This window comes from Glandiceps talaboti, chromosome 6 (assembly GCF_964340395.1).
Source record: "Glandiceps talaboti chromosome 6, keGlaTala1.1, whole genome shotgun sequence".
Lineage (NCBI taxonomy): Eukaryota > Metazoa > Hemichordata > Enteropneusta > Spengelidae > Glandiceps > Glandiceps talaboti.
The window spans coordinates 19,599,104-19,660,051 of NC_135554.1; the positions used below are offsets into that span (position 1 = coordinate 19,599,104).

Consider the following 60,948-nt stretch of genomic DNA (forward strand, 5'->3'; position numbering starts at 1 on the left):
CAAACAAGAACTACGGTTGAGCGAACAAGCGCTACCCATGATTTTTTTTAAAATCATCAATGTGAAATTAATTTTAGTTTTTGTGCATGTTTTTAGGTGAAATTCGTCGAAGAGCTCGATTTGAAATCCCACAAGAATATGGTCGAAACATGATTGGTGTACTAGACGAGACAGGTACCCTCCGGTACGGTCAGGTATTTATACAGTACTCTAAGAGTCTCGACAAACCTCAGAAGTCATGCCAAATTCACACTGGTCCAGTTGTCGTCACTAAATTTCCTTGTTATCATCCTGGTGACGTCAGAAAATTTGAAGCCATCAATGTTCCAGCATTACATCACCTGATTGATTGCTTTGTATTCCCACGCCAAGGGCCAAGACCTCACCCAAATGAGATGGCAGGATCTGACTTAGACGGAGATGAGTACTTCGTTACCTGGTTACCAGAACTCATCTTCTCCCGTACCAACCATCCACCAATGCACTTCCCAACCCCAAAGAAGAAAGTAGTAGAGGGGCAAGTCAAATTAGACGACATGATCAAGTTTATAGCTGAATATATCCAAAACGATAGGTTAGGTCCTATGTCCAATGCTCATCTCGTCATGGCTGATCAACAGAAAGATGGCGTTTTCTCCGATGTATGTATACAAGTTGCAAAGTTATTAGCAGAAGCAGTCGACTTTGCCAAGACGGGGTACTGTCCTGACCTCGAGAAAGAGCATCGTCCTATTAGATATCCTGATTTCATGGGTAAAAGAGATAAGTCGTCATACCGTTCAAATCGATGCTTAGGTAAATTGTACCGACAATGCTTGGCCATAGAAAAAGTCACACTTCCCAATTTACGATCTGATGACAGAGGCGATAACGTCAAAGTAGAGGTTCCGAGAGTCGCCGTTGATGAGTCAATGAAGTACCCTGGTTACTGCAAATACGTAGAGGCTGCCAAAATATCACGTGACCGCTACAACCATCAATTATCGTTACTTATGACACAGTATGGAATCGAAAGCGAGGCAGAAGCTTTATCTGGTTGCGTTACTAAATTGAATAAACGAATAACCGAGAGAAATGAACGGTTTGACACTGAAAAGATCATACGGGTGAAAATCTCTAACCTAAGAAGAGTAACGAGAGACGAATTCAATGAAGAATGTGATAGTGATGACAGCCAGGGTAGTGATGAAGATGAGGCTGATGACGTAGACAACTCAAAATTGGCTAAAGCATCTGCCTGGTATTACGTCACATATTCCGAATATAACCCCAAGTTTCTCAGTTTTCCATGGGTGGTGTCTGATTTGCTTGGGCAAATAAAGTCACTGCAAAGTGGTCCTACCCCACTGACCCATGACCCTCTGATCAGTGAAATCAACCGTCAGTTGCTTGAAAGTGTACACACTGATGGAGATTCATTTGTTGATTATCTACGTCACCAGGATGACGTCACTGAAAGTGGTGTAATTAAGCAATATTTGGTGACCTACCCATGTTTGATATCAGTTGTCAATATTTTACTGAAGTGGGCAAAAGTGCATGACGTAATTCATGGCGGTGTTCATTCAACGAAGGAAGCACTGAGTAGAAATATGTTGCTTTTAATTCTACTTGATTTTGCTTTGCAGAATGAGTATGTGGATTTGGCACAATCTGTACCAAATATTAATATCACTTTCATCCTTTTCCAGCAGCGACTCCAAAGGGGTGAATGTCCGGAGGAGGGAGGGTTAAAGAACGGGAAACCAGCAAATTTATTTGTAGATTTCCTCGAATACTGTAGTAAATTACAGTACGATAAATCACCCCTTTCAACCAAAACACTGCGAGTTAGCAATGTAACAGATGAGCAAGCCTACAGGTTAGGGGAAGCAGCCCTTATGGCTTTCCATCACTTAGCCCAGAGTGGTAATATTAACAACCTCGTGTCTAGTTGGGTCTGGGAAGTAGAGTATGAGATGTCTCGCGAGATTTCAGCTGCTTGTTGGATCCTTCTTTCTAGAAATATTATGCATTACGAAAAACAAATTGAAGAGTACAGCGGCGCTGCAGTTACATTAAGACTGCTTGCCTTAAGGGGACCACCGCGTGGTCAGCTGACAGCATTTGGTTCAATCAAATCACTGGATAGGATAAGAGACAGGATCGATCTATTGGACCACATGTTCAATAATGTGCGCTTTCGTTACATTCGGAGTCAAACAATTCCGGATAACTTCTTTACACATTCATACATCTATGAATACAGTCCATATACCGATGTTTATTACCCAGGATATTAGTTATATCTGTCTAGTAAACATCCGTGAATTACAGTCTGATCGCGAGTAGGTGTAACCTTTCGCTGTTTTCGTTAATTGTGTGCGCACGTGTCTGTCTGTCTGTCTGTCTGTCTGTCTGTCTGTCTGTCTGTCTGTCTGTCTGTCTGTCTGTCCGTCCGTCCGTCCGCCGTCTGTATGTGCTTGGTTTGATAGGGGCTAACTTCCCAATGTACTATGTGAGTTTGATTTGCTGTACGGCGACCATGGTAAATTATCAAAGATAATCAATGGGGCAAAATTGAGAGCACAAGTATGTTTAGAAGCAACGTATTTCTGTTCGAACTTGTCAAGTGTCCGAATATGTTCGAGAATTTCTGTTTTCAGTCTTTCTGAATATAAAATGAATTATAATTACATTATTACATCAGTGTCAATTAGCATTTCTTAATCGAGAGAATAATACTTTTTGTAAGTACATGCATTCAAGTTGCATGCAATTACTTGTACCATTTTTTTTTTACAGATTTGAAAATATTTTGTTCAGACTGGAATTCATAACACACAAAACTGATCGTATTAATTGTTGTAGAACTTTTTTTTCTACTGGGAAAATGGTCTTTATTGATCTATCTTCCATTATAAACTTGATTATTTTGAATGTCAGCACACTCATCAAAACTATTGTAATGAATGGATTTACTTCCAGGATTCAGATTGAAAAGAAATTTGAGATGATGACTTATACTCGGGAACGTTTGGAGGATGTTTTCTAAAAGAAACTGTGGCTTTGTATGGTGTTTTAACATAATTTTTGAATAGTGGCTTTTGTACACGTACACATGTAATGAAGCTAGCAATAGCAGAACATTGCCACGTGTTCTAATGCTTTTATTTAGTTAAAAGCATAAGGGAGTAGGCTCCAGCGATGATGATGAGATATTGCATGTTACTGTTATACAGGTTTATGTATCAGATGCCCGAAGACATTTTGCTGTAATCTCACAAACATTAGTCTCATATCTCAATAATATCCACAATCGCAATCACATTGAGTACAAAGGATTTACTTGATTTTTTTTTCAGTGGTTTATTTAAACCAATGAAACAGATACCTGATGTAAATTTTTATCGAAATATGCAAATTATGTTTACACACAATTGTCCCTGTATCACGTGATCACTGTCTTTCTAGATTAAAATGTTTTGTATTGGAGTTTTTGTATGCATTTACACCTAAAGAGTTTCAGTTGCAATTTATATTCAGTGTGTATCGTAAATGCCAAATTAATTTACGTTTTGTTTTTTAAATTATCAGTGACACCCCAAAATTTGGTTGTGGTATTTTGTAATGTGCTATTCGTAAAATGATGTGTCATGTCATTGAAAGTGTTCTTTTTGTACAATGGGATATTTTAATAATATGCAGCTCTGTTCTGTTCCACTATACATGCAGTTAAGATCTTGGCTGTTAGATTGCCATGTCATCTGTGTTGTTGGAAATAATTTGAAGGTAGATAAAATGATGAATGCTACTATAGGCTGCGCTTTGTTATTGAGTGTGTAGCAGGGAGAAGACATTAAACTACTTTCTGTGCATGTACTGGTCATGGTTTATCCGCCCCCGCCCCCACAAACAAACAAACAAACAAACAAACACACACACACACACACACACACACACACACGTACATACACACAAACACACAAACACACACACACACGTACGTACGTATGTCAATACACATCAAAGCCAATTTGAAACATTTTGTTGTAATGCAGCAATTGAAAGTAATATATATATATATTAAATGTTGTCCCATTAAACATGGAACAACCCAACAGTTTCAAATTCCATCTACAGCCTACTCTACATGTTTGACAATAGAATTTACTAACTCAGTACAATTCTGCTGAGCAGTTGTGTAAGCATATTGTTTTCTGTTTGAAATTGTTTATGCAAATATTTGAGTTGAAGGCTAATCGAATCGAACCATAAGAACATATAAACTGTTCAATAAGTATTCTATTCAATGAAGTTGCGATTGACTATGTAGCAATTAGATTCTAACTGTCAGTCTCGCTCAGTGGCTTAGCTAAATTGTCTGTGCCTATATTATAATATAAATAATTTGGCCATGTTTACCAAGCAGTTACCCCTTGCAAGGTGCGCCCTCATTGGTTATTTTTAAAAAAATCACATCCGCCATCTACATTATGTAGCCGATGAGGGCGTACTATACAAGCGATTTGATTAAAGTGTACAGCTGCGTACTTGTATATCATGGTCAAAGTAGACAGGTGAACAAAAAGAAGCCAGTGAGACTTTGAAATAATCTAGTAGCACTTGCTGTATACAAAAGCTGAAATAACATGTGAAAGAAAGAAGAAACGTATTTCCGATATTTTTTATTATTTTACAGTAAGACTAAGTTTCTGTTCTCTCTTTGTAAATTGTGTATGTGATGATTATTACCATCGTAAATAAACATCAGAGCTATAATAGTCTGTCTACTAACCTTGGCTGAGTTTTAAATTTGTAGTCGACTTTCGTGTATAAAGCATGTGTTCATAGAGTATAGGTGTTAATTGCCGAATACCATCAAATATCATGCTGGAAGAGGTATGCCACATAGAGAGGTAAATATAACAGTCAGTACAGTCACCTGAGACCTTGTATTGACAAAAAAGATACCCAGACAGATTGTGATGTTTGGAAAGAACAAAACTTTAATAACAAAATTTGATATAACTAACAATTCGCGGCCCAAACCACAAGTGAGTAACTGTTTTACAAACGTTTTTATTTCAAATATACTCACATTGCATGAAACGTTATGTATGCAACCGTCTTTACCCCATGTAGATCTACTTATGCTGATGTACATCGTCCACGTTTTCTTCCAAGCTGGCAATCTTTCAATTACAATTTTCAATTTCCAAAATGCCTGTAAGTATTTTTTAGTGAAAGCGCCCTCTATACAATTGTTTATTCATTCTATCGTTTTCTGTTAGCATCAACAAGTGTTACCATACAGGTCAGGAAGGTCTATTATTCTCAACGAAGAGAACCGCTAATTACTAATTGTTATGTCTATGTTTGTATTACATGATTATCAACATTATTGTACAAATGGGTTTGTTTGTTTGTTTGTTTGTTTGTTTGTTTGTTTGTTTGCATGTTTTGTATGTATTCATGATCAGTATGGGCAGACGTATTTTTTTCAGAATATTTTAAAACGATACCATTTTCTGATTCGACAATTTTTGAGAACGAGTTGCAATTGAAATATCAGTACGTGGATACGTCAAAGAAAGTCGCAAGTAGCATTCAATTTAGGTTACATAATTTTACGATTCCCCTCACACATGAATTGAATTGTGCACACGTGGCTGCAGGGTACTAATGGTGTCTTCTGTTGCCATGGTTACAGAAGAAACTTTTCCTCACTCACCAATAATCACAGTAAATGTTAAAATATAATTTGTACTCGCTGTTTTTTGATAGGTTCTTGATTCTTTGTTTGACATTGTTTGTAATTCCAATTTGATGTAATTAACACTTGTCAATAAAAACCGATAGCGAATAAACTTGTCTTGTTAATTACCCCCACTGACCACCTCAATAACCTACATTCATCTCCTCCCTGTAGGCGACTTAACTCTCAAAGCATTGTCACGTTTAGATCTTAGGAAGATGAAAAGACAAGATAAATAATTAACAGAGACAGTCAATGATTGTTTTGCGATTTAGTGAATTATTCATCTGTGTTCTGTGTACTTTATACAAAGAAACACAATGCATGGGATAGGGAATCAATGTCTGTTTAGCTAACTGCTTAGTGAAACAACTTCGTCGAATTGAATAAACCTGACTGAGTGATACATTGGCTCTAACTTCATTACGTGTTATTACAACGTCAAGCCTTGGTAATTTTAGTTGGAGAATTTTGATGAAACAGCCTGACATCTGACAATGGTCTATTAAATACGGTTGTTAGTTTCTTCCGCTGTTACTGGTATTTAATATGTGGGGTTTATAGCGACCCCGTGGGCTACCTATACCTACATTAGATATAAAATGAGCTGAGTAAGTGAAAAAGACAGAAAAATGAAAAGCAAATGATTCTGTAGTACCATGACACGTAAAAGGAATTATTATTATTACATGTTAAGGAAACAATTCGAGTTACAAGTTTTCTTAGTTTTCAAGATTTCGTTGGTGGCAACATTTCGAGTGCACGCGGTTTTATAAACTCTAAATAAGCCAAGAGCTAGTAGTGGGCGTACTTGTAACTGAAGCAAAATTTTGATATTGCATCTAATAAAACTACGTTAGATTCTATAACACTAATTATCTTGTAGTCAAGGGTACTGAAAAATGAAGGGATTATAGTTAGAATATGTAGAGACAGGGTGCAGAAAGCAAAAGCCTATACGATAGAATTTTGGCAATGTGTATGACGATCCAGAAATGTCTAGCCCACAACGTAGTCTGCAGACTTGTGTGTACCTAAAATTTATGTTCTACTTCTTGCAATAATATTGCAATTAACAGAAGCATGCGTGATCATGCGTGGTAACTTTCCTTTATTCAAAAACATATCCCCTCCACTGTCTATGGTATAACATGATGTTGTCATATCTCAGTTTGTCTATGCTCGACTCCCCGATATTATTTCTGCTGGCTTTACATTTTAAATAGAGTGACACACTTTGAATACTACAATGGAGTTGAGGAAGTACTAGGGACCGTTGTACCGTTTATAGATCCGTGCCAGGGTTTATACAACGTTTATTTCAGGTTTCTATATCGTATGTTTGTGTATTGTCACCATGTTGTCAATGATACGGGGTTTTTGATTCATGGTCGTGATGAGGGTGTTTACATGATAAACCTAAATGACATTACGAAAGATCACGATAAGTCTTCAAATATTGAACGGACTGCTTAAACTAGACTTTTTTTTATTTAGTTAGAGACGGTATGCAAACCGACAATGTTACATCACGAGCGGCGGAGTAACAGGTGTACCACGGACCTTGTCTGTGATTGTACGTACCGGTATACCTACACATAGTAATAATTACTCAATGTCGACAACAATGGATACTAGATCTGAAGAATTTTTAGCCTGGGTGTTTCCTGGATTTTCCTCCCGTTACTTTAATATAATAGCCAACTTAAAAAAATATGCTTTACATTATCCATGTCAGCCACAAGCAAAATTTGTAGATGCCATTAAGATATTGTGGTATTGAATACGTCAATGTGGACATTCAACGTGTAAACTAACCACCCTTAGGCTGAATCAGTTCACATTACTTTAAGGACACGCAACTAGACTATAGTGATTGCATTTCTCAATAACATATGATGGGGACCGCTATTTTTATCTAACAGATTTAGCGAAAAATGGGGACAGTCTACCTTCAAGTTGAGTTTCTATCCAATAACCACTTTAGTGGCATCTTTCTAATGTCAGTAACCCTCTCATGACTGGCCCTACATTATACGACTAACGTACCGATGTTTTAACGCGGTATTGTAGAATCAAATTAGGGCGATAGTCAAGTACGCTTCTCCTAAGAAATATGATTGATATATATATGTTGTAGGGAAAAGTAGCATGAAACATTTAGAGCAATGCTGTTATTAGCCACACTATAGAACAAACGAGACGGCATGTTGATATACAGTCCATTAAAAAAATCAAGGAGTGCATTTAACTCTTTCTCTCTCACTCTTTAACTCAATTTAAAATTCCTCTCAAGTCGCAATACCAATAAAGCTCATCAAGGAATATGAATTGTGTCGAAGCTGTAGGAAACAGTGCTGATTGAGTCCACTGGAAAATCAAGAGTTTCCACAATTATTCTCTCTTTAAGTTCCTCTGTGTAATGATGTAATGCGTATGCGTTGAAGTTGCTATAGAAACCAACCAATCAATAAAACTAGGGGCGAGTGTATACAGGAACATGATGACAGACATGTTCAAGTTATATCGATCATACAAGATAACATTGTAAAACTTCGCCTTTGGTTTAATACATGTTGCTACATCACAACGGTCCGGGATATCTATCTTAATATATGTTCTTCACAGTCTTAATCAGTGAAACCCTCTTCGATTTTTAGTGATGCGTTATTAACTCTTGCCCTTCAAGTTTCTATATTTGTGACTGAAAAACGTCGACTATTTTACTGGGCACCATGAAGGTATATCGTTGCAGCCACTGCGATGAATTATTCAGATACGTTCAGGCAATCGATCGATGTCTTTAAGCTTACCTACTACAGTTAACGTTACTTAGAAGCACTCGACGCAATGAATTACCCCCCCCCATCCCCAAATTGTCCATAATTGGCGTCCCTCTATGCAAGATGATGTAGTATTTTTCCTACAGTTGAGCGGTTTCATTGTGTTGACAATGATATTTGTTTTAGCATTATATTTTTGAAAACGGATATTTCGCCGGGGTAAGTGCCGTGCTATTTGATATAGTGGATACTATCACAACACTGCATTCAATAAATACTATCTAATGTCACCCGAAGCAAAAGGCCGGTATTTCACGAACATCTTCGTTTTCATAATATGCATCAAAATTAGATAAAACTGTTTTAACCCAGTGAAGTTTATTATAAATTTCCACGCCTCCTAGTGAGATATTTTAGAAGTTTTGAAGATGGGTTATAACCTATGACGTATATATTATACTCACGGCTCGGGCATTATATGCCCATAATATAAGACGTATGTACGCCGTATTACTGAGCCAGTCGTTAAACTTATGTTCTACAGTTATCGAATCGTACACTAAAATCTCAGTGATATAAGAAAAATAATATTAGCTGTAAAATTGAACTTTGGGTGAGATGAGGTGAGTGGATTGATATGCAGCCTGCAGAACGAAACATTCTAGTATATTTGCAAATCACGTTGTTATTGCGTGTTCATGTGTGTAATTAACGTGGTTTGTAGCTACGGTACATGCTATTAACATTAGCAATACTGATTGCCCCCAGCATTGTATTATTGTGTTTTTAATTGCAGTTAGACTTTGCAGTATATGTTTGAATTTCAAGAATCCTCTCTGAAGTCTAAGATGCCCGTTCATACGCAATGCGTTGGATTTCTACTTCAGATAAATAAATTATCCCCCTTTTTAAAAATGTAAAGCTTGCACTCATTACGCTATAAATCATACATCATTTCTTGACTGAGATTGTTCAACAAACAAATCACAGCTATTAGCGAGTACATTCACGCAACTGAAATGAAAACTAACTTTAGAAGGGGCGGCTACACTATGCGACTCTACTGGATGTCAAAGAAAAGTCGCCCAGTCGGTTATCATCTATTTGACTATGCTACTGTTTACAGCATGATATCAAGGCATTTTAGAGTAAGAACCTACAATATTTTCCACAATACCGCAGAATTTTATAGTAGAGTCACATATACTTAACAACTAAGTGACGAAACATTATAGTACCCCACCGAAGAACTGAACACAATGAAGTCTGACCAACGCCAAATTCTTTACTACAGTAACTGCAGAATACTACTATTAGGTCAACAACCGGGAATCGAACGAGTGACTGGTCTGTCATGATCATTGCATTCTCAGGTACATTCTTACGTTCAGTCTGGAAGGAAACGGCATATACGCATCACTTGAACTCCTGAAAACACTGAAGTTCAAGTGAGGGGGTTTCACATAACAGTAGTCAGAATGCAATTTCTGGTGCAGGAATGGGCTTGTGACTTCAGCAAATAATATAAGTCCAGAATTGGAACGTACAATAAAGTTAAACTGTAACAATTTGAAAAGTAACGTAGCCATTTAAACGTTACCAATCCTTAAGAAACTTCTTAAAAAAACACGTTTTTTAATAAAAACAAAATTACATTAAATTCTTGAAACTAAAACTATCAAGTGCTTTATTTTGTCAAAAATAAACAATTATTTACAAATATTGTATATTGCAACACTTAGTATAGCCTATCAGGTGAAAATACGTTTGCACATTGGTGTAAATTCATGGTCGGTATCCAGTCTGGTTCCAAGACTTCACTTGATTTGGACGGAATATATATACAATTTTGGCATTTCATTTGTGGTGGACGGACCAGTTTTTGGTATATGTTTCCGTTGTGGATAAAAAAACCCACACCATTAGCAGTTGGCAGACTAGTAATATAAGTCAATTGAAATGAAAATCCTGAAAAGACCGCCACAGCCAGCTCTCACAATATTGTAATCTAGACATTCTAATGTGCATGACTGGTTCTGAATACATCCAATTTGACGTTTCAAGTAAAAAAAAGAAGTGAAACTACGACTCTATTCATTGGTATAGGCTGTACATTGGGAAGTGCTATTGTGTCGTCCAATTACTAACTATAAGAAAACGTCATGGCTAATAATTCAACAAATATCCATTTCAAAGGTATATACATCCCAAATATACGAATTGAAGACAAAATGGGACATTAACCCAGTTACACATTTCAATATCACGCTACTGTGGTTGCCATACCAACATGTAAACATAGTAATTACTTTTTGTCACATCCGTGCATTTTCAAGGTGATGACATTGGGTCGAAAGCGTTAAGCTTACGTGTACGCAGGCAGGTATGTTTCTACAACTTGGATGTTTCCAAAATCAGTGTCAAACCAAAAAGAAGGAAAATATGGGAAAAGTTAACAATAAGTGACCTGTGTTATAACTACCAGAGTATGTTTTGTATATACATGTATATACTCTGGGCAAGGGGTTAGAGGTGACAGACGAATCGATCGATTGTACCTAGCAACTCGGCGGGTGTCGATCGGAGAAGTACATGCACCACAAAACTTGAGTAAATATTCGACGGGCAAAATTCGTGTGGCAGTCGCACAGAGTACACACGCTGTGTTAAGTCGTAACATAGTAATATCTAGCCCTGGTTTGTCACCGTCCGTGTATTGATCTAAAACAAATTGACTCACAACTGTAGTCAATCAAAGGGTCGCGCCTCTACGATAAAACTAATGTTTGCACATTAACAAATTGCTAATATACCGACATACTAGTGATGAATGTATGGCCTGTCCAGAGGTTATCGAATGCGTCATAATTTGTTTTCGATTCTGTTTCTGTTTGTGTTCGTCTTCCTGTATGGATACATACACTGTTGAGAATTACGTGGTTGCTAGCTTTAGTTTACGGCTACCGTGCAGTAGGTGTATTGTCGTATGAATGTTCTACAGCTAAAAAGGTGGCAACACCGAGTCACTTGGAACACAATTAGGAGCACTTTGCACGGTCTCTTTGTGCGTCAAATTCTACAGACAAAAAGTTTAGTTGTTCAAGTTATGTTTGTTTGGCTGTACGTTAAAAGGACAGGTATTCTCCAGCGTTCGCTCCAGGCTAAGATAACCGGTATTAGGTGTTTGGTCGTGTCAGAACGAAGTGTCAATACGAAGTAACTTGGTTACCTCTTCTGTAAGACAACTAACAGCAACCACAATAATAAGTGTCTCTAATCCAAGAAATAAATATAGGAAAGTTTGTCCAAAAGAAGTAGTAGTCACAGCCAGATACTGGCTCTGTGGATGAAAGATTTTAGAGTCAATTCATTCACTATAGAGTCCATAGACTACGGCACAACCAAAAAGGGAACCATTTTTATAAGAACCTTCTGCAGAGGTGTCAAATTGATCATTCCAGACACATTGGCTTACACACGAAAGAGATCCACCATCCAACGATCCTACGTACACATAGCATACAATCTTGTAACGTTGACTACTTAGTTCTTTAACTCTGTCTTTGATCACATCTGCCACCTGTTTCGTTAAACGTAGACATTTTGCCGGTTCGTACGTTTCATTCTGTAGCATCGACTGAAGTACATCCACGATGATTCTCTTCACTTCGGGCTGTGGAAACCGGCAGTCAGGTTCCATCTTGTAGGTATTGTCATATTTAACAGGTGGCCGTGCAACTGCATGGCTTCGCTGTGTCGATGCCGAGTACTTGGAGCTTGCAACCGCAGTCATGTTCGTCCGTTATTCGTAACTAGTTACACTGTGTGCTGGAATGTCACCACTGCTTGCCTGTGTGAGTAGTTATATATTATGCTCGCACTCCAACGGAGAAAAAAAATCGATAAAAAATGTGATGGATTTTTTTACTAGTGCACTTTGTTCACTGATAAGTGAATACTAGAGTAAGATAAAGCCAGGAGCTTGTTCAATAGGATGAAGGTTCATTTGTATAATCTCGTGTCATGTCATCAATGCAGGTCATGTTAGGAGTATCGATGTTTTGCATGTACACTGTACTGTCTTTATCATTCACGCCCACAGGAAATGTCGTCATCCAGCGCGTCGTAACCATAGCGACAAGTGTCTGGTATATGTTATGAGCAATACTCGGGCTTGTTACTAGTACCTCTTGTTCAGTGAATCACAGACTGCAAAGTACACACTACAAGAGGCAATCAAATGGGTCGTATTGAGCTATATTGACACCATTAAAGTGTAAAAGTCGGGGTACAAAAATGTTGACTTTTAAGAACGTAGCATTTGTTATTACGCACGGTATAAAACGCTCTAGTGTTTACGATTACAATACTGCCTTGTGCATAAGTATTCGCGTGTTGGTATTACGTTAACGAACCCGCCGGCAAAATGGAGAACTTAAAGTGCACCCTGTTTTCAAAGACTACACAGAAAGGAGACACTCAATTTATAATTTAAAAAAAAGCCTTCAAGGCCAGTTCCAAAGATATCAGTCACAATAGCAGAAACAAATAGAGTTCATTTCCAAAGTTATTACAATATGATCATGAAATTCATGTAATTGTTCGTGATCAAAACAAAACAGTACAGAACCTCTTCTTTTTCACAGAATATCATTAGTATTCCATGTCGGAAACAATGGGCAAACTATCAATTATCTCCCAAATAAGGTTGTCCGAGCAAGATGCATGCACTGATTACGTTACAAGGCCCACATAGACGTGGTTTTCCTTGGCTTTGATTTCATTTACCGTACGGTTGTAACAACCACACCGTAGTACATGTGTTGATCGACTCGCGATCGTCGATGGAAACTCCTTCTTTTCCTTGTATCTTGCATAGGCTAGACAACACATCTTCATGCTTTTGTTATGTTTTAATTCATGTGAAATAATTAACGACTGTACTTGACCGTGGTAATGACCAGTGAATTGACAATCATTGGCATCTAATGACCATGCGGACTAATTACTAGTATTAATGAGTAAATCTATTAATTCATTCATTTTTTCATAGGGTCTATGATTAAATTGTCTTTTTCTTTCCTAACACAAGACACAAAATATCCTAATTAGCAGATAGTTTGGGTTCTCTCGGCGGAAGATCAGAGGAAATTGGAAAAGAATTGAACATCATGTAGACTTAAGCGTGTTTGCCCAGACAGACAGCCGAGACAGTTCTATAAATATAATTCAGAATCTAGAGAGAGAGAGAGAGAGAGAGAGAGAGAGAGAGAGAGAGAGAGAGAGAGAGAGAGAGAGAGAGAGAGAGAGAGAGAGAGAGAGAGAGAGAGAGAGAGAGAGAGAGAGAGAGAGAGAGAGAGAGAGAGAGAGAGAGAGGGGGGAAAGGAGGGGTGTGTATGTGTATGTATGTATGTATGTATGTATGTATGTATGTATGTATGTATGTATGTATGTATGTATGTATGTGAGTGTGTGTGTATGTATGTATGTATGTATGTATGTATGTATGTATGTATGTATGTATGTATGTATGTATGTATGTATGTATGTATGTATGTATGTATGCATGTGTGTGTGTGTGTGGGGGGGGGGGGGTTCGCTGATTTTTTTTCTTGAAAGAGAGTACTACGTAGATATGCAGTATTTCGTAGTATTTCCCCCCAAGAGTACGTAGTACACTTTTTGTCATAAAAGCTTAGCAATTGGGTGTTTGAGACACATACAATCCTTGTTTGTGACACATTGAATTCTGGCCATAAGAGCTTAGCATTTGCGTTTTATGCTGCAATTTACTTGTTGAGATGGGAATGTACCTGGAATAATTCCTGGTCCATTTATTCCATGTTTTGCATCCTTGATAAAGGGGACTTTGTAAATGATAATTACAATGCTAATGATTTGCATTGCTACATCCAAACATTACAATAACAGGCTAGAGATTCATGTAAAGTTTGACCTTAAGTAAAGACTCATTAGTCAATCCCAGGTTTTCATTTTAGTGTTATCATGTCAGTGGAGCCATAACGATAGATATTACTTTCTTTTATTCCAAGCCAACATTATTTGTTATACAATGATTGTATACCTCTGTCAGACAACCATAGTTCACAACTAAAAATCCCATGATTACGTATGTCTTTCACGTAGTTAATGTACAAAAAAACTGCTGTTAATCTAAAACCGATATCTTAAAATAACCAGGAAATGAATGTAACACTCTTGTAGACAGTATTGTATTTGTGGGGTTTTCTTCTAAAAAGGACAATATATATATTATGTTAAAAATGGATGTAGGATAAAAATCCTGTTGCCTTTACTTTTAGCGTGAGGGGTCGACTAAAATAAAAACAATCAGCTCAGTACATGTGCTTATTCGATTTTGTTATCTGCGAAAAGTTTTACCCCCTTTTTGCCCCCCCCCCCCCCACTCGCCATTCTTAACTTTTGATAACAGCAATATTGAAATTTGCGTTTTAGAAACAAACTGTCACCTCGTAACAAATAAGTTTCCCGGTTACAAGTTTAAGATAATGTCGTTTAAAATGGTCCAAAGACATGCGAGTGAAATGAATATGTGTTTTCCGCTACTTTATAGTCAAAATGCCAGATTATATGAAATCCTAGTCTTGTCCGTGTTAACTGTTTGGTATCAACACCACTTTTTTTCTGTTTCTCAATCAACGTGTAGTTCTAGATCTCGAGCTGTTCATATTCATACTTCTGAGGGTGAATTCAAGACTTAATGTATATTGATTATGCGTGCGATTAGGGGTGAGATCAATTGTTCAATGTGGGATAAAAAACCTAGATTCTTATACTTAGCACCCCCCGTAACTATATTGACCAAAATTGAAAATTGCTTCAAACCGCACACTTTCGAATCAGTATGTATTGGTATGTAGTGCTATGAACATAAAGCCAGTATGTAGTGAAAATAAAGAATAATTCTTTTGTTAACACATTTATTTTATTTCTATTATTATAGTGCTATGCTTTTACTATAGCAAAAACTCTTCCAATTATCAATTTGCCAATTTTAAAAGAAAATATTTGTATTTTATAGACATCCATTAAAAGTAAAATCGATTTTGTAGGATGAGAACTAAAATGACTCAACCCCCCCCCCCTCCCGTAAAAGAATGTACTTTTCTTTACCCTACATTGAATATTGATCTCGCCCCTTACCATTGAACTTGATCTCAATTCTCCACGGATATCAAGACCTAGAAAAATGACTTTTGACAAGAGCACTTGACCGTGACGTCAGAACAAAGACATTTGATTCAACCTCAGAATGTCTCTGCATCTGACCATGATGATAACAGCTTTCAACAGGTGGATTACAAGATGATGTTTGCAAATACCGTGTTACAAGCTATCATGTTTTGAACAACAAGTGGATTAACAGGGTGAGTGAGGGCGCTTTCTGCTTTGTCCTCCTAGTCGTGTAAGTTATTTGACAAGTTGGCCAATCACTGTCTTCTCAGTTACCGCTCGGGGTGTCTTATCAATTGCATTAACACAAAGACTATAAAGAAACAAGCTTGTTACCTTGTCAAGATATAGATGCAACATTACAGAACAGTTTATCCAAATAGACGAAAATAGTTTCATTCAGTTTTCAAAGTCTCTGTCGATTAAATTTTTCTGCAAAGAAAATTAATTCCCAAGTGATATTTCTTCAAAATACAGCATCACAATTTTCAAAGTACATAGTACTTAAGAATGTGATGCCGTGTTGTCGTTCTATGGTTAAGCAAGATGCTCGTTCCGCAAGTCAATTAAAAAACAAACAAACAGTGCTAGTGGAGCATATGCAGTTTATAATTATAGTGAAGCACCGTCCCAGAATGGTAAACTTACACAAAATGAACACGTTTGTATCACATATTGATTTTGTAAATGACAATTCATTCATTTTCATTACATACCATTAAGTAATATTTTTTAATCTTACAATTATTTATAGTTTATCTACATAGACATGATCGTAACTTTTCTTTGAATCAAGTTACGATTCCATGCCTGATGAATTTGAATTCTTCAACCCCCACCTATCCCACAATACCCCGCACACAACAAACATGGCGGCCTCCATGGACGGAAACAGATTGATTGATCTAGATGTTGCATACGACATGTGGCATAGCATTAAGGCTATTGGCTATTCTAATCTTCCGAATAGTGTGTTTGCGGTGCATTTATTCAACATACACAGACGATACTGTGGGGAATGTTTTCCGGATGATCGTAAACAGCAAGTTTATGACCGCAGGCATTACCAATACCAGGGACAGGGCAACGTGAAAGTCGAGACCGGAGGTCGCTGCCAGCAAGAAAACCAGAGTGATGCTATGCCACAGTCTACATCTATTGTAATACAGTGAGTTTAGTTTTACTGATATACTGGAAATAGATGGTTACTTGTCTTATTCATATCCATTACGATGCCTCTTGCTCTCACTAATACTCAGACCACTCCATGCTTCAGACACATTCAATATGGTAGTTGCTACAGGCAAGGTGCTGGACATTTACAACTGGGGGGGAGGGGGGGGGGGTTACATGGATCACTTTTAATAATAACTCTCCCATACAACAACTTAACTTAAGTTTCTATTGAGATACAAAGAGACATAAAATTAATATACATTGTATCATCACAGAATCGAGATCTATACTATAGTCAAAAGAAATATTGCACCCAAAGTAACTTATGATGTTATGTCTTGGGTCACTGTCAGTGTGGTTGTCAGTGAGTAAGAAATCGGGTTTGTTGGTGAGCTTGAAAATACCTTCATTGCTGAAAGCATTTATAAAGTATCTTCACCTTGCTGGCCACACCTACATCGCTATGGAACTTGCTTACTGCATGTACTTTAGTGTAGAACAGAAAGTCATATAAAAAATATGGAGAAAAGAAGTGAAACGATTGGAAGTCAGATACTAACTTGAATCTGATTGGCTGATTAGGAATTAATGAGATGAACCCAGGTGACAAGATAGTAAAATGTATCATAAGAATCAAAATAAATTATATTTAAGGAAAAGGAACACAGTATACTAGTACTTAGTCTGTAAGGTACGCCGTGACGGGGCGCCCTCAAACATCGGCCAACCCCTAACACCGGAGGCCGGTGAGGGCAAAACGTCACGACGTATCTTACAGTCTAACTAGTACTATCACAAAACAAAATGGACATTGACACATACTACTAAGTGGGTGACTGACACAAGAGAGATGTTTCTAAACATGATCAAACAGTGACCCTTGTATACAATTCTCCACACCTGTTTCGAAAAATTCATAATGATATCACCCTCTTTAGCAAAGCCATTAGTGCCCATATCCAACTGACTCACAATAAATATACTCTCAGTTATCGTAAATTCAGTCACAGGGATGGAAATCTGTGGAATGTGTGTACCTGAATATAGATGTAAAGCAGGTTGAAACTTTTAAACACTTCAAAAAAAATTACAGAGACTATTTTGATGCCTAATTTTGACTTTGTCTGCCTTGAGATATTGTACATAATCACAGTGTGTATATATTTAAAAAAAAAAAAAATAAAAAAAAAAAATAAACATTATTATTTATGTCTTAAATGAAACTATTGAGAGTGTAAGTGGATTTATGGTATGATTTTAAATGAGGACCTCAACTGACAGCAGTCGACCCTTTAGTGTCGTGTATTGCTTGTGGAGTTTTACTCTGAATAAATATTTTTTTATTGCAATATTTCAGAAATAACAGTATTCAATTACAGTGCATTGTTAAATTCTAATCTATTCCAGTCTATTCCATCCACACAATGAATACCTTACTCATAGTAACTTAGTAAGTGATATGTCAAATAATATTGGGTGGGGATGAGGGGTGGGGGGGGGGTACCAATTAGTGAAATAAAATTGAGGGTGGAAAATATTCTCTACATATATGAATATGTTAAAGTTTATGCACCAACCTCACTTTCACATATACACACTGAATGACCATCATGACCCTTGACCCTTGGCAAATTTGCATATCCATATTGTCGTTTAGCATGGGAAGTAAAGTTTTCTATGTTTACATATTCACATTTATTCAGCTCAATCATCACAGACACAATACCATTTATAATAATAATTTATTCTCAAAATCATATGAATAAATCATATGAATAAATTATTCTCAATGTAGAAAGTTGAAAAGAGAAAAAGACTGGAAATAGTTGCGTTTAGCAACTAATCGAGTTCAGCCTCATTACCAAGTGTACAATTAGCAAAAAATAATGTAAGTGATAACTTAACATATCAATGTCATTTCTTTCATATTTCTCCTGTTCTTTTACCAATAGACATGTGAAATTAGAAACCATAGGTGACCAATGTCAACAAGACTCGGAGGAGGTAGCAAGTGAACAGGATAGATATGTGAAATCAGAAACCATAGATGAGCAGTATCAACAAAACACAGAGGTAGCGAGAATTGGAAAAAATAGATGTATGACATCAGAAACCACAGATGAGCAGTATCAACAAGATTCAGTGGAGGTAACAAGTGAACAGGATAGAGGTGTGAAATCAGAAACCATAGATGACCAGTATCAACAAAACACAGAGGTAGCAAGAACTGGAAAAAATAGATGTATGACATCAGAAACCACAGATGAGCAGTATCAACAAGATTCAGTGGAGGTAACAAGTGAACAGGATAGAGGTGTGAAATCAGAAACCATAGATGACCAGTATCAACAAAACACAGAGGTAGCAAGAACTGGAAAAAATAGATGTATGACATCAGAAACCATAGATGACCAGTATCAACAAGACTCAGTGGAGGTAACAAGTGAACAGGATAGAGGTGTGAAATCAGAAACCACAGATGAGCACTATGAACAAAACACAGAGGTAGCAAGAACTGGAAAAAATAGATGTATGACATCAGAAACCATAGATGACCAGTATCAACAAGACTCAGTGGAGGTAACAAATGAACAGGATAGAGGTGTGAAATCAGAAACCACAGATGAGCACTATCAACAAAACACAAAGGTAGCAAGAACTGGAAAAAATAGATGTATGACATCAGAAACCATAGATGACCAGTATCAACAAGATTCAGTGGAGGTAACAAGTGAACAGGATAGAGGTGTGAAATCAGAAACCACAGATAACCATTATCAACAAGACTCAGTGGAGGTAACAAGTGAACAGGATAGAGGTGTGAAATCAGAAACCATAGATGAGCACTATCAACAAAACACAGAGGTAGCAAGAACTGGAAAAAATAGATGTATGACATCAGAAACCATAGATGACCATTATCAACAAAACACAGAGGTGGTAACAACTGAACAAGAAGATGAAAGCAACTGTTGCTTAACTGATCATCACCAATTGTTAATCATCGAAAACCATTCTGAAGCTTTGCCAGACTGGTCCGACGAAACTAATAATCATGGATTTTCTAGCAATTCTGTAGACACTACTTGTACTCGTACAGTTGATAATGTGATGAAGTCCATAACAATAAAGAAGGAAGGGAGTGATGATAATCAACAAACCAACCAACAAGCACTGTGTATGGAATATGAGGATAAAAGTGAACACAGGCTTGACACAGAAAGTTCTATCAATGAACCTTTTCCATCTCAATTATTTCAAGTCCCACTGAATGTACATACTGTTGAATTTGAAAGGATAGACAATATACATGTAGACTCTAATGAAAAAAATAACTTGTGTGAACCTCATTTAAATGGAGACAAACATACAGAAGTGAAAACTAAGGATATGCTTTCCAGAATGGAAAAGTCAATTGAACACTCAAAGATAGGTAAAGGTTGTCAATCCAGGGACTCTTTCAAGAGACAAACAAGTAAAAAACTATTTGTATGCACAGAATGTGGTAAAAACTTTAAGCAAAGTGGCCATCTGAGGACACACTTAAGATTGCATACAAATGAAAGACCGTATGTATGTAAAGAGTGTGGTCAAAGTTTTAAACAAAGTGGTGGTTTGAAAAAACACAGCATGATCCACACAAATGAAAGACCACATGTATGTGAAGAGTGTGGTAAAGGTTTCATCCAAAGGTTTTCTTTGATTATCCATCAGAGGATCCACACAAATGACAGACCATTTGTATGCAAAGAGTGTGGTAAAGGGTTTAAAAACAAATGGAATATGAAGAAACATAGAAGAATCCATACAAATGACAAACCATATGTATGTGAAGAGTGTGGTAAAGGGTTTTATGCAAGTGACGGGTTGAAAAAGCACATTAGTAGAATCCACACAAATGAATGGCCATTTGTATGTAAAGAGTGTGGTAAAGGGTTTATTGCAAGTGGCGATCTGAAAACACACTTTAGAATCCATACAAATGAAAGACCATATGTATGTGAAAAGTGTGGTAAAAGTTTCAAACAAAGGGTCTCTTTGAATGTACACCTGAGGATCCACACAAATGAAAGACCGTTTGAATGTAAACAGTGTGGTAAAAAGTTCAGTGATAAGAGCAATATGAAAAAACACATGAGAATCCACACAGATGAAAGACCATTTGTATGTAAAAAGTGTGGTAAAGGGTTTAATCAAAGCGAAACACTAAAGAGACATTCAATGATTCATATCAAGGAAAGGCAATAGTTTTGGAGAATGTATGATAAAAGGTTTAATTAACGAGACACGTGATAAGCTGCACAGATTGAAAATGATAAACCTTTGATGTGATTGTAACTTGTAAAGTTTGTACATAGTAAACTTGAAGATGTACTTGAATATCAACTGATCTGATATAGTGTTTTGTGTTTGTTTGTTTTAACCCCCACTCTGGCATGCTCCAACTGTGTGTGTGTGTGTGTGTGTGTGTGTGTGTGTGTGTGTGTGTGTCTGCGTGTGTGTGTATGTGTGTGTGTGCATGCATGCATGTGTGTGTGTGTTTAATTGCTTTAGTATGTGATGGTACTGCTAAGAACTTATGACATCTATTTGTTAAACTATAAGATGACGCCAACTTACATGTGCAGTTTATGTCAAAAAATATTATCTTGGATTTTGGAAGATATTTAAATTTAAAGGATCTCAAAATTTGTGGAAATGTTTCTTCAGATGAATTTGAAATTTCATATCAGACCTTGTTCAGCTAGACATAAAGAGAGTACTTGAGATTTGATGCCACGGATAGCACTAGACTACTACTTCCCTGGCCCCCTAATGTCAAACTGTAGTTGTGTCAGACGTTAGAATATGCTGGTCACTATTAAGTGGGGTGGCAGGTGAGGTGGTGGGGGTGAGGGATGTATGGATAACAAATATGTGCATGACAGGACACTCATACTGAATTTTGATGCACCTGAACTAAGGTTGACCACTGCAGTCACTATCTAATATTAACATTAACACACCCCTTTTTCTGTTTCATTACTTGGAAAAATGTTGTGCACCTATCAATATCAATATTATGAGTGAGAGCGCAAGATCGCGATTGTTTCTTTGGTGTAGTGGAATGATCAAAGCTTTCTTTTCAGACCTGGACCTTTGACCTTGACCTTCAGGGGTCAGTTATCAAAATCAAGCTAATTTCTGCCTGTCACAGACACATTGTAGTATTTACATATTGAAAATTTCTTTCAAAGCATGTTTACAAGTAATACTGAAGAAAAAAAAGGATTATTTTTTGGTGCTCATATCACTTTTACAGAATAGCAGCCATATTTGTAGTTAAAAGTGAACATTTACTGCATAACATTTGGTCCTGGCCTGGATCTTCAGATTCAGTTACTGAAATTCAGCTAATTTCCTGCATTATCACAGACACTTTGTAGGATTTTTTTTTTTAAATGTAATTCGTTAAATTCGTTGTATAGGAACAAGGATATCAATATTAAATTACTTTGCTATTTGTGTATGCCATGTTATTGAAAGCTTAGATGTATATCGTTGCTGTTGACTTGTTTGTTTATTTGTTATAAACTAAAACAACCATAGCTTTTACCCCCCCCCCCCCCTCACTTCCCCCATGGATAAATATCATCCACTGATCCATAGACCCTCCACAGTTGATTTAGGGTCTATAACTATAAATGGAAAGATTCAAGTACATGCAATGCTCCAAGTGTGACAGACAAGGGAAGGGCAGTGAGAAACGATTACATTTAGTCATGCTCGTTTGTTTCGTTATTTCATACATGTAAGCATTTTTTCTATTTCTTTATTTCTACATGCTTATTTATTAATTTATTCTTACAGTCATTTACTTAACAGGTGCAGCCAATGGGTAGATTTGTGGTTTTCATTAATTAAAAACTTTATTTGAAATATAGAGAAAATAAGAAAATAATAGTAGAAATGCAGAAATCGCGAAATCAAAAATACGTATGTATTCGTCCCGTTCCCTGTGGTGAATCTCAATCCGTCCGGCCCACCTATCCCACAATTCTTGCGCACAACAAACATGGCGACCCTCAGCAATGAACGTACATTGATTGATCTCGATGTTGCGTACGACATTTGGCATAGCATTAAGGCTATTGGCTATTCTGAACAACCGAATAGTTTGTTTGCAGTGCATTTATTCAACATACACAGACGACATTGTTGGGAATGTTTTCCGAATGATTATCTTGAAGAAGCTTATGACCACAGTCAGGTCAACCAGAACAATGTTAAAATTGAAAGCAATGAAACGCAACCGCATATCCAGTGTGATGATGCAGTGCCGCAGTCTACGTCAACTCCGTTGAAGTAAGTCAGTTCAAAATCCAATGTAGACGTCGCCGGCTAATGAACGATTAGCCGACATCTACATCGGATTTTAATCAGATTGGATGTAACCGTGGAGTCGAATTATCTCTTTACCGCCGTGTAGCTCAATCAATGAGCCATCATTAACCACATCATGCAATAAGAATAGAATAACATATTTTATTGCATACGTTAATAAAACTACAGCTTTTCTGTAATATTAAAGTGTTTGGAATGATGTAAACAATGTATGATCAGTGGGTCACATGGTAGCAAGCATCCTGATCAGACAAATATACCATCTTTGGACATAACTATACGCCCAATATCTAAAAACTAACTTATCATTAGACTTGTGTGATTGATTAACAAAGACATGATGTTCATGACCATAGGTGGCTTCAGATGAATTTGAAATTTCATCTCAGACCTTGTTCAGCTAGACATAAAGAGAGTACTTGAGATTTGATGCCACGGATAGCACTAGACTACTACTTCCCTGGCCCCCTAATGTCAAACTGTAGCTGTGTCAGACGTTAGAATATGCTGGTCACTATTAACTGGGGTGGCAGGTGAGGTGGTGGGGGTGAGGGGTGTAATAGATGGGTCACATTTAATGAGTCTAACATGGATTTATGCTTACTACCAAGATGTCCAAAAAAAACCCCCAATACTCAGTGACTGTACAATCTCTGTACATAAGCATCATTAGTTTCATGGATACTCGGGAAATGTAATCATATAAGTTACTCATTCGTGGGATAGGTGAAACGGTTTTTGATCAAACGCAAGTAGATGAGTGACAGCTGGGAGTGGCGATACAGTGATTCAGTCGGCCTTTGCAGCCAGGATCAGAGAACAAATACGGAAGTGATGTTTGGTCATTTATCAAACAAGGCTGTCACCAAAGTGCTCAAAACGAACAAAATTTAAGTGGACCACCAACTTTTCGTTTTTGGTGGTTCAAAATGAAACAGTGGTGGCTTTTGGATGCAAGACCACCGTTAATTTTGAGTATAACTTAATGATGATTCAAAAATCTAGAAACGAAATGATATTGTGTCAAACAATAGGGACTTGGAGAGGGGACACAGAACTTATCAGTCTGTACCTCTACAGAAAGTAAAATAAGAAGAGGATGGAAAATAAGTATCTGCACCACTTTTGCTTCTACATATACACAATGAATAACCATGACCCTTGGTCACTTTGCATGTTACATAGTGTTGTTGAGCAAGTTTTTTTTTCCTTTTTGTAATTTAGCTCAACGATCTTGGCATATAGCCATCTATAATGTCAGTGTCATTTCTTACACATTTCCTCTGTTGTTTTACAAATAGATGTATGAAATCAGAAATTATTGATAACCTTTATCAACAAGATTCCGAGGTGACAACTGATGGAGAAGATAGATGTGTGAAGTCAGACACTATTGATGACCAGCATCAAGAAAACTTGGAGGTGGTGACAACTGGACAAGATAGCTATATGAGATCAGAAACCATAGATGAACAGTATAACCAAGACATGGGGGAGATTAAAGTTAGACAAGAACATGAAAGCAACTGCTACACAACTGATAATTACCAATTGTTAGGTGCAGAAGACCATTCTGAAACTTTACCAAACTCGTCCAGTGACTGTTTACCAAACCACAATAATAGTGTTGTTCCTAGCAATGCTGTATACACTACTATTCCACAGAAAACAAATACATGTGATAATGGGATGGATTCAATAATAATAAAGACTGAAGGAGGCGATGATGATAATAATCAACCAACCAACCAAAAAGCACAATGCATGGAATATGAGGACAAACGTAGATTGAGACCAATTTTTGCAGATACTTGTAGCAGTGAACCCTTTCCTACTCAGGTTTTTCAAGTCCCACTGCATGGAGATACTATCGACACAATAGACCATATACATGTGGACAGCAGTGAAAAAGATAACTTAAACATATGCTGTCAAACTCCACTAAATGAAAACAAACATATAGGAGGTGAAAATAGCTACATGATGTCAAGTCAAAGTCAACACACAGTGAATAGTAAAGGCTGTCAATCAAGGAATAGTTTCAAGGAATATACCAAGGTACACACAAATAATAGACCATTTGTATGCAAAGTGTGTGATAAAAGGTTTAAGAAAAAAGGGCATCTGAAGACACACCTAAGAATTCATACCAATGAAAAACCATATTTATGCAAAGTGTGTGGTAAAGGGTTTAATCAAAATGGAAATCTCAAAAAACACATGTGGACACATACAAGTGAAAGACCGTTTGTATGCAATGAGTGCGGTAAAGGGTTTTGTGATGATAGCAAATTGCAGAGACACATAAAAATCCACACAGATGAAAGACTTTATGTGTGTGCAGAATGTGGTAAACGGTTTCGTCAAAAAAGCACTATGAAGACACACATGAAAACCCACACAAATGAAAGACCATTTATATGCAACATGTGTGGTAAAGGGTTTAAACACAGTAGTACTCGGAAGGTGCACATGCAAATGCACACAGATGGAAAACTATTTGTGTGCAAAGAGTGTGGTAAAGGGTTCACTGAATATGTTGATCTGAAAACACACATGGTGATCCACACAAATGAACGTCTGTTTGTCTGTGTAGAATGTGGTAAAGGGTTTAAACAGAAAAGCAGCCTGAAGAAGCACTTCATAATCCACACCAATGAAAGACCATTTATTTGCCAAGAGTGTGGTAAAAGGTTTAATCTCAATAGCACTCTGAAGATGCACGTTAGAATCCACAAAAATGAAAGACCATTTATGTGCCAAGAGTGTGGCAAGGGGTTTAACAGCAGTAGCAATCTGAACATGCACATTAGAAGTCACACGAATGAAAGACCATACGCATGTAAAGAGTGTGGGAAAGGGTTCAGTGGAAGTGGCAATCTGAAAACACACATGAGAATCCATACAAATGAACGACCATTTGTATGTGTAGAGTGTGGTAAAGGGTTTAATCAAAGAAAAACGCTGTTGTCTCATTCGAGGCTACACTTAAAAGAAAACCCAATAGTTAGGGATACATATGACAAAAGGTTTTTAATGTAAATATTGAATTAACAAACGGTAAAGCTTGTAAATGTTGAAAATACATGTAAATTTGAATTGAAATGATAGTTCCTTTCTATTTTATTTTAGGGATTGTGAATGTTGTAAAATAAGCTCAGAAAACAAATTTGCTGGGGGTTACTTTTGAATGATCAAGATCAAGCCAGCCTATCACCAACATATTGTTATATTTTCATATTGCCAATTTTTTTAAAATCATATTTACAAGTAATGATGAAAAAAAAAGAACTATACACAAACATTATATTTGGTGCTCATATCACTTTTACTGACTGGCAACCATATTTAAAAAAAAAACTCCCTATATTACTGCATAAACTGTAATACATAGAGACTCCATTCAAGTGTCTAACCCCATATAATCATATGCAAAGTTTTTTCTTGTATGACGGCGACCTTTGACCTGTACCTTGACCTACAGGGTTAGCCCATCAAAACTAAGCCGTTACTTACATATTGCAGACACTTTTGTAGCAATTATGTGTGGCTAATTTCTTTTACATTATGTCTATAGATAATACAGAACTATATAAAGATATACATGTGTATTTATAGTGAGCAATCATGATTTACCACATAAGTAACTAAAGAATGTTAATACATACAGACTACATTCAAGTGTCTACCCCCATATTGCCAGGTTTAAACTTTCTTTTCAGACATTGACCTTTGGCCTTTACCTGGATCTTTAGATACAATTATCAAAATTCAGCAATTTCCTTCTTTATCATTAACAGACACTTTGTAGTATTTATCTGTCGCCACCAATTTTTTTTGAAATCGTGTTTCTGTTCAGTCACATAGAAGTAGTGTATTTGATTGACTCTATCTTCTATGAAGACTTGTTGCCGTGCGATTGGTGGTGTGATTCAATAACATATTACACAATATCAGTTTCACACACACACAATGAGGAATACAGACATACCATTATGGGCTGAGGGTAGGCTGCTTCTTCGCATGTTGGTTCATCTTTGAAATAATCATTGCCTAGATTAAAGGTTTGACGGTAGTGATTTGGCCTACCTGTCTTAACTTGTGCTTTCAATATTTTACTGTAATAAAGCCAGAGCTCTAAAATAATGCCAATGGCACTGTAGCACAACTGTACAGTTTGTGTGCTTTTTGAAATAAAATGTTTATCCACATGCTGTTCCAGTCTTGTTATCTATACAATATCCACCATCTACCATCATTTTACTGTTGCTATGGGTAGTATCTTAGTTCCAGAGTGACTTATGTGTCGATTTTTTAAAAGTTTATCCAAATGCTTACCCATCCTTGTTCATATCTTTGAAATATACATGTATACCATCAGCTGATTGTTGGTATGGGTGTGGTCTTGTTGCTAGGCAGATTTGCATACATTTCTTGAATGTTTATTCACGTGCCTATCCAACAATGTTACCGTCACAAAATATACTGGCATTTGGTTGTTGCCAAGGGGGCATGGTCATGGTCAAAATCTATCTCAAAGGGGTAGATTTTATAATGGACTGAGACGTAATAAGTGGGACCTGAGCCAATGATATTTGAAATTATACATGTATCTTAATTGTAGGTTTGAATGTAGAAACATAGTCTAGTTGCTATACATATTCGTTACGATTACTACGATCATCTCCACTCGCGTATGGTCAAAGTCTTTACTCTAGCACAGAAATCTGTGCAGCGCTACCCCTGACAGCATTCATATAAACATGATGATGTTATCATGTCCCCACGTGACTTAGTTTCAGGCTGGAGGTAGTAAATATTATTGCAATTAGTAATTGTGTAAAGGAAGTAACCAATTACGACTGCCTGTCAGTTTGTGATGGATTACTACTGACACATGCTGTTTACCCTTGGCCCAGCTGGTGGTTGAGCCAGATTAAGTTTCCTGGTAACTTTGACTATATGGGAATGGAGATGATCATAGTAATCATAATAAATGCATACATATAGGAACTAGACTGGCAGACTCTATGCAGGGGTTGAGAAGGGTCATAGCGAAAATGAACGTCAAGCCAGGAGACTAGCCCAGGTTAAAATAATCACAGCACCGTGATGGATATATTAATCAACAGATTGTAATTTTGATGAACCATAACATAAATACTGGTTTGGAGAAGAGTTTTCATAAATAATATAATATTTATTGTTATTTGCAACAGAGAATAAGTTACATTAACGACTTCAACTAATATAGAAAGAGTTGTTCTTTTTTGTGGCACAAGTGTCCAATATCAAGTATTTTGTGGTACAAGTGTCCAGTATCAAGTATTCTGTGGCACAAGTGTCCAGTATCAAGTATACATTACACTTAATTAGACCATGAACATCAAAAGTAGTGTGCATCACCTGTATAAAAGTCTCGGAGTTCCAGAATGTGGATATTGCATAGCAAAAAACAGCAATTATTTTAGGGTTTTTTTGGTACAGGGGTCCTAAATATCAAAGTTTATCTCCATAACAGAATAAAAATGGAACTTAAATAATCAGATAAATATGAAATATCTCATGGTTGAATGTTCCCCTGGGATTAGTTTTTCATGAAAATGAAAGTTGTTCATCTCATTTTTGTTTTCTCAATTTCAACAGACAAGGCAAAAATAAAAATTGTGTGGTTCCATTAATGCCCAATTTTGTGGATGGATGGGTAGGTAGGATTATTTTTATTTAATCTTTATTTATATTTTTTTAAATCACCAATGTGATCGCACTTTCTGTAAGATACACAGAAGACATCGCATGGTACGTTGTATTCTGCCATATTGTTTTGCTCACAACTTCAAATCTCACTATTTCTTGCACAACTTTGCAAATTTTTTTTTTTTTTGGATAATTTTTTTCGAATTTTCTAAAAAAACATTTTAGGGTTGATAGCCAAAAAATAGGTTGGGTTGGGTTTCCAGAACCAAGCAATTTTTTTTTTGCCTAATAGCTTTAAAGATTTCTAGACTAAAGAAAAACATTTTTTGAGGTACGTTCTGTGTTTAGCAATGTATAGATTCAAGCAATCAATCCCATAACTTCTGAATAAGATACATGACTTCTTTATAAGATTTGAAACAAATGATTCAATGTTCTATTTGACATTTTTGGTCTTTCCTTATCACATTTCTTATTGATAATGACTACACACATACAATTTATTATGTCTATAATGTCTATTTTACAGTAGTTAATTCAACTTGTATAAAACAATCAAATGTATTACATTAGCTATACATATTTTGTCAAGCTAATTTCCAAAACTATTTCATTATTTTCTGGGACAGTGGGAGTACCATTTGTACATGTATCATGGGTGGGGTTTAAAAATAGCGCCGCAAACTGAATTTTAATGTTCCTAAAACCCCATTTCATAATCCAAACAAGATTATTGTTCAGAATATAAAACATTGATATCATAGTAATATGACAAAGATAGGAAATCTATTTACCATACTTTCATTGTTAAATGACAATAACTACTATCAAAATCGGGTCTGGTGTGGAATATTCAAGACAGAAGTATGCTACACAACAATGCTGTAACACTACATTACAACTTCACCTCCCACCCTCCCCCTCCTCACATTACAACTTGCCTTCCCTCCCTCCTCACATTACAACTTCCCTTCCCACCCTCCCCATTTTACAACTCCCTCCCTCCCTCCCCACTTTATCATGCCCCCTCCCTAAAATGTGACAATAATGTAAGAAATATCAGACAGACACTGGCATTTAATAAGTAGACGTACCATGATTGTTGATACTAAATAGATGTATAACAACAAATAAATTAAAACGTACCGCACCGAAATACTTGGATAATTCCTAGCTTTCAACGCGGGTCTTCAAGTCTTCTTCAGGTTGAAAGCTAGGAATTATCCAAATATTTTGGCACAGTATGAATTTTCACTATATTTGTAACGATTCACCTGCACAGATGAGTCTTCATCTTAAGATGTATAACTGAATTAAGTAGTCAAGTTTTATGCTAACCCTACCTTGTTTATTCTGCAGCAGGCTTCTTTATTGGACTCTCCAAGTAGTTTGACAAAAAATATCTCTTACATATCTCTTACTTGAATACAAGGCAGTGTAAATGCTTTGCAATATTACAAACTTATCATAAATATATTGGCAAAATTATTCATTTGTTACTAGTCTAATTTATAAAACATTGATTTTAACTAACTGCATTCTGCTGCTCTAATACTTTTCTCTATCTTTTGTTTCATACTACTCTTGAATTTACTGTAAATTGATGTGGCATGTGGTAGGTTACATACATACATGTTTGTTCAGTTGCCTATGAATCCCTTTATCTTTGTGAAATACACCATTGTTTGGTTTTTGGCATGGAGTGATGTGGCATGTGGTAGGTTACATACATGGTTGGTGGGTGTTTTTGTGATAGATATAATCACCTTGTGGTGAAGTTATCATAAATACTGACAGGCCATGATGAACATGTATAGTGAAAGTGTACTAATGAAAACATCACACAGGTCTTTCCATAGGTTGATTCATTCTACTGTGAGAGTAATCAGATCAGTTTCCATTGCTAAATTACAACATAATACATGCTATCACACATGTACCCACAGCTTGTCAAAAATAATCTTTGACAGATGTATACATCCTATCACATGTACCTGTTGCAAAATAGTGTGGTTTATGTACCCACAACTTGTCAGACATGATCTTTGATAGATGTATATATATCCTATTACACACGTGCATGTGGCAGCGTCAACCACCTGAGGGCTCATATCATGTAGGTAGCCATCCCTGACTGTTTGACACATGACTCCATTAGTACCCCCCTCCCTTATTGTTCATACAGGTAGCCATCATTTCAGTCACCTGACTGTCTTTAAGTTACTTCTGTCATTACATGTACAACTATTTTATCTACAATTCTTAACTTCTCATGAACCATTTAGCTTTACACTAATTTTGAACATGTGCTACATCAAAATCAGATTGTAATTATACATGGCTGCCATATTTACTGGAATAAACTAGACTTTACAAATAACATTCATATGAATTTGTTTGATAACAAACTATCAGTACAAAAATGTAAATGAAAGTGTGGGAGAATTTAGCTCATAATATCTAAAATGTAAAAGTAGAGGATATTGAGAATTAACATCACCAAAACCATGTCAACATGAATTCTTTTCATGTTGTTCTGACCACTGACATAGTGTGAACCACCAAGTTCTAATCACTAGGATAATCTAACTCAAGACCTATAGTCTGGTCCTCTAGATATCAAATTCTGATCCTCCTCACATCAAACTGGTTTCATAAAATTTCCTGTAATCTTCATCTCATAGACGTCTCTACAAAGTTTCATCTAAATATGTCCATAACTTTTTAGATATCTTGCTAACAAACAAACAATGAAACAACCTTAATCAACTCCTGTTGGCAGAATTAAATAGAAATTTGCATACTTATGAATGTTAGCTATTCTTTAATTTCAAAAGAAAGCAGGACAATTTTCTCTTGCTAATGACATACACTTATTTGCCATATATGTTCAGTTTTACGAATGATAATGAATAGCCTTATTAATTTCAAACTTAATATTGCTTTCACGATGAGCAAATGAAACAACTGATAACTGACTGTGTGTGCCATTTTTCATTTCAAGTTGTGTCGACTTCGCAGTACACATACAGCCTATTTCAAATTACTGTTCACCAGTTCTGCTTGATACAACCACACTGAAAACAATAAGAAACTGCACAGTCCACACTGTTAAAGATAGCAAGACCATAATTTCTTGCTACATTTTGTCTGTTATGAAACAAACCATTTAAACATACTGTAACTAGACACAGACACATAGGCACCAATGTTTACATGTCTGTAGGTGATATCTGTATGTATGGTGGCACGTTCATTTCATTTTGACAAAATATTGCAACAACCTGTATTCATTCAATCTTGCTTGCTTAAAGTGTACACTACACAGTTTCTTATTGGTTACTGCGTGATTGCATCAAACAGAGCCAGTGAATGGTAATGTGAAATGGGTTGTAAGATTGGAATAATGGTATTTTCAAGACAGCAATTTTCACTATTCACATCCTCGAATGCGTGTGGCATACTTTGCAAAAATAATTTTCATAGTTTACCTCATAATTTTGTCATAACTATGGAAACCGAGCTTATAGCTTTTACTAAGATAGATGCGCAAATGAAAATATTTGTGGTCTGATGTGGTAGATTACACAAGTGCGTGATAGCAGTGCCTTTGTTGTGTGGATGTAATCACCCTGTAATCAAGATAGTGTAAACACTGGAAGTCCTCAAAAATGTACACTGTGAGGTCACGGATATCATCAGAAATGCCAATCACAGAAGGCTATTTGAAAAACAATGTATTATAATACAAATTATTTGTACACATAAACATGCAACAAATGGCACAACACATTATCAAGTTCACACTATAACAAAAGTTTGATTGAAATATTGAAAATCTAAATGAATGAGTTGTGTGTTGCTGTGTTTTTTTCAGTTTTAGCACTGAGAACATAGCAGGGTTTCATCTCTCAACATATATGTAAATACATAAAAAAATAATTTTGATGTTTGATAAATATTCAACTGGTAGAGCTTTACAAGTTACATCTCCTGTAATGATAAAGTTCTCCTTAAAATAAAATTTATCCAATGCATTGACCCGTCGCTGAAAATTAAATGGAAAACAGTGAAAAGTTACAGGTTGTGAACCTTTAAAGTTTTCTGTCTACATGACTTTAGTATAGCTATCTCATCCATCTGTTTCAATCTGACCGTGATATCGGAAAACCCATTAATCTATCTGTCCAAAGATGTACAGAATTTCATGAGAAGTAAAGCAGATACAATATACTATTTTAAGATCACCTGTTGTGGCCATCTAAACCATGTTAACTACAGCATATTCAGTCCTTATCTGCAACTACGCCCTCTAGTGGTAGGAGTTGAATAAAGCTAGAGGGTATAGTCGAAAGCTCTTGGTAATGCTTGGAATTCATGTTCCCTAAATGTGAGATTTTGGTAAAAAAAAAACTTTTCAGCATTTATTCAAGTTTCCCCCTACACCATTTTATCCTGGTTCTCAATGAGGAAGACTACCAAAAGGAGTTTCACTTGACTTCCTCCCCTTCCCTCATCCAGTCCCCTCCATGTTTAGGGAGTTCAAACACCTTTCACGCACTACTGCTGGCTAAGCATAGTGACTTCCGATAGTAGTATTGGTTGATGGATGCATGTCTAGAAGTATTTCTTGGTTTTGCCATCTTCTTTAACTTTCCATCTCATTAGATCCATACAGGATACAGCATCTTCCTTGCTGTCATGACCACCAACTGTTGTTATGACAACAAACAAACAAACAAACAAACATACAGAATATGAAATCTATTGTTTTGTACTAACACACCAATTAAAGTTACAAACAAGCAAATATGCTTTATGAAATCTATTATACAAACACACAATGCATTTTACACCATGTACAAGCCAAGTTATTGTCTTTGAACAGACAATATGGATTTACATACCCTTGCACTGTCATGACAACCCTTGTCTATGTTACTAGTTCTTTAGGTGCTCGAAATATGTGTTCAAATGTCGTCATTATTATTGCCAATTTTTGATAAATTATGCTCGAAGTTTTCTTATATTGTTTTTCTTAATCTGCCCAAATACTTGTGACCTAAGGATTTGTCACTACTTGTTTAGCGACTTGTAGTGACAAGGCCCCTTAGGTCACTTGTATTTTCTTTGGTTGAACGAAAAAATATTGGAGAATAATATGTAAACGTATTTTTCACAACAAAATCTGTAAAACACTACTTTGAACCATTGATGTTCAGAAACACGCAATAAAAACAACATTTGTCAGTTGTGTTTTATGCCAGTCTCTTCACCAACTCAAAAAATCAAATTACTATAAAATCCAAAATTTATCCTTACCATCATTCTGGATAATTCTACTGAGGTAGTCTCCCATGAGTGTTCTTAACGCTTTCTTGTACGGTGGACCAAGTCTATGCGGAAATACAACTGACGTATCCACAACGGTACTGTGTATCATCTGTAAGTGAACATACTATCGTCAATCAAGTTGAAAGGCAAGGGTCAAGGGTTGCCCTCTTATATACTATTACATATACACCAGGGATTACCCGTGTGTGCACATACTATTAACATTTGCAAACAGTGCAATACTGAAAACATTATAATTGCATACCTGCATGCAAATGATATGCAAATGAGGTGATACAGTTCACTGATGAAATCACATGATCATTCAATATGATTTTAATGGAAATTTGCTGTTTCAGATAAACAAATGCAATGTCAAGCCTTCATAGTTTTCACAGCCCCAACTGGTGTGCTGTATGGCAAAATTATTGTGCAAATTTGAATGTTGTCTCAAGATACAGAGTTTCATAATGTATTGAACAATCTGCTATTTGACCTTGAATATGGAGGTCAAAGTCAAAGGTCAAGGTATAAAAAGAAAGCTTACCTTTGCTAATATGGGTATAGACATTTAAAAGGAGTCTTTGAGTATGCAACTTTTTGAGTTAATGTTGAAAGAAAATTTGGGTCATTTCACCTTGAAAATGTTTTATCTTGGTTATGGTCAAAGGTAAATGTCTCATTTGGAAGCTTACCACTACTAATGTGGTGGTAGACACTTGAATGGTGTCCATATGTATCAAACCTTTGGAGATAACATGCCAATGTGTTTTTCTTATCACAAATATCGCCACCATTTTGCTTTACAGGTCACAGTCACAAAATGAAGTGATTTACAATACATTAAGTGATATATATATATATATGAATATGATTAAAAGTGGAGGTGAGGGGAGGGGAATCTTGAATCAAATGTAAGAAAACTGAAGATTGAAAAATAAGTACCTACCTTTAATGCCAACAGATCACTTTCTAAGCTGTGTCCTATAAGTATAGTATCAGCACTGAATTGATTGAGTAGAACAGCTTGTACATCACATAGTACAGTCGTCACTGGTTCCAAGTCATCCTCTGTTATACCACTGAATCTGAAAATCACAAACAAATTGACATCTTTAGTAACTTTTCTTTCCTCAATATCTTTGCATACAGAAATTATATGAAACTAAGAAACTCTTGGATATTGAAAATCTCTCTATTTAAACAAATTCCTGTTAGGTAATCAGTGTTTTATGCCTTGAAGTTTGCAATGGGTACTACAATATATTTTTGAAGGTAAAATACTGTAAATGAAGTCAAATTAAATATGTACTTTTCTTTTGATAGCGAAGTGGAAGGGGGGGGGGGGGGCTTTGTGCAAAACTAAAAGAATTCAGATTTTATTCTACACCAACCTTTAGATGTCATTCACCCCTTACAAATACAGAGGTATGATTATCTATGTTATGGGCCAAATTTTCAATCCTGGGTCAGTATCTCGACACTTCCCAACATGTATCAAACCAACATTTTCATGAATACAGTCCCCAAAATGTAACTTTTTTTCAAAAATACAGTGACAGATTTCTTTCCTGTATATTCATAAAACCGTAGTTCAACATTAGGAGATAACAAATACTGGTTCACTAACAGAATGAAACCAAACTGACAATATACAATACAAGGGCATGTGCACACTACAGTATCTTAGCCACAATTCTCTCTGATGTTTATGTTTGGAGATTCCTTATTTTATAACTTCTTCATTAACTCACATTTGTCAACATTTTAAGTATGTAATTATGTTCAATTAATATGTAACAAAAGTACGCTTAGGAATCAAAAATAAAGTTATACATTTTGCGTAAAAATGTACTAACAACTAAATGAAACATGTACTGTGAATAAAACACTTTTCAATGTCAAAGTATCATTAACTTGGGTAGTCAGCGTGTATGATGAGTTTTTGTATGTAAATTTCTTTTGTCATACCTATTCAAATAAATCTATATCTTTGGCAAAGTCATAACAGGTGCAAAATGTTTTCCTTAGGTTCGTAGAAAATATTTTGCATGTTTTTCAAGGAAATCTGTTGGCAAATTTCTAAAATTGCTATCTCCTCCTACAATATATCATTGATACCGGAACCAATGAAAATATGGATTCAGAAACTCATCAGTGTCAATTCTACGCTTCACAAATGACAAAAATATTCTTACAAATCCCTGTACACAAGTGGGATTAGTCTTACTTCAAGGAGATGATGTCCAACAGTATAAATCAGAGAGAGTTGTGGGTAAAGTCTTGTACAGTGATGTAGAGGACCAAGAAGTATCACAGAAATTTATCCAGAAGTCTTACAAAGTTGAAAGGTCACCTTACCTAGTATTGTAGTCTATAATAGGGTGGTCCGGTTTAACAAGTACATCATAAATAACTTCATTATCCGCATTAACTATAGTAACTCGTGTTAATTCAAGACCAATTGTTGTATAACACTGTAAATTAGAACAAATTCAGGATTATATCACAAGACAGATAGTCTGTAGAATTTTCTTGGAATTTTTAGTCTTACAAGAAGAGATCAAATTCGGAATTTTTTTTCTTTGTTAGGTCATCATTATGGCTGAATGTTAAAAAAAGTGGCTCAGAATATACAAGTTGTCAGTTTGAGTCTTGTTACTATGGTTTGTTTGTGAATGGCTCAAGTCCTTGTGAAAGATTTGGGAACCTGGTAGGACAGAGGTTGCTCTGTGAATGCTTCAATCATCATGCGTATACAGGGACTGCAATGAATTGTATGCACCCCAGGGATCTGTAGTGCATACAATTATAGGAGTATTGCACCGATATAGGTCTGTACCTGGGGTAATAATTGTACACAGCTACAATCAGGTCACTCATTGTGTAAGCCACTTCACTGTTATCATGATTAATTATTAAAATATGAAATTAAAACTGACCATTTCACAGTCCAAAGCATATACCCCTGGATTGCCATCATCAGGTGGTGACTTGGCCATAGTTGTCATATAGCCTTCCAAATTACCAGTTTTATTATCACTAACGTGAAGCTAATGGAAAGCATAACAAGAAAGAATATTTCTGTGAATTTGTAGCTGTACATAAGTATTCACTTGGTTTGTGTGTGTGTATGTGTGTGTGTGTGTGTGTGTGTGTGTGTGTGTGTGTGTGTGTGTGTGTGTACTTTCATGTTTTTGTGCATGTTATATGGTTGTGTGTACTCATGTACATGTTTGTATGTATGTATGTATGTATGTATGTATGTATGTATGTATGTATGTATGTATGTATGTATGTATGTATGTATGTATGTATGTATGTATGTATGTATGTGTACATGTGTATGTGTATGTGTGTGTGTACATGTACATGTTTGTTTGTATGACTTTATTTAAACTCAATAAATTGTTGAGCCAAATGCTCTTCTAACACAATGTTGAGTAAGTAATGTATACTTTACCACATACACATGTACATGTGTGTGTGTGTGTGTGTGTGTGCACATGTACATGTGTGTGCATTTGTTAGTATGTGTTCTTTCATGTCCATCTGTATGTATGTGTTGACACATAAATTTACAGAGACAAGTCCAACTTTATTGCACTCCTTACCTTACAAACACAACAGCCTTTACTCTGCACATCTCCTTGACAACATGAAAAGCGACTCTCCATCACTCCGCCAACTGTAAGTAAATCAACTGAATTTATTATACTCGGCTGGACATACCACTAGATACATCAATATTCCACATCATTTTACATAAATTTGTATATGCAAATATATATATCTCCAATTTAACTAGGCAGATAGGACTGTAGGCATAATAGAAGGTTTAACAAAGAATACTACATTGTAAATTTGCACATTTGAGTGACCTTGAGGCAAACTTTGGACAAATATTTTAATTACTGTAACATAATAACATGGTACAGAACTAGAGACCAAGATTCTAACAAGTTTTCTTACATACCTTTCTTCTTCCAAAGTTTCCCCCAGTGGTAGACACATTCTTCTCTTGTAACGTAACGACCACCAGGTCTCACAATGTATACTTTACCACATCTAGTACAAATCCTCTGATCAGCTGTTAGAATTAGGTAAAAATTAAATAAACTGTTAAAGTTGGTCTTGTCTGAGGATTTTTCAATGTTTCAAAATCATGTCGGAATACCTAAGAATTAACTTTCTATATACCCCTCCTCATACTTTTGGTCTGTTCCTTCATGATGATAACCAAATATGGTTATGTTGGCACATATTAGCATACCATTCTCCAAATATGGCTATTGACGTATGAATATCTAAATATGGCTATATTCCATAACAATTACCAAATATGGTTATGCTAGTATACCGATCACCAAATATGGTTATGACTTGCAAAAAATGGCAACCAGATATTAACATGTAACTCATCAAATATAACTTGTATGTTTTTCAGCATATTTAAACAAAACAGGCTACAGTAGCATATGACACACCAAATATGGTCATGCTAATTATGTACAACTGACTAAATATGGCTATATTAACATATGACTTCACAGCTATGTTACAGTATGGCCCACCAAATATGGTAATGTTAATGTACAACTAACCAAATATGGCTATGTTAATAGATGACTCCCCAAATATGGAACAAACCAAATGTTAAGGTATGACTCACCAAATTTGGCTATGTTATGTTATGACAAACCAAATATGGCTATGTTCATAGATGACTCACCAAATATGGCTATGTTATGATGACCAAATATGGATATGTTATGACGACCAAATATGGATATGTTAAGTTATGACAACCAAATATGGATATGTTAAGTTATGGCAACCATGGCTATGTTGATAGATCACTAACTAAATACAGCTATGTGAACACATGACTCACCGAACATACCTTTGCTAGTTTCAAACTTACCATCATTAGTAATATTTTTCTTATTCTGTTCTTTCATGACAACTGCCATTCCAGCTTTGTCAGGAGAGGGTCTTGGGAAACCATTTTCTTGTAACTGCACTTCTGATAGGATGTAAGTCTTTAATTTTTCATAGAGTGCAGCTCCTAACAGAAAAGACAAAAGACAAAATTTAGACAACTACAGTGAAGACTTGCAAAAATTGTTTTTGGGAAATGTCTTGAAAAAAACCCGCTAACTACAAATATGTGCTGGTATGCTCTCCATTTTCTTTGTTTACAAAGTTCTATAATCTAAATATAATATCATGTGCTGCTAAAAAGCAGTGAGCTCTCTATAAAGCCAACCTGACGTACCACTTTCTGCTGGCTGCCAAATTTTCTATCTCTTACTACTAGTATGTGGTGACTCACAAGAAAACTTTACAATTTTGATGCAAAGCAAAAATGTCTAACACCAGAGGGCGCACTCCTTACAAAGTAACATACACTTTTCAATTTCATACTTTATTACCTTCTAATTTGTTGTTATCATTGACATGGTAACCAGATCTATGGAGGGTAAATGAAGTTTGTGTTGCTTTTCTACCGCCAAGTACAGCTTCATGAGATATTGATTTTCTCTGGTTGGCTTTACTGGGAGATTTTCTGTCACTGTCATTCTGTGGCTGTAGACTTCGGAGTCTTTTCACGGTGTTTATACTTAAATTCAGGTAGATATTACGACTGGAACTTCTTTGGTATACCACCATCTCTTCACTCAAAGCCTGGCGACAGAAAGTGATTGAATCAAAAATCATGTTATCCTGACAGTGTATACATGTAAGAAAGGCTAGAAACTGTGCATTCTCACTCAGTTTTTGTTCAATTTTTTTATCGCTTTTGCTACTCTATTGGGTTTTCGTATTGGTAAAGGTAATTCATGTCTAGTCTTGGAGCAAGCTGATTAAAATCATAGGACAGATTCTGATAGGCTACTCGTAAGTATGAGATTGGGTTCGGGAAAACCTATGGTACTGTGTCAGATGTATGTAATGGGTGCTTAACAAAAGAACAAACGACAGTAAACATAACAGCCAAACAGAAATTGAGCCATGTACACTACATCGGATTTTAATCAGATTAACCTTGGAGTAGACTACAAGGTCAGTCATTGTGGGAACTCTTCTCATAGCTGCCAACGCTAACATGCTAATAACTAGAATCTAAAATGTGGCCCTATAAAGTATAATTAGTTGGTAACTTCAATACATCACACATAACAACAGTCATAACCCTCTTACAGGAGAAAATAGCACCGACTCCAGTACATTGATATTTGTGATGAGGTCTAGAGTGTATTATTACACATCAACAATTTTTTAGTATGGGAAATGGTTCCTGCTTTCAATTAATCTAAGACAGATATATAATCTTACCTTGCTGTAGGCATCATCCTCTGTTACACAGAATTTGAGACATTCATCAATGAATATATTGAGGTATCTTTGTCTAATGTTGGCCGGTACTTTACTACCATACTCTGGAGGGATTGTGGGCCGTGGTTTGTTAGATTTGATCTACGTATAAAGGGAAAATCGTACAAAGAAATGGATTTGAGGCAAACACTAATTCTATGATTTGATGTATTCTTTGGGAACTACAATATTGTTCTTTTCATCTAGAAGCATCTTTCAGATATTTGTGACTGTAGTATACTTAATTATTTTACAAACAAAACAGATGACATCACAAGGATTAATTGTGGTACATCAGTATAAAGTTCTCAGACTGTAAATGTCTTTTGTGCCATGAATATATTAGCTCCATTGTAAACAAAAGCATTGTACAATGCACAGCTGAGGGCGCTATAACAGGAAATTTTGCCCAGGACATCAAATTAATGTTATTTCTTACTCTAAGATATGAATATGAACAATATTAGCTCCACTGTAAACAAAAGCATTGTACAATGCATAGTTGAGGGCGCTATAACAGGAAATTTTGCCCAGGACATCAAATTAATGTTATTTCTTACTCTAAGATATGAATATGAACAATATTAGCTCCACTGTAAACAAAAGCATTGTACAATGCATAGTTGAGGGCGCTATAACAGGAAATTTTGCCCAGGACATCAGATTAATGTTATTTCTAAGATATGAATGTGAACAATAACATGTTTTAATGAATTGTAAACCAAATTAGTGCTGTCTGTAGACTGAATTTGATCAAAGAATTTGCTAGCAAATGATATGCATACAGTCACATATGACATACAATCACAATCTTTTGCCTTTAACTTGCTTTATCTATTGTTCACATATACTTACAGCTTGTGGTACATGTGCAACCCTTTTCTCCTTCTTGGGTTGGGATTTACATAATGTTTTTCCTTCTGTTCCGGCACCAACAACTTTGGATGAAGTTGATGGTTTTGGTGTGTGTGCTACTCGTTTCTTACTACTAGAGTTATCAGTGATAACATCCCTGAGTGAGTTTGTAGAATTACTTCTAGCTTTCACAGCAGCTGTCTGCTGTTGTTGCTGTTGCTGGTGTTGTTGTTGTTGTTGCTGTTGCTGGAGTTGTTGTTGTTGTTGCTGGAGTTGTTGTTGTTGTTGCTGGAGTTGTTTTTGTTTTTGTTGTATTGCTAAGTATCTGTTATGGCAGACTTGTGCTGGACTTGGTTGAAAATAAGGCTTGACTTTCACTTTTTTCATTCTGTTGGACTGCAGAGAAGTAGAGGGAAAGGAACAAAATACATCACATCATTACAGGGAAAATGGAATACTTGTAATAGAGTTGGCCACCTGAAAGCCATAATACACACCTGTTAAACACCTTGGGCAAGATTTGAACCACGATTGTGCCCCATCATTCAAACCAGCTGTACAATTGGGGACCTGGTAGTATAAAGGCTGCAATGTGAATGCTTTAATCCTAAGTGCTTGTATGGAGCTGACAAAGTATAAAGGGCCAGTGTACCGCTATAGATTTCAGTCGAGGATAATAACTGAGAGCAACTGCAGTTTTCCAGAGAACATGTGTATTTACAAAATAGACGCTTTATTATCATCGTTACCATAATCTGTTGGAATAAATCACCCCACTTACAGTGTCAAACTTGGCTTGATGGGCAACTCTCTGTTTTATGTTCATGGCATGAATCGTATCATCTCCATCAACATGTCTGCCCTCCTCATCATCATGCTCCGAGCTCTGTAAAGGAATAATCAAAGAAATTATTTTTTATGACAAGTAAACAGGCCACAGATGCTAGGTTAAGGGTTTGGTGTTAGGTAGGATAGTAGCTTGGGTACGGGTAGAGTAGGTTAGAAGTTAGGGAGGATGAAGACTGAGTGGGTTGGGTAGGATGTGTATGTTGAGGGGGGGGGGGGGGGTTAATATGTTATTTGAAGGGTATGACCAAGTCCATAATTTACATGAACTATGATGTTTAGAAATGCTCTTTCATCACAGTATGTTAGTACTTTGCAAACAAACAAAGAGTACTTGTTTTCACAAACTGTTCCAGGTTGAATCAATAGTTTCTAGTGAATAGTAAATGTCTCTGTTATCAGAGCTGCTATTGCACTCAAGTTGCATCATATTTCACAATTATACTGAACTTATGACTTGTGTTTACCCGCATGGAATTGAGCCTGGATGACCAGAGAGTATGGAGATAGCTTTATATCTCCATGATCCAAGTTTGTCATCTGGGATCATGTGACCATCTCACCTTTGAACTCTGTCGCTTGACTTTTGTGGAAGCTTTGACCGATTGTGACTGGTCATTGAATATCTGTAGGCATTCTTCATAAGTATCATGCTCAGACAAATCCTCTAAATCACTGTCATTGATGACACCATGGAAATCATCATTATCTGAATCAGATGATATCGTAATCACATCATCATCCATCACCATAGCAACCTCGTCACTGTCACTGTCATCACCAAAAAGATCCTGTTTCCTTTTACTGATAATTTGAGACCCTTTTTTCAGTCTCATGCTGTTATCCACATCACTTTCAGAACTGAACATAGGTACAGGAATTGGCTTTTCAGTTTTTTTCTGGAGTTTAACTTTCCTGCTCTGGTCAGAGTCCGTTGACATCTTCCGCTTTTCTCCTCTCTTTTTAGGACTGCTATCCTCCGAAGACGACAAGTCATACACAGACTTCTTTTTACTCACAACTTTAGAGTTCACATGTTTTCCAGATCCACTCGATTTGATCATAGGTTGAAATTTGATCTTCCCTGCAGATTTAGACTTTTTACTCAGAGGGGTAACTCTTGGTTTTGAAATTGTAACGGCTTTCTTGGCATCATCCCTTGAAGGTATTGTACTACTTGGGGAACTTTTGGATTTGTCAAGTTTTTGTTTTTTACTACAAAATGCTGACTGGTCTCCAGACGAAGTTTCTAGCCGTCTTTTGTCGGATGTCTGACTAATTTTGATTTTATCTTTATTAGTTTTATTCTGTTTTTCTGTGCTTATGTGTGTTTGCTTCCTTTCTTTGTCTTTAGATACTGTTTTTGAATGTTTATCTTCGCTTTCCTTTCTGCCATCTTTTCTACTTTTGTCTTTTCTGTGTTCTACTTTGAGGTGGCTTTCACTCTCTTTTTTATGCTTTGACTTATTGCCATTAGCTTTGCTATCACTTACTTTCACCTTATCTTTACTTTCAGAATGTGACTTCTTTTTCTCTGTTTCGTTGCTTTTCTTTCCCACCTTTTCACTCTTTGCTTTACCTGATGACTTTGTACTTTTGTCCTTATTTGTCAATTTATCCTTTACCTTATCTTTCTGTCTATCTATTCTCTCTTTCTTACTATGTTCTCCACTCCCTGACTTGGATGTTTTGGAAGAACTCTTTTTTTCAGTCACTTGAGGGGTCTTAATAATTGTCTCTTCTTCCTCACCATAGAGGTCTTCTTCTACATCTTTGCTCTCATCTTCCTCATCTGATGAGAACCTGGCATCAGCATATGAAGCCTTCCTACTGTATGTCTTTTCTTTACTTTTCTTTGGTTTAATAAAAGTACTATAGTTTGACATAGGATCATACTCCAAGTCATTTACTGGACCAGTTTTGGATATACTGTATTTACTTGACTTCTTCTCTTTAACTTTGTTCAGTTGACTGGGATCATATTCAGAATCCTTTGCGGGAGAAGTTCTATCAACACTGTAACGACTCACGTGTTTCTCTGAATTCTCACCAAGAGGGGTGGGTGTATACTCTGGAAACATGGAGTTTTTTCCCATCACATCTACAATATCTGAAGTGGAGTTGTTAACATTGTTATCTCTAGCTTTGCCTAGTTCACTTGGATCATACTCATCATCATTGACGGGAGAAACTCTTCCTAATGTGTACTTATTTTTCCGTTTGTCTTTGGTCTCACCGAGAGGAGTTGGCTTGTATTCAGGAAAGAGCGTACTGTTTTCCTTAGCAACGGCTCCGTTTCCCGAGGCATGGACAGTTGGACTGTACGCTTCATTACTAGGCCCAGTACATACATCATATTTATGAGTTTTCTTGGATGCACCAGCATTTGCTGGATCATACTCCTCTGAGACATCTTTATTGCATTCTGATATAGGTGTTGGTACATAGGTGAATTCTTTAGTTGGTGTTGTGTTCAATGTTGATACGGATCCACCAACACCTGGAGTTGTTGATTCTTCTCCAAATACCTCCAACAACAAATTACTTGTTGACTTGACCTCTAAAGCTGAAAATTCACAAAGAAAATATGCAAATGTTAGGAACATCCAAGTAGTTGGGGGTGAGGGTGGGGGATGGGTGGAAGGTTCAGTGCATCTGAAGGACACTGGACCAAACCTTCAAAGTGATAACTATTTCAGTCTGTCTAAAGCCTCTAACATCAATTTTAATAACTTTATCCTGTATTCTAACATCCCTAACCCTAATATCAAAGTCTCCATCATTTTATCAACTTTATCCAGTATTCTAACATCCCTAACCCTAATATCACAGTCACCATCATTTCATTAACTTTATCCTGTATTCTAACATCCCTAACCCTAATATCACAGTCACCATCATTTCATTAACTTTATCCAGTATTCTAACATCCCTAACCCTAATATCACAGTCACCATCATTTCATTAACTTTATCCTGTATTCTAACATCCCTAACCCTAATGTCACAATCTCCATCATTTTATCAACTTTGTATTCTAAATCCCTAACCCTAATGTCACAGTCTCCATCACTGTATCAACTTTATCCTGTATTCTAACATCACTAACCTTAATGTAACAGTCTCCATCACTGTATCAACTTTATCCTGTATTCTAACATCACTAACCTTAATGTAACAGTCTCCATCATTTTGTCTCACTTCTTACATGTAAATAAGCAATGGTACGCAACATATATATTGGGTTCAATTTTCTATCTTCAGTCTTGCCAAATAAACTTTTATCACAGGCCTTTCTTACTTTCAAGCCCTTCATAACTGGATTTATTAATGTCAATTCTTTATTTTCATTCACACAAAATTAACCTTTTATGAGGGACAATCGCACAATGTTGCACAAGCTCAATAAACAAATTTTGTTCGTTTAGGACAAATGAAATATATCTGAACAGATTTGCACTGGTAAGATGTACAAATCTGTATGCCTAGCACCTGACACAGCAGAGATTTGAGAAGTCATATCATGTAATGAAGATTTTAAAGGGACAAGTCAGAAGATTTGGAATGATGTTTATTTTATTACAGGGGGTAGGGATTATTCTGTTTTGACTACATCACTTGAATAGCTTGACTAGCCTATTTTATTTATCATCTCTCAAAGGTTTGCAGTCTGACTTGCCCCTTTAAGCAGAGCTTATGAGAAGAAGACCAAGAGAATGTTGTTTTGTGATGTGCATAGGATTGTACTTATTAAACCAAGGGTATAGAGTCAGGTGACAACTATCTCCTAGGTTAGCACATGCAGACCTAGTCTGAGATACACAGATTCTAACTGCAGGGGCCCTACTATGAAACCACCCAGATGAGTGTCTAAGGGAACAATGCCAAACTGCCCACATCTGATCTTTCTCCTGAAGCAATGGGGAATGTTTCACATCCAACATGCTGAACGGTCTAGGTTCCGATCCTTCACAACTGGTTTGCATGTCTCATTGAGTGATGGATATATCTTCATGAAAAAGAACTGGCCTCGTAAGCTAATTTTTCATGACTTGGAAATAATGTGCTGCATGACTTCTGGTGCGAGCCATCTGAGATTACATTTGACCGACTCTCGTCTGGGTGGTTTCGTAGTAGAGCCCTCAGTGGTAAGTCTGGGTTACCGAGACTAATACACCCTCCCACCCACCACACACACACACACATACACACACACACACACACACACACACACACACACACACACACACACACAGAATACATGGTGATATTTGGGGCGACAAGCAATGCACCTTGGACCCATCAACAGGTCAAATGAAGCCAATCCATGTACGTAATTATGCTACACTTTCACATATGTAGCTATTATTTTGCAGCTGTCAGTGATGGATACTGAACATACATAAGTATTACGGTCAGTATCAATATTTCTTAATGTTCTTTGAGGCATGATAGTTCCTTTTTTTTTCAAATTTAACAGTATAAAGTCTATTCTCTGTATAGTTCTGTAATCTCAATCATGTACCCAAATCTAAAATACCACATCCACTGTGAATTTACAGTCCTGGGTATACATAAATCGTATTTTAAAAGCTAGATTTTGGTAACAAGACTTCAATAATATAATCACAGGCCCAGAAACAAGTATGAGTGCACCTGCAATAATTGTAGCATCTAATTTAAAAAAGAAAAATAATTTCAGGGTTTGCACTCAGAAACAAACACCTGAACAATTAAATGCTCAAAAGCATTGTTGACACTACTGTGATTTAGAACTGCCCAGACACTTGTACTTCCACTGCATGTTTTCCTAACAATGTGTACAACTTGAGGTCAATTTCTAGAATTTCTCTTGTGAATGGCCTATAGTTATGCTTATAAACACATTTTCTTTGTGAAAAAATTGTGATTTTATGTAATAACCTTTAGTTTTGTTGATGTCATTTCCTATGACGTCATGGGGCCATGTTATTGGAATTTAAACAATAACAGTGCTTATTCTAAAAACAGTTTACTGCACAAACGCAACCTAAAACCTACCTGAGATGATTATAGCGTTTGTTTGGCCTATTTTGTTCACTGACATTGCGACAGAAACAACGTCTAAAAACAAACTAAACCAAACAAACAAACGTTTAGTATAACCATGCATTGGAGGTCCTCAAAACTCGCAAGGCATACTAATCCTGTTACAAAAAACTTAGCGCATGCACATAAACATGTACAACTCAATACATATTGGATTAAAACACCTATAACACAGAAACTGACAGAAGTGCATCTTTGCCTGTACTGGTAAAAATCACAAGTGGTGTAGTAAAGTATACCTTTCTTCACATGGCGAAAATGACAGTACGGCCGCTGACAAAGACCGTTAGCATAGAAGGGGCAGTCTATCCCTCGAAAATATCCTAATGAAGGTAGCATGGTTAAGACGTGTGTGCTACTTGTTAATGGACAATACTTCTTTATGAAACTGTCATTCTGTACAGTTGAGGTCTCGTAAAGTTCTCATCTTGGTTGCAATGTTGGATCAGCCAGCCCAAATCTCGTCCATTATGGCTCTTTAAGATTTGACACCCTAGGTTTGCTCGGAGACGACACATGCTCTTGACATGACACATGTGCACAAGACATTCTACAGAATGTCAGCAGATTTTATCTTGATACTTGATGGTACGGATACATTCCTAATTATTTTTGTTTGTTGATGGTATCAAACAAAACGATATGAGCTAATTTTCGTTGGCATTGACAAGCAAGAATATTGAAATCAGCCATATATTTTTTTAGCTGTAGCTAAGCGGTCTCATAATATTGCGGTCATGACCCCAAAGCGGTACTGTGCTGTGCGAAGTTTGACGAAGCAGACATATCCGGTAAGTGTCTCTGCATTTGAACTATTTAGTCAACAAATATCTAAGAATTGTAGAAGTGCAGTGAAATTGATATACTTACCTTGCATTGCATCGCCTTAGGTTTGTGTTGGTTGTCTTTAGAGAGTACGATTTTCAAATGCGTGATTTAAAAAAGTGCATGTGTGTGAAGATTTTAAAAAACAATAACATTACCAAACATAACAAAGGCAAGGAACAGACAAAAGGCAACCCATTGTTTGTGTATTGCTGACTCACGAATATATAGCGGTGCACGAATATCAAACTCGACAAAATATCGAGAGTATTTGCAAACTCGGCAAAATTTGTGTCACTTATTGACTATATTCAATAGTCGCCTGTGTCAAATAACTACTTTTAAAGAAATTTTTGCTGATGTTGCTGTACGTGTGGGTGGACGTGGAGGGTCTATGGTGTATTTCACTCCAGAGATTTCACCTCAACAAACATACATAAAAACATGTCTCACGGTGCATTATTGAGAAAGTGACCCAATCCATTGCACCAACATTTATAGTAAAAAAATTCGAACACAAAAATCTGTTTGTTTTTTCACTAGTTCACTTTTGCAACTACGAATTACAGTTGTTGGTATTCAGATATTGATTCTGTCGTGCACACAGTCATGTGGAAAATGTACATACCAATGAAGGTATGGCTGCAAAGTTGGAGGTTTTAGATAAAGTTTTGCAAGAACCTCTGCTGCTGTTAACAATATATGTATACCATAAAAATAGCATAAGCAGTGCCAGTAGGAATACTTCAACTTGTTGTATGTGTTAATTTATGCTTACTTGCTTGCTCTTGGGAAAGGTAAAATAATACACAGAATCGTGAAAATAAGCTGGAAATATTTTGAAAATAGTTATTGTACGTAGGTAGCAATAACTGGCCCCTAAATACAATCAAAGCTTTAGGTTCAATTGTACTGCTCTATTGGAGGAGTGATTGTATATATTAAATTGCTGAATCATTCCACGTTCTACAATGAATTTCTCCATAACATTGTCCCAAGTTTTACCAGTAGGAGATATATATGATATGTAATTGCCGTTGAAGAAAATTGATACAGACATACTACATTTTCCTTTAAATCTCAGATAAAATTTCGTGATCTTTTTCTGTTACCCAACGTTCACTGAAAAGTTCAATCTTTCTGAGTCTATACTAATCATTGATTTTACTTTGTGTGTGCACAGACTAGGCCATATGTCAGTAGTCAGAATCTACTAGAGCTTATCTACAGAGTCAATCACTTGTCTTTTTGTCAATGTGTTACAAATTTGTGAAATACGTCAAGTTTTCGGTCATACATTCTCCAGCGTTACAAGAACCTAAAAGTTTGTAAAAGACCGAAAATTATGAAAACACATTTTTCCAGTTACATTTCATGCTTCGATTTCTTGGAAAGTATGGCAGCTCAAAATTAAAAAAACCTGAATACCAAAAATATATATATACAGGATATGAAAAATTCTAGAGTGTTTTTATATGTTTGAAGTATGGAAGAAGTTCTGGTCAGCTTGCTGCAAACAAAGCCGTACTGCAGGTGATAAGAATACTGGTGATGAATAATTAAAGAGGTCATTGGAAATAAGATATAAGGTCACTTGGTAACCATTGTCCTTCACACAATGAAGTGATATATTGTCTTAGAATTAAAAATGAAATGTTAGGGAGCCTTTTTGTGTCCATTCGATATCTTTATACCAAAAGGTAACTGTTATGTATGTCAAGACCCCCATAAGTCAGTTTATATAGTTTATCTCTCTACTGTTGTCTGGTTTTGCAGTTGTTGTGCGTGATTCGGTGAAACCATTGTAAGAAGGGGAGGGGCTGTTAAAGAATATTTTCATAACTCAGCATCCCAACTTTATTTTTTTGAAACAGTTAAAATTGCACTGACTGTAACTGACAATTTTTGTTTCATCATTTAAGTACATACATGTATGTTCGATTACTTCTAAAAATACAAAATGTACATGTATCTGTCAATTAGTGGTCAATTTTATCTGTAGGTAGATTATAGTGACAGGTTTAAATCTTGAGCAAAAGCGTGTGAAACTGTACTGCATAACTCTCCTTATACGTTATATTTATACCCACCCTCTTTTAAATATTAAATGTTGATTCATCTGGTTGTATTGGTGTTTGATGGGGATGTCTTGTGGATTCTATTGTGGAAATGCTGGATACTGTATGCGCATTTGGTAAAAAAAAATTGATTGTTTGGTCAATTTCAAGTCTATTATTCCGAAAACATATCTGTTATTATTGTTATTGTTATTGTATTTTGAGTCTTCAAGGGCTTTTAATTCCATGTTAATTACAGACACTTGCAAAAGACTAGCATTATTTTTGCATATGTAGCATGCCCTCACATGACCAAATATATCATCCTGCAACTTATTGACCAATCAGAAGGGTCCCTTTTTATACAAGTCATTTTGGAAAGTCCCAGCTTTGCATATTATATATGACAGAGTGAAATAAAAAAAAAACAGTAAATGATTAAAATTGGTATAAAAGTGACAGGATGGACTTTGGGGGATGTTGAAATGGGAACACACAATTTTATTGTCATGAGTGAGTCAGCAGATTTAATACTAAGCCTGTTATATGTGTACCATTATTTTGATAATAGTATACTTTGTTAAAGTGAGTCACTGAGCCTGGCTATAAATTTATAGTAGTAGTAGTAGTAGTTGTGTCAATGAATGGTGGGAAAAACAGGAAGATAGTCACCACTTTGGTAGCTGTGGAAACTTTGGAAACTTGCCAAGATGATCAGATGACTTGCATATTTATTGACTGAAATATATTTTTTGTTGTAGTTTGACCTTTGAGTAACCTAGACAGGTAGAATGGTCTACATTGCTGCCACCCTGGTAGCAGCTTTTCATTAGGACACAATACATTGTACTAGAAAGAGAACAATGGCAATTGATAAAACTTGCCAATATAAGATGACTTGCATATTTTTTCTAAAGAGATAAATTATGCGACCTTTTAAAGTTCATTCTTTTTAATTTAAATAGAATGCATGCCCAGGTAGCCTATTATTTAGCTGTTACATAAAGAACAGCATGAGTATAAAATTTGTCACTTACAGTTGGTTTGTGTACTCAGTTACTGGCTGGGATTTCAGGTGTACTGTCAGTACCATTCTAAATAGCGTGCTAAACCCATACAGTGTATGCATGCAAGCCAATTGTGAGTATATATCATCAGTGTCTCTAGCTAGAAAACTGAACCAGTGTTCCATGTTCAATATCAGTGGTTGTTTTTCATTATCTCATATTCATTGAAAAAGACATTAATATGTAGTCTGTAGGTTTACAACTTACACTTAATTAGTATTTGTACCACAACACTGAAAACGTATAGTTCCTCAGTGCTATGTTGGGCATGGCAAGTGGAGTGTCTCTCTGCATGTTTTTGTAACTGTAAGTGTGATTTTGTGAAACAAAAAAGTCTGACAGCGAATTCAGAAATTTACCCCTGCACTGATTGCTGTAAGATGTATTTAGTAAGGATGTTTTTACTTTGTAGCTGTTTTGATAGTTTGGCAACCATTCAAAGCAAAATAATTACCTCTGTTATTGATAATAGGAAATGGTTAATGGTCATGCAGTCAGCTGTGCTGCTATAATATCATTGGTACCACACATTTTGTATTTTCAAATTTTTATTTTAAAAAAGTTTTTCAATTTCAGTGAAATGTCTCTAGGAATTAAGTCTGCAATATTACATTTCAATTTCAAGTCTATGAAGGGAGTGGAATTCACAACAATATTATTATGAACAAAATACATTTAAGATAAATCAAAAGAAATTCAATATTACATGTAGTATTTTTTATTTATTTTCAGCATTGGTTGACCCTGGTGATGAGAAGTTTGACATACTCAATAGCTTCTATCAGGACCTGGCATATCCTAAAACCAATCACCAGGGTTTACATCTGTGAATATGACATTGAAGTCCACACCACATTAAGGAACCAATCAACAGACAGGAGCCCATCAAGTTTACCAAAAGCCAACTGAATGGGGTGATATATTCTGTCAGCTTTACCAATTGGTTTGAACCAATCCAGAGTGGTGATAGATCTAGTGTTCTTTACCAGCTGGTTTAAACCAATCAAAAGAGGTGGCATATTCCTGTCAGTGTGACCACTTGATTTCTTTGTAGGGTCACTGTGAGAACTAGTCCAGAAGCCAATCACAGTTGTGAACACCCTCTTCACATGTCGGTCCTGCTAACAAACACACGGACCAATCAGGAACTGTGATACATCTTACCATCGTTACCATCAAGTTCAAACCAATCAAAAGTGGTGGTACATACAGTCAAATATATGAGATTGTTGTATTATACCTTTTTAGACTCAACAACTATTTTCAGACGCCAGTCAAGAGAACATAAACTTTTCAGGCCAGTCCAGAAGCCAATCAAGGAACTTTCTACATTTCAAAGGGCTTGTGCAATCCAAAACTGAACATTAACCAGCCAACTGGTAGCTTTAACACTCAAATATATGGAATCCATTTGAACTTGAACAGTCATTGTTGAACAGTTGCCACATTAGCCATACATACTCAGGCACAGACTACCTAGCAGCTGTAGAAAGGTGTAGGCTGCCTAAAAAACTATAGAAGAAAGTACAGTCTGCCAATGCCAACAACTATAGAAAGGTACCTACTGTCTAACTACTGCAGAAGGTACAGACTGCTAAGCAACTGAAGTGCATGTACAGTCTCCCTAGCAACTGTAGAAGGTACAGCCCACCTAGCAACTGTAGAAAGATACAGACTACCTCACAACTGTAGAAAGGTATAGACTGCCTAGCAACTGTACTGTAGAAAGGTACAGTCCACCTAGCAACTGTAGAGGTATAGACTACCTAGCAACTTTAGAAAGGTATAGACTACCTAGCAACTATTGAAAGTTAGACTGCCTAGCAATTGTAGAAAGGTGCAGGCTACCTCACAACTGTAGAAAGGTACAGACTGCCTAGCAACTGTAGAAAGGTACAGACTGCCTAGCAACTGTAGAAAGGTACAGACTGCCTAGCAACTGTAGAAAGGTTCAGACTGCCTAGCAACTGTAGAAAGATACACTTGCATCATGCAGATCTCAGCATTAGGAGATAATCTCCTTGTTGAGATCTTTAAAAATCTCACTTATCAGGACATATGTCTTGGTATAAGATTGACCAATAAACACTGGAATAAACTAAGTCATGATTATATGTTATGGAAAGTAATAAAGCTAGCTAGGACCAATGATAATAAGAATGTCATCAACGATGAGTTTTTCCTTTCTCTGATGACTAACTCTAGTGTAGTTCATAAGATAAATGTATTGAATTGCTCTGAGTTGTCTGATAAAAGTTTCTCGTACATTGCCAAGCATTGCCCAAATTTGATATCGTTAAATGTTGCATATACCAGTATCAATGACAAAGCATTGACATCACTCATCACAAAATGTACAAAATTAGAACATATCAATATCTTAGGGTGTCGTAAACTGTCACCAAGTATCCTCCACCGATTTAGTGGTCTTGTAAAGTTGCATCTGCGAGTCGATGCTTTCTATACCAATATTGGTAGCATGAAAAATTGTAATGTGAACCTAAAACAGGTAGCGGAGAGATGTCCACATCTAGAATTTTTTGATGCTAGAAACTCAGCTTTCCTGTCAGATAACACAGTCGTCGAGTTTGCTACGAAGTGTCCAAAGTTAAGATGCATGAAGTTAGGTCTTTGTGTTTCCCTGAGTGACAAATGTATCAAAGAAATGAGTACGAAGCTAACTAACTTAAAGTGGGTCTCCTTAGCAAATTGCCGAATTGGAGACGATGCCATCACGGCATTAGCTGAAAATTCGCCGCATTTAACACATTTGATAATCGCAGCCACAAACCAAAAGAAAACAACAGATGCGAGTTTGATAAGTATTGCAATGTATTGCACAGAATTGCAGTACTTGGATATCCAAACTGCTGAACATCTGCAGTCGTCGCAGTATATATCTGATGTAGGAGTCTCGGCTGTAGCATCCAATTGTCTCAAGTTACGGCATTTGAATTTGAGCTGCTGTTCAAAAGTAACAAACAGTAGCCTACTAAAACTTGCAGAGAAGTGTCAGTTATTAGAATACTTAGAAATGAGAAGCTCATCGTCTATAACATCCCCTGGATTGAATACCGTTCTTCAGAACTGTGCTAGACTTCGGTATCTGGATGTTCAGAAATGCCAGGGTATACAACAGGTGTTTCTCGATGAAAGATACAATGCCGTCAACGTTGAAGGCACTGTGGGTTTCATCAATGGTACAAAAAGTATCAAGATTATACAAAGAGAGGAGGAGGTTTTAGCAGATGAGTTGGGCTATCTCTCATCCGAGGAGGAGGAAGTAAGAGAGAAGCATGATGACGAAGAAGTGTCAGAAAAGCGTAGTAAACAGAAGGAGTGTTTGGAGTGTGATCCTGATGACTCTGGCTTTGCTGAAATGCTGAGTAGTGGTATGTGTACTGGAGACTCGGGAGGAGAAGAAGAAGCTGATCAGGATAATGAAGACAGAAATCCTGTTGCTATGCAACACGCTTGTGATGATGTCGCAAATGATGAAGATGTACAGATTGACTTCACAAAATATTTCAATGACAATGGTTATGGTGCTTGTTGTAGTAGTAGTAGTAGTGTTGCCATGACTACAACAGAAGATGAGGTATACCTCGGTGCTACACCTATGACTGACGTGGAATTCTTGAGAAATTTTGGTTCACAATCAAAGACTATACACAAGATAGAATACAATGCAAGGAGTTTGCCAATGCAGCTTCAGTATTTAGATCTGAGTTATTGCTCCAAGCTAAGTGATGGTAGCTTGATTCAGATTGGGAATCACTGCCACCATCTAAAATCTCTGAATCTGAAAGAGTTGCCTCTCATTACAGATTCAGGAGTTAGTCATGTGATTCAGAATTCTCCTTATTTGGAATCCATTGACGTTTCCTGCTGGCAAACTACCATGTCAAAGGTCACAGATTTCACACTGTCAAAGTTAGCGCAGTGTTGCCCTGAGTTACAAAGTGTACTAGTTTGGGGTGCAGTGGGTGTGTCAGATTTTGGTGTTAAGGAAATTTTTGAAAGTTGTCGCAAATTGAGAGCTTTAGGAGTAACTGTAGGGCACCAGAGTTGCTTAGATACAGAGAAGGTGGTTGCTATGGTAGAGCAGTATCACACCTTAGTGAAATGTAAAGTACATGATGAATATTTCCATGACAACAGAAGCAGATTTCTGCGTAATGTAGGAGGCAGAAGACAGAATATCTTTATCAAGTTGTAAACAGATGTGAGGTTACTCAGGTATGTAACTAGGTTTTAGGGAAAGAAATGAACTTAGTCATTTTAACAACCGTCCATTTTGTATGAAATATAACATCTGGAAAGCTTAAAATTTGTACTCAAGACTTGTACTTATTCTCATTGCAAAGGAATGTACAAGCTGCTGTAGGCTGGTGAATCATCTACACAATTGTAAATAGTAACCAGTTTATAGATTTATATGTATTAGTAAGTCTAGTGTGCAGTTTGATTTTACTGTCCCGTTGCACAATATTTTTGTAATTTTGAAACTCAGCAAGAACGTATGAGTATGATATGAGTTCATGTACTGGGCATTAGCCTCCCTAACTTTAAACATATGATGAAGGAATCACTGGTCAAATGTGGTTACCGTACCCCACCCATCCCCATCTCACCATCACAACTATTACATCAATACATGTATCAATGACCAAAACAAGTCACAGCTTTTGATAGATGTATGCACTGTTGGTAGATTGTAAGATAAATCGTGTCGCTCTGCCCTCACTGTTCTGCTCTGAAAAGGGCTGATTGATGTGTGAGGGTGCCCCATCTCGGCGTACCTTATAGGCTAACAGTGTTGGAGTGTTGGCTGTCTGCCTTTACAGAAAAGAAGTACATTTTGTATTCTAGACTTGACAGTTAATGGACTCACTCTCTTAGTTTGAGCACATTGTATTGCTAATTATAATTCAAAAGTTGGAAAAGAAATAATTTTAAGTGCCCATTTACAAGTGGTTGAGGTATAATATAACATACTTCATTACATTTCTTATTGGTGGAAAGATAGAATGTTAGACAGTCACATGAGTTTCAACATTACCCGGTATCTACAGTCCCTAAGTGTATCATACATACATGGTAGAGGAACTGTACACAAATTCAAAAAAACAATAAATCACTTCTTTTCAGTCATCAGTGACTGTATTTCATGTACAGGTACATCATATTTTCCCATTTTAGCTCCACTTTATGTTTGGCTGATAAACAATTTTTGACTGAAGTATACTTCTAGTCCCCTCACTTTTTGTATTAGTTAGTGTATTAATTCTCACTATATAAATTTGCCATTGTTACATGCCACATTTTAATACTCAGAATTTACCAGTGGAAGTAATTTATTGTGGCACAAAATTGTTTCGGCAAAATGAATTCAAATAAGTTTAGAAGTGAAATACAAGCAAATCTCAGTAGTATTGATCTTTACCTGTGATAAAGTCTGAAAGATATGACTCAACGTCATGCCACACTGATCAAAGTTGGCTGATGCATTAGGCACCCAGTCACTGTGTACCTTAGAGACTATACTTGTGATATGAAACGATTTCACAATTTACACACTCTCATTCCAAAGTAATTGTGTTTATACAGTTCGGACTTTCAAATAAAACATGATTTGTGGACTATTCCTGGGTCAAACGTTTTGCCTAAATTCAAACACAAAATATGTGTTGAGATTTTGTGAAACGATAGTAATCAGATGCACTGAGATCTTAAACTTTTGAGAGTGTTTTACCTTTTTAGTGTGCTGGGGAGGCAGATGAAATGTTGTGAAAGTTAGGTTTTGAATCTAAATCATCCAAATGTGATTTTGAAATATGTAATTTTATGATAGTAACTTATGTTTTACAACATTAATTTATGTAAAGAAGAGAAGATGTCACTGCATCAGATTTTTTTAAAGCTTTAACATTTACAGTTTTATGGCCAGTCTTTTTTCTCGTCTCAGTCTTGTAATATAACACCAGTCATGCTTTATAAAAATGTAATGACTGTTTTGAAACATACTGTAGGCTGTTTGTTTGTTTGTATGTATGTATGTACTATACTCATGGTACTATAGTCTTTATTTGTGTAAGAGGAATCCATATATCGGCAGAGTTTTTGCAAATTTTTTAAAACCTCCTGTACAGAGGATGCAAATCTTGTAAAATTGGTGAATTTTTCATGCTATAATTTTTGTGGGGAACCATAGTAACAGAAGAGTGAAATCTTGTCATTAAAACTTGTATATGTTCCTACATTAACCTAGTACCATAATTTTGGTGTGGAACCCTGATAACACAGCAGGGAAATCTAGTCAAACTTGTATCGATTTCTCTACAATTTTATCATAATTTTGGTTTTGAACTTTGGTAAAATTATGAATACCTTGAAAACTTAGATAGATTTTAGCAACTGGCACCCTTAACAAAAAACACTGACCAGTATGTCAGAATACCATTATTCAGTGGTATCTATTTCAATATCAGTATTGTTAGTTTTATCACTCGGAAAGTGTACATTATGTATATGTATAGAGTTAAACATAGTTTATATCTATAGTGTTGTAATATATCTTGTCCCAACTGTAAGTTTGTGCTTTACAAAGAGATTTTAAATAAGTCAATAATTAATGACTTTTCAATGTGTGCATATGTAAACATTTTGCTTACATATGCCCTGTGTTGTGTATGCATTATCTAAGTAATTAGTAAAGAACATGTGATAAGTGATTTGTGTGATAACATGTTATATACATGCAGTTTATCCTGCTATTTTCTGAGTTTGACTTTGGATTTTATATGTCCTTGTTTTGTACTGGATTAGTCCTGTGATAGCATACAAGTTGTTGATGCCATTCTTTATTTCTGTTGAGAATCCCTTTTATAATTTATGGATGTATATGTATGATATTTGACTTGATTTACATGTTTGCTCAGTACTACTTTGAAAGCATCAACACTCATTTACATTGTCAGTCTAAGGAAAGAGACAAGTGTTCATTGCATTTATATCAGAAGTTGTATTCTTTTTGAAGTGTGACGTGTGTAGAAAATTGTGTGGTTATTATGTGGTGTAGCAAGTTTAAATTGCTAAATGTTGTTACACATACACACATACATACATACATACATACATACATACATACATACATACATACACACGCATACACACACATACATACATACATACATACATACATACATACATACATACTCACACATACATACGTACGTACATACATACATACATACATACATACATGCACATACATACATACATACATACATACACACACACATACATACATACATATGTACATACATACATACGTACATACTCACACATACATACATACATACATATATACATACACACATATACACACATACATACATACATACATACATACATACAAACAAATACATAATTATAAACAAATTGTTTCATTGTATAGCTGTAGTCATGAGCAATTTATTGTGTGCTTTGTTTCTGTTTTAATATTTTGCTAATTTTGGTGTGTAACTTTGTAGTGCCTTGTTCACTGTCCATTAATCCCCCAATTGCCAGAAATTTGCCTCAGAATTAAAACAAAATTGACTGGGAAATTTGAATACAGTTTTTAATTTTAGTTACCAAAGTATTATGTAAGTGAAGCTATCAATGAAAGTGACAAGTTTTAGAACCGTACAACCAAAACCCAAAAAACTTTAAATTTATTTTTGCCCATAAAGGTTTTATCGTGCACCTGATAGGTATTCAGTATTCATTCAAATTTTCAATCACAATAAAATGTTAATGGAAAATTAAATTTGATAAGAAATATGTATTTTATTATTTTTATTATTCATCAAATTGCTGACCTTCTGATGCTCTTTTAAGGCTAAAAAACAAAAGAATTGTTTCTGGTAAGGACATGTCGTCTAAAGTGGTGCGACGACGCGATTATTTTTTTAATTCTCAACAAACCTGTCACTCAATCTTCTATTTATGGCAGTTACTGTTCTTTTTATTTAGTACTTTAGAGCAAGTATGTATGTGGCGCAGATGTCATTCGCTTGTTCATGATTGGCTCTGCAATTGTCTTCATTGAAGTAGGGAGGGTTATTTTTGTGTTTCCCCCTTGGATCTGCAGACCTCATGAGCTGGATAAACACACACACAAAAAAAAGTCCGACGTAGGGGTATATAAGTAATGCACACGCTGACCAGAAACAACTCCTTTTTTTTTTGGCCTAAGAGGGTAAAATAATGTTAGTCAGAATTTTTATAAAGCTTGTGAGTTGTGTTTTGTTGAGACCATCCAGTTTTCATTTGTGTATTTGTTCTATATTTACATAATTTTCATTGTAAGTTTTGAGAAATTCATACTTATGTCAGTATTAACATTTTTGATTTTTTTTTTCGGAAATGTAAACTTGAAGAACACATCCATGTATTTTTTTTGTTAAGAATGAAATAAGAGTGTGCTTTGTTGTGTTTCTATTTGTAATATTGTGGTTGAAGATAAATAATAAATTTGTGAGTGTCTACAAAATGAGGGTGATTAAATTGTTATTCAGCAGAAGTTGAAGGATACAAGGAAATACTCATTCCATGGCAGTTGTGGAGTGTTTTGATCTTTACCCTACCTAGACTGTAATGTAGACTGTACGATATGTTATGCTGTTCAGGCCTTATCAGGCTTCTTAACCATGAGTGCTGCCTGATAATGTGGCACGAATGTCTGTATCTTACAGACTAGACTGTAGTGACGTCATCGGTCCAGGCTTATCAGCCTGCCCTAATGGGCAAAGAGATTAGACTGCGCCCACAAGGTGTCAGTCTATTCCATACCATGTACTTTGGAAACTAAGGGCAAGATTATATCATGTAAACAGTCAAGTCACGAATGTCCTAGTGTGTGAACTGTTCAGATTTTCCACCACTCTGATATTGATTACACCATTTCAAACTTCAGCTTCCCAAAAAATCATGAGACAATTTTAAGTTAATAATGTATCCACATAGATTTTATTGAAATGATATCACTTACTTTTACATGTATATCCACATTCTACGTTAGGCAGTAAACTTGTGGACTAATGTACAATATCATGCACAGAATACACCAACATTTACAGCATATATAAATCTATGAATAACAGATCCATTTTGTAAACATGTCACAAATGTTGTCATCTAGAACCTGCAAAATGTTGGTGATCACATCTTTTGTTATTGACGAAAAAATTCTTGACGAAAAAAATCTTGATATATATGACTTTTTCTGAAACTTTTTCAACCACGATTGATTCTTCCCATAAATAAAAGTTGGCAGCGAACTTTTCCAAAAACAGGAAGTGAATGTTGTAGGACTGTTTTGATCAGTGATGTTGTTATAAAATAAAGTTGACCTGCAACTGGAGTCAGTGACTTTTGAGTTTCAATGGCAATCTGTGGATTCCTTCCTTTGTTTCCATAAAACAATAATCAATAATGAGTTCTTGAAATATTCTCAAACAT

At 36.1% G+C, this 60,948-nt stretch overlaps 4 protein-coding genes across 5 annotated transcripts in view; 2 read left to right on the forward strand and 2 right to left on the reverse strand.

The window, feature by feature from the left end:
• The window catches only part of LOC144436934 (uncharacterized), a 5,677-nt gene extending 3,395 nt beyond the window's left edge, over window positions 1-2,282 (forward strand). Inside the window, exon 5 of the mRNA XM_078125802.1 lies at window positions 97-2,282. Within this exon, the coding sequence (XP_077981928.1) occupies window positions 97-2,282 (2,186 nt within the window). The remainder of the gene's footprint in view (window positions 1-96) is intronic.
• A 7,974-nt stretch (window positions 2,283-10,256) lies between these two features.
• LOC144436370 (dynein light chain Tctex-type 5-B-like) lies at window positions 10,257-12,526 on the reverse strand. Its single transcript, XM_078125155.1, has 2 exons — window positions 11,950-12,526; window positions 10,257-11,751 (listed from the first exon to the last, which is right to left on the reverse strand). Exons 1-2 carry the CDS (start codon window positions 12,311-12,313, stop codon window positions 11,714-11,716), a joined length of 402 nt encoding a protein of 133 aa, XP_077981281.1. The 5' UTR covers window positions 12,314-12,526; the 3' UTR covers window positions 10,257-11,713.
• Window positions 12,527-30,022: 17,496 nt separating this feature from the next.
• Window positions 30,023-47,954, reverse strand: LOC144436935 (uncharacterized). The gene is given in 16 exon segments (XM_078125803.1): window positions 30,023-33,704; window positions 34,315-34,435; window positions 35,276-35,414; window positions 36,688-36,803; window positions 37,269-37,379; window positions 37,941-38,014; window positions 38,303-38,416; window positions 39,251-39,394; window positions 39,762-40,014; window positions 40,666-40,806; window positions 41,560-41,621; window positions 41,739-41,955; window positions 42,341-42,370; window positions 42,740-42,820; window positions 42,969-44,971; window positions 47,732-47,954. Coding segments are annotated over 16 exon segments (3,801 nt in total). The 5' UTR covers window positions 47,832-47,954; the 3' UTR covers window positions 30,023-33,609.
• Window positions 47,955-48,256: 302 nt separating this feature from the next.
• On the forward strand, window positions 48,257-58,299 carry LOC144436158 (uncharacterized). Of its 2 annotated transcripts, none has more exons than XM_078124864.1 (2): window positions 48,257-48,283; window positions 52,174-58,299. In XM_078124864.1, the coding sequence occupies exon 2, from the start codon at window positions 53,432-53,434 to the stop codon at window positions 55,658-55,660; it is 2,229 nt and encodes a 742-aa protein (XP_077980990.1). In that variant the 5' UTR covers window positions 48,257-48,283; window positions 52,174-53,431; the 3' UTR covers window positions 55,661-58,299. The 2 variants fall into 2 exon arrangements, with proteins under 2 accessions (XP_077980990.1, XP_077980989.1); XM_078124863.1 differs by lacking the exon at window positions 48,257-48,283 and adding an exon at window positions 51,382-51,514.
• The last annotated feature ends 2,649 nt before the right edge of the window (window positions 58,300-60,948 follow it).

Coding starts and splice junctions, on each gene's coding strand:
- LOC144436370 (XM_078125155.1), bottom strand. CDS start 12,313: ATGACTGCGGTTGCAAGCTCCAAGTACTCGGCATCGACACAGCGAAGC. Junction 11,752..11,949: donor ATTTGACACCTCTGCAGAAG/GTTCTTATAAAA, acceptor GTCTTACAGAAG/AGGTAACCAAGTTACTTCGT.
- LOC144436158 (XM_078124864.1), top strand. CDS start 53,432: ATGCAGATCTCAGCATTAGGAGATAATCTCCTTGTTGAGATCTTTAAA.